This window comes from Chenopodium album, chromosome 21 (assembly GCF_948465745.1).
Source record: "Chenopodium album chromosome 21, dcCheAlbu1.1, whole genome shotgun sequence".
NCBI lineage: Eukaryota > Viridiplantae > Streptophyta > Magnoliopsida > Caryophyllales > Amaranthaceae > Chenopodium > Chenopodium album.
Genome location: NC_137854.1, coordinates 9,907,368 through 9,979,456, shown reverse-complemented (window position 1 = coordinate 9,979,456; position 72,089 = coordinate 9,907,368). Strand labels below are relative to the sequence as shown.

The 72,089-nt window shown below is 39.0% G+C and overlaps 2 protein-coding genes, 1 long non-coding RNA gene and 1 other non-coding gene across 5 annotated transcripts; all 4 read left to right on the top strand.

The window, feature by feature from the left end:
- Positions 1–8,892: 8,892 nt before the first annotated feature.
- On the top strand, positions 8,893–9,948 carry LOC145600335 (uncharacterized). Its single transcript, XM_081656251.1, has one exon. It carries the CDS (start codon positions 8,893–8,895, stop codon positions 9,946–9,948), a length of 1,056 nt encoding a protein of 351 aa, XP_081512377.1.
- A 15,055-nt stretch (positions 9,949–25,003) lies between these two features.
- Positions 25,004–27,416, top strand: LOC145603078 (uncharacterized). 2 transcript variants are annotated; one of them, XR_014104684.1, is made up of 4 exons: positions 25,004–25,150; positions 26,020–26,307; positions 26,812–26,929; positions 27,044–27,416. It is a non-coding gene; the product is annotated as an uncharacterized LOC145603078 (long non-coding RNA). The 2 variants fall into 2 exon arrangements; XR_014104683.1 differs by having other exon boundaries at positions 27,035–27,416.
- Positions 27,417–28,719: 1,303 nt separating this feature from the next.
- LOC145602182 (uncharacterized) lies at positions 28,720–37,882 on the top strand. The gene is made up of 4 exons (XM_081658351.1): positions 28,720–29,052; positions 34,901–35,896; positions 36,753–36,796; positions 36,900–37,882. The coding sequence occupies exons 1-4, from the start codon at positions 28,879–28,881 to the stop codon at positions 37,723–37,725; spliced, it is 2,040 nt and encodes a 679-aa protein (XP_081514477.1). The 5' UTR covers positions 28,720–28,878; the 3' UTR covers positions 37,726–37,882.
- Positions 37,883–50,536: 12,654 nt separating this feature from the next.
- On the top strand, positions 50,537–50,643 carry LOC145603291 (small nucleolar RNA R71). Its single transcript, XR_014104808.1, has one exon. It is a non-coding gene; the product is annotated as a small nucleolar RNA R71 (small nucleolar RNA).
- The last annotated feature ends 21,446 nt before the right edge of the window (positions 50,644–72,089 follow it).

Here is a 72,089-nt window from a genome sequence, read left to right as displayed (position 1 = left end):
GTTTGCTATTGCTAGAGGCAATTTTAAAGATTTCATCACATGGGAAGTAATTCCCATTAAGACAGAATTAATAAGAACCAATTTTGCAGATTGAGATAGCCTACAAGTTGACCAAGCCAAGATTTTTGTTTTAACCTTTTCCACCAAGAAATTAAAAAGATCCGATTTTTTCCCCACAATGTCAATCGGGTTACCTAAATGTGTTCCCATAACCTGGATACTAGGAATTCTAAAAATCTCTTTGTATTCCGTAACAAGGTTTTGCGGGACAGAGGGACTGAACTTGATGTAAGATTTTTGAAAATTAATTTTTTGTCCCGAAACCGTCCCAAATCTTGTTAATATGTCACGAATATGCGCACAAGACGAGTGATCAATTTTAAAGAAAAACATCGCATCATCCGCGAAGAAGAGATGTGAGATCTTAGAGGTTCGTCTTGCAATTTTAATGCCACTAAAAAGTTTAATCTCTTCGGCTAACGGTAACATTCTTACAAAACATCCATACAGAACAAGAATAAATATGGAGAAAGAGGATCACCTTGTCGGAGGCCAAACTGCGGCTTAAAGGCTTCAGTTGTTTTCCCGTTTACAATAGCCTTGTAGGTGACAATGGAGACACACTGTGAAATCCATTGAATCCAACGCGAAGAGAAACCATAAGCTTTTAGGATTTTAAATAAAAAATCCAATCAACCCGATAGTAAGCCTTTGACATATCCACTTTGACAGCCGCTAGTTGAGTAGAATGTTTTTTCATATTAATGAAATGAATAAGCTCCTGTGATAAGTATACGTTATCCTCCATATATCGTCCCGGAGTAAAAGCATGTTGATATATAATCAGTGATTAAAAGAGGCAAAGCCAGTTTCATCCGTTTCACCAAACATTTGGCGATACATTTGTAAATCGTATTACAAAGACTAATCGGCCGAAATTGTGTGACCATTTTCGGAGAATCAACCTTCGGAAGAAGAACCAAGAGAGAAGCATTTAGCTCATTTAAAAGAAACCCTGTGTCAAAGAAGTGTTGGTGTAATACCCCGTATTTTCATACGTATTTTCCTAATTAATTAATTAAGGATTATTTTATAAAAAGGGAATTTTATTAAATTTATTATTTGGAGCCAAAATAATATTTGAATTTTGGCGCCAAAAGCATTTTGAAAACTAATCATTATTTTGGATAAGATTTATTATCTATTTATCTTATTTTAAAAACCGGATTATTTACATATTTCGGATATTTTAATTTAAGAAAAATAATATTTTATAAATTAACTATTATGGCCGAAAATTCCCAATTATTTAGCTAGGAAATTTGGATTTTCTATGTATAGAAAATATGATTTTCTTAGTTAATCATTGGTGAATAATTGGTATTTTAATTAATTAATTATTTATTTAATTATTCTGTATTATTTACACAATTATTTTTATTCCTTAAACCGAGCAAAATCTTCCTAAATACTAGTAAGGGAATCTCCTATTTTCCTTAATTCTAATTCTCCATCTTTTTAGTATCCAATCATCATATTCTCTTGCCTTTTGTTCCTCTTGATTATTCCCCAAGTAATTCTAATTTCCTTATTATTTTTCATGACATACATACCTTCCATATTCAAGTATACACAATCACCTTAATATCCAAACTTTCCTTAATTCTTTATTCACTTCTCCAAGTAATCTCTTAAACCCTAATTACCATAATTCTTCCTACATTTTCCTACCATAATTCATGCTCATACTAGCCTATCAATACCCCTTCATACCTCTCACATTCTTCACACCAATTCTCTTCTTTTCTTCTCCTCACAGCAGAATCAGCACAAAGATGCGCACCCGCTGCTCTCGAGTGGTGGCATCATCTTCAAAAGCTGCAGCCAGTGTGCAGCGCCGGATGCATCGGGAACTCAGCTGTCCCGACTGAGCCTCAGCCTGGGCTCGAACAACGATCGGCCCCAACAACTCCTGAACCTCCGGCGAATAGACAGTGACACCGGCATCGAAAGGAAGAGGAGTAGACTGGAACTCTAACCCCGTAATGAGGCTGAAGTCAGCTGGAGTGACCGTCATCTTACCCCAGGGAAAGTGGAAGGTGTTGGTGGTGTCCCAAAAGAACTCCACCAAAGCACGAACGATGAGGCTACCCCCATCGTATGAAAACATGGCCCGGGTGGCCTGTAGAAGAGGAGTCAACCCACATGACTCCCAAAGACGACGAAGACCCTCATCACGACTGATGAAGTTGTCGTACAGAGAAATGATGGTGGAGTTACCCGAGCCGTGGCTACGGGTCCTCCCGCTCGCAAGACCTCGTCGGACTCGCTCCGAAAGATGGTGAACCGGCGCATGGAACAGGGTGCGCTCGTCCCAATCCGGCATGAGACCCTGCCTGGAAGCAGAAGGCACGTCCTCGCCCTCACTGGTGGGATCGTCCTCTCGACGCATGTCTCTCGACCGAGAACCATAACCACGTCGTCTAGCCATGCTAAAGTATATAAAAGTAATCAATTTTAAAGCTCTATAATATCTAAGGTTCGCCTGGGCCGCATGATACTATGTTCGCAAAACAGAGTACGTAGTACTAAAACAGAGCAAAAATTCAACTAAGCATGAAAATATTTTTCAAGCAAATAAACAATTTCTTGCAAACATATGATGAATATTGTGACAAATTGTCAAGCAAAAGCAGTAAAAATGCAAAGAACGACCCACATTGTTCTTCACGACCTCAAGAGGTCCAACAATGGTGAATCGTTCGTTTCTTCACCAAATTGAGTCAAACAAGTCTCAAAATACTCCCAAGGTAATATACAGGCATAATTAAACAAATTCAAGGCATAAAATTCAACGAACAAAGCAAATTAAGCAAGAACATTTTCGAAATTTTCGAAAATTCGCGAGCAAGAACGCATAATTCATCAAAAACCGAGTAGAGTTTGAGCAAAACTTACATAGATCGGGAAAATAGATGAGAAAAGCTTCGATTTGCAACAAGTTTGAGCGAATTTGGTTGAGAAATGAGCAAGAACGAGAATTTTGAAGTTTTTTGCGAAATATGAGAAGCAGAGCAGCGAAATGAGAAAGAAGAAGAAGACGGGTTTAAAACCCCGATTTTATCGCCAAACGACAGAATTGTCGCGAGGCGACAGGAGCAAATGCTCGCGACAGGTGTCTCTGGCCAGCGCTGGAGCGGCGACAGAATGCTAGGCCCCACATTATGACTTTGTGGGCCTATTTTAGCAGTTTGGGTTCCTTGGTACGCTAGTTAGCCCTTTTAAGCAAAATTGACATGATTTAGTCAGCTTGATTGCAGTTGCATTAAGTGATCGACTTAATGAAAGATCGTCTCACTTGGCTTAAAGCGCCTAAGTATTGGCTCATAACAAGGCACCGAAATAATGGTTCAATAGAAGCACTGAAATAATGGTTTACAAAGACAAAAGCACCAAAGCATTGGCACAAACAAAAATAATAACAATAAATATTAAGGGTCAATAGGTAGAATGATTCTTTGACGATATCCCAACGTAGAGAGGAGTTTCCTAGTGGCGAAGTACGGCCGTAGCGAGGTAATGTCACAAAATTTGAAGATGGCGAAGTAAGGTCACCTTCGACGGTCCCTCAAGGTAAAGAAGAGATTGTCTATAGAGGCGATGCACTGCCGTGGCGACATACGACCACAACCCTGAAGATGACGACATATAGTTATTTTTGACGATGTTCCCGAAATACTGTGGAGGATTGTCACCAAGAGTATTGAAGACGACGACATATGGTTATTTTCAATGATGGCGTTCACGAGGCACTGTGGAGGTTGTCACAAACAACAGATGAAGCGGCAAAATGGTTACGTTCAGAGACGTGTGCTCGACGGTGCAAGATACGCGTTTCTTAACTCTTTTATCTGTTTAACTAATGATTAGTTTGCAGGTATCGGCGTTATAAGAATGATTTGGAATCGCAGAACGTTTTGAATCATTCTCCGTCCCTATCGATACTTTGACTTTCGTTTTCGAAACATAAGTTTCTCCAAACTCAGTCAAAGTGGGAGCTTCTGTAGACACCCATTTGTGTCTCCTCAAAACCAAACCCAGTGATGAATGCCTTTCGTGTCGAACCATAATCGAATGAGGTGAAAGTGGTTGAAAGTCAAGTGTTGCGGTTTAGTTTTATTAAAATTCTCTTCTCTCTGTTTTTGAAAATAATTCTATTTATTTGAAAATAGCCAAACTAGTTTAGTTTGGTCCATAGTTAAGGTCCAATAATAGTGTAGTTGGATGGGGCTCGAAGAGACCTTTTCAACGATATATTATAAGCCCAATTCCGATGAATATTGAGGAAGTTATGGCCAAAATACTAAACTGGGCTCGGTTAATTATTTACATACGGCCCAATGATCTAGAGGAGGGCCTAATATTAATTATTATTCCTAAAATTATTAGGATTAATTATAATTTTCTAGAAGTTTCTAGAAGGTTCTTTTTAATTTTAATATTATTAGATTTAATAATTATTTATTTTTAAAATAGACTTTTATTTGGAATAAAACATTATTTTATTATTATTATTATCTTAAAAATATGTATTTTATCTTCTGTACGGATTCCGTAGATCAAGTTGATTAAAGATCGGATTCCGCGTGAAGAAAACGCGCTAATACAGGTTGTCGCCTCGCGACAGAGTCGATTCCCGGCGACAGCGTGTAGTTTTATTCCTTATCAAATTCTGTATTTTTCCGGACTATTTTCCTTATAAATAGGGTCCTGAACTTCTGTTTTAAAATCATCAATTACCATCAACTCTCTTCATCAATTCTCTCTATTCTCTCTTTAAGCAATATAGCTTAATTCTTTCTCCTTCTCTTTCTAAACCAACCTTTTATTAAACACAATATTCCGCATTCACAAGACTTAGAGTCTCTTAGCCAAGTTCGAAGTTGCCTTCGCCCTAGACGTGCAAGAAAGAGGTACGAGGCTTCAAAGTAAGTAGATTAGGTTACTCCCTATTTTATTAACAATGTAGAAAGCATGCTTATTATTGTTTAATATTCCTAGTATCATGTTAGGATGTTATTTTATGCTTTCTAGTATCATGTTTAGGGTGCCTTTACTTATTTCTAATGTCATGTTATCATGTTAGTGCCATGTTAGGTTTAAAGCTTTGATCTTTATTGCTTAGTGACATGCTAGGATTTGTTATTAATCTTGTTAGTATCATGCCTAGGATCTTGCTATTATTTTCAAGCTTTATTATGCCTTATCATGCTATTATCATCATTATTGTTATTGTTTATTATTATGTTGCTTGATGTATTATTTATTGTTATTGCTTGATCACACCTTTTATGATTGTTAAAGGGAGAAATCACGCTTAATAAGATAATTAATAATTTGGTTTAGGCTAATGTGATTTTAACTCAAGTGATCGCCAATAATAGTCTTATTTGTGCATTAATATTCAACCAACATAGATAAACAGGGTAGGATTAATATAATGTTTGTATGTTATTCGAAAAGCGCGCATGAATACGAGCAGAACAAAGTAGAGGCCTATTTTATAGGGCGGGTCCTTTCTTTTGTAGATTGGATTCGTACCCTCATCCCCGAGCCCTGTTTGGTTCAAGACCTTATGGAGTTGATGGTCCTTTTGGATTGTCTTTTGGGTTTACAAGTTCCTAAAACTTGTTAGCGACTCTTTTGCTCTCTTTTCTTTCCCTTTGGAACGCCACCATACTTTAGTGTATGATCACAATGGGGTTCAAGTTTGGGATCATAATGCTTGAAATATTCCCTGCACCTATGCCCATGATCTCCGTGGTATTCACACCACTTTGATTTATCTTTCTGATGCTCAGGCTTGTCGCTCTTCCTGGGCCATCTAACAGGTGGCCTGATATCTTTGAGGGCGTTTACTATCCCCACTATATCAGTGTCGAAACCATACGAGCTGACATCTGGATGGTACACTATCGCTGGCCTGCTGGAGCCTTCACCTGCCCCTGGTTCCGATATGTTGTTGATATTGCTGCGCCTTGGCTGCCAGCTACCTTGCCTGGTTCCGGGGTTTTGATTGTTGAAAGGTTGGTTCCCCGAATACCCTGATGGTCTCCTTTCGACCCAACTTCTAGCATGCTCGTCCTCTTCTACACGGACTTCAGCCATAGCTCTGGTTCTGACTTCTTTGAATGAGGAACACGGATATCTTGTCAACTCATAATATAACCTGGATCTGTAATTGAGACCCTTGCAGAAAGCTTCAATAGCAGTTGAGTGGTCACAATTTTTTATGCTGACCATTTCTCGATTGAACCTGTCCCAGTATTACCGGGTCGTCTCGTTTTGCTTCTGAACGATCTGATACAGGTCACTACTCTGCTTATCTAGCTCTCGGTTGGTGGCGAATTGCTGATAGAATTTGTTCACCAACCTAGAGAAGCTGGTGATGGTTCCTGGCTTCAGATTAATAAGCCATTGGAGTGCAGGTCCTGATAAGGTGGCGCCAAAGGACTTACACATAGTGGGTTCGATCAGTTCCCACGGTATTGATAACTGCCACATTTTCTGCTTGTACTGGGCCACATGATCTTAAGGGTCAGTGGTTCCATCGTACATCTTTGGAAAGGAGGGAATGCTTAGCTTTGTGGGAATGCGCACTTTAGCTATTTCCTCCACGAAGGGGGATTCATCGAATCCATCATGAGATTCATAGGCTACAGGCCGGTTTGGGAGCACCTGGTAACCGAGTCAGGAGCTTCATCATCTTCCGATTTTGAGCTTTGATAACGGAAACTTCTCTGGCTATAGGGTTAGGATCCCCACCACTCTGCTCCTCATTACTACGAGACTTTTCTCTCTCATCTTCTTCTTCAGATTCATCAGAGGATACCAGGGTGAATTGGGGTATATCATCGATTTTTACCCTCTTCTTTTTGTTGCTCCTGACAGATTCGAGCTCTTTGGATAGCTTCTCCAAGGATGCTTCAGATTCAGCTTTAAGCCTCGCCAGAGTTGCTTGAGATTCTTCTTCTAGCTTCTGGCTCCGCTCGATGGAGGCTTTCAGCTCTTTACGCAGTTGCTCGATTAGTGCGTTTGCATTTGGATCTGGATCTTCTTCCATGATGAAGGGTGGACCAATTTATCTAACTGTATCCCCACAGACGGCGCCAAACTGTTTTGGTCAAAAAACTGATCACCAGGTTCGACCTGGGTTGCGATAATTACAGCTATATTAAAACGGTGAAATTAGCAGGATTGGAATCCACAAGAACGAAAAGGGGAAAAGGGGAAGAAGACACAAAAGATGGTGACGCAGAAAACCCCAAGAATAAGGGTAAAAACTGCGGGTGGCTATGAGTCCACCAATCCACTAAGTAATCAAGTTTTACAGGTTACAATGTAGGTTGCAATTTAACGATTAGAACAATAAATCTTTGGTAATACTTAATAATTATGGCTATAATATTCGTGATCCTTTTCCCTTTGGTCGTTTCTCCTTTTATCTGCTTGGAAAACCTTCCAAGATCTCTTCAACGGAACTCCCTTGCTGCTCCTAGAATCACGGGATTGAGGGCCGGAGTGATTCCTTCTTTTTCTCCATATTTCCTGGTCAAAGGCTCCCTGGTTTGAACTAGTCTTCTCCAACGGCTAGGTTGTAGAAAATGGTTCCTATTTCCACGGGTAAAGGCTTGACTCAAAGAGTCTGGAGAAAATTTCTCGAGGCTACACCCAGCTTGCTTGATTCCTGGGCATCAGCTTCGTAGCTATATCTGACCTGTACTTCGTTTGACCTGTAACCTGTAACCTGACTACCTGTAGAACATAAGAATTTGCAGGTGAAAATTTTAGCATAACAATGGATTTTCTGTTAAATCAGATATACTATATATCATGAATATGAGCTTAGATTTGTTGTGTTTCAGTTGGATTTGATGTAAACTAAGTGTTTGAATCAAGTGTAGTATTGTCACGATCTTGACTTGTGTTTGACTTATTATTTTACTGGAATTGACTTGTGTTTGACTTACTACCTCCGGTTCATTTTACTTGCAACAAAGTACCAGTTTACGCAAACCAAGACAAAACTCTTAAGGGGCTTAATGCATGTGATGGTTTAGCAATTAAGGGAGATAATAAGTAGGGAAAGTATGTGGTCCCATTTTTAATAAAGTAAGAAGGGTGGGAAAGTATGCTTAGGTGGACTTTTCCCACCCAAATTTTTCTGCTTTTTCACATGGGAAAGGGATTCCCTCTTCTTTTTTTTCCGGCCAAATTTAAAAGGGACTCCTTGTGTCAAATTTTTAGAAGCATTTCCCTCCCAAATTTTCAAGGAAAATTCAAAAGTTTTGCCAAATACCCCAAAACCAGTCCAGCTTCCTATTCAAGTAACATCCCCTTATAAAAAGAGGATTCATCCAAGCAGAACAGTAATTGTTTTTCATTCAAAACACAGACAAGGGACGGGGTTTGGGGGGGTATTAGGTGCATAATTAAGTGTTTACAAAACAGAACCCTACGAATTACATAATCCTAAAATTAGTTTGTAATCAGCCTACATTCACAGTGCTAAGTTAATCAAAAGCAGCATCTATGTCCATTTGTACTAGGCTCCGTTGAAGACCATCCAAAAAGTTCCAGCCACCACTTCATCACCTTCAGTCGGCCTGAAAAAAAATAAAGGGGGGACTCATGGAAGAGTTCTTTGAAGAACTCTTCTTTAATGCAAATCAGCTTTATGATGAGGAACAGGATATGGCAACATGGCATCAATTTAGTGCAGAATACAGTGATGATAACAACAGCAACTCAGAGGAAGAAGATGGTTATGATGCAGATGATGATGCTGAACAACAAGATGCATAACATGTTTATGGCAGACAACAAAGAGAAATGACAGTGGAAGAAAAGAGGAATCTTGTTGATGAGATCATGCTCAATATGGAGGGGGACTCTTTGCCAAGAGGATTTTTATCAAACTTGGCTAGAAAGCATTATGTGCATAGATCAACAACAACAAGATGGTTTGAGGTAATTAAACAACACATGTTAGAAGGAAATGGTGTAGATGTTATGACAAAGAAATTAGGTGCTTGTGGTAGAAAACAAAAGGAATACACTGATGAATTCTTAACATCAGTCCCTTTGTACAAGAGACAGACTGAAAGAGGGTATGCTGCAGCCCTTCATAATTCTAAGTCTGCAATTCATAGGTTAAGGAAAAGGGGTAGACTAAGAACACACACAAGCACAAACAAACCAGCACTGACTAACAATCATAAAATAGCAAGACTGAAATGGGTTCTCAGTCACATTACCCCTATTCCTGCAGAAGGGGACCCTTCTTTTGTTGATATGCAACAATGGATACACATTGATGAGAAGTGGTTTTTCATAAACCCAGAAACAAGAACATTCTATCTTTTACCAGCAGAAGAAAATCCATACAGAGCACAGCAGTCAAGGAGATTTAAGGTGAAGGCAATGTTTATAGGCATGGTTGGGAAACCATTGTATGATGAGAACAAACAATTACTACATGATGGTAAGTATGGTCTATTTCCCTTTGTCAAGTATGAGCAAGCAAAGAAAAAAAGCAAAAACAGTGACAAGGGTACAATTGAAGCTAAGGCAGTGCAGAGCATAAACAAAGAAGCTATAAGGGACATGCTACTTAACCATGTGTTGCCAACAATACATGCACAATGGCCTCCCCAACTGCCCAAGGACATCACAATTCAGTGGGACAATGCTAGGCCTCACCAAATACCACAAGATGAAGAATTTCAGGAAGCATGTCAAGCATATGGGTTCAACATCAAGTTTATTTTTCAACCAGCACAATCACCAGACATGAATGTTTTAGACTTAGGACTCTTCAATGTCATTCAATCATTACAGTATAAGTCATTTCCTCAAAATTTAGATGATCTTATAAGAGAAGTATAAATAGCATTCAATGGATTTGAGGCAGAGCTTAATAAATACTGTTGGATTACTCTCCAATCTTGCATGATTGAGGTCTTAATATAAGAAGAAAAGGGGGTAACAACTACACACCACCACACATGAAAAAAAGGAGCTTAGATAGGCAAGGTGTTCTACCAGATTTGCTAGAGGTGGACAAGGAACTCATTGCAGAGGTAGTTCACTACCTAGATTAAATCATTATTCCAACAAGTGTTGCAAATGAAAACCAAATGGAGGTTGATGCAGACTGAAGATTGAAGGGAAGCATATCACACAAGATGAAGCATAGACTGCCACACATAACCAGTATAATTTTAACATGTTTTTTTGTTGCTTACAATAGTATTGGTTAGGTGTATTTTGATAACAAATATTGTGTATTCATAGATAGGCAGTCTTATATGCAATTGAAGGTATGTAAGTATCAAAATCCATTTTTTGGGACATTAATGCTATCAATATCTTTAAAAGGTAACAACCATCCATCAGTTAGGGTTTAATTATCTTTCAAGGCATCTTTGAGTTGTGGTACCTCAATAGTACTCCTCAAAAAGAGGATACTAGAGCAGCCAACTTACTCAAATAGCTATCTGATGAGTCCCTTTATCATTTGGATGGTATTGGGTAACATGCATTTTGTGAGGGGGGACTCATTACATCAAACACAGGGGACTCTAATTCTCCAGCAATAAATCTAACACACCAACAACACAAAATCCAACAGTACACAGGATAACCAGATCCAACACACCAACACAAGGGAAAACAAGATCCAACACAGCAACACAGGATATAGGCTAATCCAACACAATAACAACAACACTCAGTAAATCAGAATTTCAGTAACATAAAAGCCAACAACACAGGGACTCATAAATACAGTAACATAACAGCCAACAGAACCAAAAACAGAATCACAAAAACCAGTATGTAGCATTATTGAGTTGAATATCAAAAAATTGGAACAATAAAAGAAGAAAGGGGTGATAGAAATTACGCTGCCCAAATCAGTATGGGGAAAGGGACAACTGGGGGTAGTAGATCTGGAGGTAAGCCTCCACAACATCATCAGGCTCAAGCCCCTCAGGAAGTCCAGATCTGACCCTCTAAGAACCACCATTTGGGCCAACAGAACTCCCACCCATCATAGGATGAGAAGCTGGTGGCTGGAGAACTTCACTAGCAGTCAATTCGGGAAACGCCGAAGACCCAGTTGAGGAGATGGCTTCTTGTGGTGGTGAAGGAGCTGGTACAGGGACGGCAGGAGCAGATCCACCCTCTTTGGTTGCAACAACCTCAAGATCTGGGCTTTCAGTTGCTGGTACAGGTCTTTTGGAGCCAGAACTGCGCAAGGGCTGCTCATCCTCATTACTGGAGATGTATTCAACAAGCTTCGCCCCTCTAATCTTCCTTCTTGCAATGATTGAAGCCCGACGGACTGGCTTCATAACACGAGAACCACTCCTAGGCACATACCTCGTAACCCCCTCTTTAGGGGGTGAACGTGTAGATCCGGAAGAAAGGGACTCAAGGCCGATGAGATCTGCAGTTTTTGGTTGATTTTGAGACATTTTGATGGAGAATTGAAGAGTGAGGAAGGCGCAGAACCCAGAAAATGAAGAGAGAGAAGAGTAGAAGATGAAGTATACGAGAAGACAAAGAGAAGGCAAAGAGGAGAGAGAGTGAGAGAGTGAACATTTTAAAGAAGTAGGTGTTTCGGGGTTTTTTGTGATTCCCTCGGAAACTGGTCACGCTCTGCTGACAATGAGACTCGGACACCTGCAAAATAACGAATATTCCGGTGATCGGAATATTCGCCTCCGACGATCAAGTTAGCGATCGGAAACCGAAAAGGCTAGAGAGAGAAAGTAGAGAGAAGTTGGAGCTTTTAGTGCTCTATATTGATGTTACGTCAAAATTCACCCCTCCCATCATAAATTATTGGGGTATTTATAGGGGTGGGAACATGTGCCCCTCTAGGGTTTATGCCCTAGAATCTCGTGACATGATTGGCTGCGCAATCAGAGGTCGCCACGTGTCATGGGGGGGGGGGGGCGCCGTTTTACGGCTTTCAAGGGTTTCTCGGGATTTGGGCCTGAGGTCATCAGGGCCTTTTTCTCTTTCTGATGTTGTATTAGGGTATTTAGAGATGGCTGACATGTGTCACCCTGACAGGTGGACACGTGTCTCACTCTCATAGGGCCACGTGTCGCCTTTTTACTGGGCCACGTGTCACTATGAGATTGGGCCACGTACCTAGGGTATTTTTACCCTAAACATTTGCCCCTCAGAGGGGGTGGCTCGTACACTTACTGGCCGCCTCCTCTGATCTTGCATTCTGGACGTCCTGGTACTGTGGGTTGGGTTTGCCTCCTATCTGCCCTGGACGTCCATATACTTTTGATTCAAGGCTCTTTTTGCTACATGGACGTCCATATATTTTGCTCTGGACGTCCTCGTAGTCTGGAATGAGCTTGGCTTCTTGCTCATTTAGACGTCCATGCTTTGTACTGGACGTTCTCGTACTCTGAGAGAGGCTTAACCTCTGAGTTCATTTGGACGTCCACTTACTTTGGGCTGGACGTCCTCATACTCTGGGAGGAGTTGATCTCCTAACTACTCAGAGCGGCCACAGCAATGAGGCTGGACGTTCTGATACTCTGGGAGGAGCTTATCTCCTAACTACCTAGAGCGGCCACAGCAATGAGGCTGGACGCTCTGATACTCTGGGAGGAGCTTATCTCCTAACTACCCAGAGCGTCCACATATTTTCTTTGAGATAAACTGGGCTTCCATGATTTCAGACGTACTCTCTGGCTCTTTAATCATGCTTCGTACGTCTGAGTTTTTCCTTTTGGACTAAACGTCTGAGAACTGGGCGGACGTTTTTTCCTCTTAGATATTCTCGAGTTTTGGAGACTAAGTGTTGAAGGTGTAAAACTCTTGAATTTTTCACTTAACTCATTTCAACTCACTTTAACGTGTCGTCAATTGTCCGTCCGATCTTTTTCACAAGTTAACAGAACCCTAACGTCGTTCTGTCCCTTTCTTCGAGTAATTTCTCAAGAAATTACCGTTTGAATGTTTAGGCGGGAAAAATGATTTTACCATTTTGCCCCCATGAGTTCATTCTATAAATATGGGAAGTGAATTCTCATTTTCACACTTTACCCAATTGTGAATTTTAGAGAGAAGTCAGAGCATTCTAGTGAGAGAAAGTTATTTTTCCCTTAATCTTCAAGAGCGCCGCCGTGAGTTTGAGTTTTCCGGGCATTTTTTGAGTTTTCCGGTCAACCTTCAAGAACTTCACCACCACCTTCAAAGTTTTCAGAACGTACAAAGGTAGGCCGTCTACATTTTCTCTTTTATTTTTACTTGTTTTCTTTTTCTTTTACTTCAATTCTGGATCCATACCCGGCTTCGTCCGACTCTCTTCATGAGGCCGGCCGTTCGCCTGGGACTGAGGAGTCTAGAGTGGACGGAGAAGAGTTGTCTCCTCCTTAGAGTGAGTCTATGTCTGATGTGTACATACTCACTCCCACTTATTCTTCTCTATCCCAACAGGCAATGGCAAGAACAATGCGTACGCGTGAGCGTCATGCGGCCAGGAACCCAGACGGCAGTCTGGTTCACCCTAGGGTCCCCTATGACCCTAGTAACCCAAGTACGATGGTGGAGACTAACTCCACCACCCAAACAACGACCGCCTCCACTGGCTCTCATCACTTGGCCGTGGAGGTCACTTCTTCCTTCGAGGAACGCCTACAAGCTGAAGGCGCCTCGTCCGCTCCTGCTCCGGAAATTAGGTTCCCTCAATTTGCCAGTTCAGTCATGGATGGGGCCGAACTGGTAGCCTGCAAAGACAATCCTTCCAATCCTGGGGCAAACGCTTCTGGTTCGTCCGTCCCCTCTTCTTCTCAACCTCTGCTTCAACTGGGCGGGGCGGACAGACCCTTAACGGGAATCTCAATCAGAGAACCGTCCGTCCTGCCTATTCGCAACGCCCCTCCTTCGGGAAATCAGGCGGACGCTGCCAAGGACAAAGGCAAGCGTCCATTAGTTGAGGAGGGCGTTCCTTCTTCCATGGGCGTACAAAGCTCAAGAGGCCGAAGCTCGGCCGAGGCAGCAGACCTGGACAGGGTGCTGTCTTTAGAGTTTGGGAGTGCTCCTTCTCACCAAATGGAGGAAGAGGAAGTTGAGAAAGAGGCGTGGGTGAGACGGCCGAAGGTGAGGCGGCGGCCGAGGAAAACGTCGCCAATATTGACAACTTCAGGGACCCGTACGCCTGTACAGTTGGGGAGACAGCCCTGAAGTTTTTGAAGAAAGATTTTGAGAAGTACAAGGAGTCCCTCCATTTGGGGGAGGGATTTGAAATACAAGTACCTAGGAAAGCCATTGCTGTGGCTACCTGGGATGAGGAGAGGCCGCGCAAACGGGCGTTTTGCGTTTACAGGGCCTTCTTGGACGTGGGACTTCGCTTCCCTCTTCATCCATTCGTCCAGACAGTTCTGGACGAATATGACATTGGCCTCTTCCAACTGACGCCAAACAGTTGGATGAACATTTTTGGGTACTTAGTGACGTGCATCTGCAAGGGTTTCACGCCAGACTTTGCGGTCTTCTGTGAGATGCATTCACTTACTCGGCTGGAGAAGGATGTGGATGGTTGGCTCATCTTGAGTGCGACCAGGGATTACATGGTCGTGGTCGACCGTGTCAGCAAATGGAGGGACTGGAAGCACCGCTTTTACCGCGTCAAAACTCAAGATGCGGAGTTCAACCTCCGCATGAACAAGTGTCGTCCAGAACCTATTCAGCTCGGACGCGGAGACCATAGGCCTGACAAGCCGCCCATCCATCCAAGCCACGAGCACCAGCTGGAGTACTTCAAAGTCAACCGAGTTAAAGCGGGGTAACAAAACTGAACGGGTCCCTAGCCATTGGGTTCCTCTTGCCAATTGGCTTAGGGACCCTATCTTCATGTCTGCGTACGGCCTGTACCAGAACATGCCCCAAGGTGGACACTTAGATATATAAACTTTTTGTACGCACGTAGAGTTTTTTAGAAAAATATTCTAACACTTTTGCTTTTTTCTCTTTGCAGCGGAGGCGTACGCAATGCTTGACTCGGCCCAGAAAGGGGAGGTGGAGATGTCCGAGGTGGACTTGGCCAGATGCAAGGCTCGTTTTAAGATGTACGAGCAACTCAAGGAGGTAAACACTTAGTTTATTTTTTGAATTTCCCCTTCCTCATTGTGTCCGTTCTGCTATATTGGGAGGAGCCTGCTTCCTGAGTTTGCACGGACGCTTTACGTCCGTTCAGGCATGCTGGAAGGGAGCTCCTTCCTCAATTCACACGGACGCAAGCATATACTTTGCCTTGTAAAATTTTTCTAACTTTGGTTGTATTTTTGCAGTCCTCCTCTACTCCGAAGGCTAGGAGGAAGCAGCCGGCCACGTCCACTCTTGATGCGAACGCATCCAAAAGGAGGAAGACGGTTGCTTCCAAGACGTCTTCAAAAACCGCGGCCAAGGCGAAGTCGCAAACTGCTACAACGCAGTCTCAAGGAGAACAACCTCGGCTGACACAAAGCGGGGCCTCCAAGCCCGTGGAACCTGTTGATGATCAGGTCCACGATGAGTCCGTCCCTTCGGACGGTGGGGATAATTCAACCCCAGAAAAAATGACCGGCCCCTTCACGATTGCGGGGGTCGAGATAGTCAAAAAATCTGACTGGCTACATGCCAGTCAGTCGGCCAGCGATGCTGATGCTGGTCGTCCAGAAAACGACGGGGAGGCCTCTTTGCCGCCTCCTCCCATCAATCTCTCTCCTTCAAGCTTCTCCACTGGTTAGCCTTTCTTCTTTCTTTATTTTTGTACATCTTTATTTACTTGTACTTGTAAATTTTAGCTAACTCTTCTTGCACGGTCGTCCGCAGATATATAAGAGGAGATGCAACTGAGGATGCCCGGCCAGTCACTGACTGGTGCGGATAGGAAGGCCATGCGCGAGGCCATGGTTCGCGCGGTCCCCCAAGCGCAGCGTGACAAGCTGCGGGGGATCAATGAGGGGTTCCTCGGCCCCATGCTTAACTGTAGTGCCGAGGTACGCTTCTATTTTATCACATTTTCCTTTCCAACACTTAGCGTATTTTCTTGTTATTTGACTAATTTTCCTTCTACTGTCCGCAGCTTTTCCTCCGCTTGAACGCCTTCCTTGACTGGAAGGATAAAGAGAACGAGCGGTTGAAGCAAGCTTGGCTCGAAATCAGGAAGGCCGAGGATGCTGTAACTAGGACGGCCGCCGTCCAAAGGGTACATTTTGAGACCCAAATAACCACGTTGTCCGACAAAGCGGCGCGGCAAACAGAGGACCTGGTCAAACTGGGCAAGGCACTCGAACAAGAGTCCTTGGCTAGGGAGGCCTTGAGGGTTGAAAGGGACGAGGCCGTCCTGGAGAAGGAGAAGTGGAGGTTGGGCTTCGAGGCGTCTGAAGCCTTGAAGAGTGAGCTGAAGTTGGCCCAAGCCAACCTTAAGTCTGCTCTAGATGAAGCGGACGCGCTGAAGGTCGAGGTTGAGACCTTAAAGAAGTCCATTGCGGACTATGAGGAGCAACTTAAAACTCCTCGGCCACCCAGAACGGAAGAAGTCGTCCGCATAGAGCAAAATGCTGAAGACAGACTTAAGGCATACTTCTTCGATGCCTTTGACTTGATGGTGGACGAAGGTGAAGCCGCCTATTATGAGGAACGCTTCAAGAAGCGGCTTCAGTACGTCTGCCTCAGAGAAGAGGCAAAGAAGGCCGGCATGCCTCCTCCTGAGCTAGTAGTTACTTCCCCCAAGTCCAGAGAGGACGGGGATGATGAGGAGGAGGAGGAGGAGGCGGACGACGGGGCTGCCAAGGCCGAGGACGCCAAAAATGCGGAGGAGCCTGCCAAAGATAATACGTCTAAATAGAGCTCAGGTCCTCCAGCAGCCGTCTGCTCAGCTTTCAAGCTTTCCTTCTTTTTTCAGCTTACTTTGTACTTAGCTTATTCTATACCTTTTTTTTTTGTTTTTAATTTGAAGCCGCCTGTTAGAGCGGTATTGTAAACATTTCCGGCCGCCTTTAGAGCGGTCTAATCAATGAGAATTTTGTCCGCTTTTTGAGCGGTTTTTCAACTCTGTTTCATACTTAGCAATTTTTTTGCAATTTTGTGTTTTTTGAATGATTTTCGTACGTCTCAACATTATGCCTTTTCGTACGTTCCTAGGGGTATGCCCCTTTATTCGGTGTTCGCCTAGTCCATTCTCTAAGTGGTTTGATTAACTTGGTAGTTTTTATGCCTTAAAGGGTATGACGACTAGCAAGTTAATCAAATCATAGTAATGATTGCCCGTGGACTAGGTGAAGCACCGAATCAATTTAATTGGCCGTTCGACTATCATTGTACGAGTAGTCCGTTGAATCTATCGCTCAGACGCACCCTAGAAATCCTAAGTATTATCTCAACTTAGAGATTCCTTGCTCGGCCGGGCCAAACGCCTAGGTATACCCTTGCCCTATTTGTAAAGGACACTTGCTTTCTACACAAGTTCGGAATACCTTGCCTCAGTCATCCGCCTAGAATTGGGCGGACGCATTGTTCTCTGAATTAAATCAGTTTTTTTTTTTTTTTTTTTTTTTTTTTTTTTTTTTTTTTTTTTGTGGCCGAATTCCTATATTGGGAGCAACCTTGCTTCCTTTTCACTTCGGCCATTTAGTAAGAATGATAAGCCGTATTGCTATATTGGAAGCAACTTAGTAAATCATTTCATTCGGCCTTTAATCATAAATACTAATATGCAAATAAATATATAAGTAAAACAACAAATAGTTCAACAATGCCTGAATTTTCATTAATTTTGTCAAAATTACATTGTTGTGGCCGTATGGCTTTAATTACAAGGCTCGGTCAGTAGACCTAGCTGTATACACAGCTTTTTGGCTAAGTACTTAAAGAAATAAAAACTTAAACATGATATTTCTTCAAATTGTCAGTGTTCCATGTCCGTGGGATCTGACGGCCATCAATTGCCTCAAGGCGATATGTGTCGTCTCGGACTTCTTCCCTGATTCGGTACGGCCCCTCCCAGTTTGGAGTCAACTTGCCGTCCTCATTGGCACGACCAACAACTTTCATTTTTCTCAACACTAGATTCCCCATTTTGAGCGACCGCTTAGACACTCGGCGGTTATATGCCCTTGTCATCCTTAAGCGATAAATTTTATGCCTAAGCGCCGCATTGCCCCTAGCTTCTGGAAGAAAGTCTAGGGCGGTCTTCATGGCCTCCCAAAAGGCCGATTCATCATAAAGCATTACCCGCAAAGTGGGCTCGTACATTTCAATTGGGAGTACAGCCTCAGCTCCATAGACCAAAAATAATGGAGTCTCCCCTGTAGAACTCTTTGTTGTTGTCCGTATGGACCATAGCACATTGACCAACTCGTCTTCCCATAGGCCGCCTGCCTTTTCAAGCTTGCGCTTGATCCCATTTGAAATCAACTTGTTATAGGCCTCAACTTGACCATTGGCTTGTGGTCGGCCGACTGAGGCAAAACAATGAATAATACCTTGGTCTCCCAACCATTCCTTGAGTTGGCGCGTCTCAAACTGGGGTCCATTGTCGAACACCATTGACTGAGGTACCCCATACTAAGTGATTATGCTCTTCCAAATGAAGGCTGACACATCCGTCCATTTAATGCCCCGGACGGCCTCAGCTTCAACCCATTTAGTGAAGTAGTCTACTGCCACTAGTACATATCGTCTCTGGCCGGATGCAGGAGTATACGGCCCCAAAATGTCCATGCCCCATTTAGCAAAAGGAAGTGGACTACTGATGGCTGATAGACTATTTGCTGGACGATGAATAAGGGTTGAAAATCTCTGGCACTTTTCACATTTTTTCACCATTTTCATGGCGTCCGAATTCAAGCTCGGCCAGTAATATCCCAAATGTGTCGCTTTTTCAGCTAAGGCTCGTCTTCCAATATGCGAGCCACAATGTCCCTGATGAAGGTCGTCCAACACTTCATGCCCTCTTTCAGGAGTTATACACTTAAGGTAAGGCTTCACAAAGGCTCTTTTGAAGAGCTCCCCATCCTTCATCTCGAACCAGGCCGCTCTCCTCTTCATTAGCCAACTCTCTTTTGGATCGTCCGGAAGTATTCCATCCCTTAAGTAGGAAATAATTCCGTCCATCCAGGTTGAACTTCTATCTATTATCTGAACGAGCTCGGCATCAATGCTCCTTTTCTCCTTTACTTCCCAAAACACTGATCTTGGAGTATCACATGATGCCGAGGAAGCCAATTTGGAGAGGGCGTCCGCTTGATGATTTTCTGAACGAGGAACTTGTTTGAGAGAGAAATGTTCTAGGCCCTCGGCCTCATTTTTAACTAGCTGCATGTACTTCATCATGGCCGGCTCCCTGGCTTCAAAGCCACCATTGACTTGGTGAACTATTAGCCGGGAGTCCGAGCATACTTCAACTTTGGTTGCCCCGACCGCTTTACACATCCTTAGGCCGGCCAACAATGCTTCGTACTCAGCTTCATTGTTTGACGCTTGGAACTGAAATCTCAATGCATACTCATACTTGTCTCCCTCAGGAGATTCACATATAATACCAGCACCACATCCGGTCGCTGTTGCACTACCATCCACAAACACTTTCCAGACTTGGTCCCCGGCCGGCTGAAGATCAGGCCGTGTCATTTCAGCCAAAAAATCCACAAAGGCTTGCCCCTTGATTGCCTTCCTTGGTTCAAACACAAGGTCAAAACCTCTGAGCTCCAAGGCCCACTTGAGCATGCGACCACTTGCCTCTAATGTTGAGAACGGCTTCTTCAAGGGTTGGTCTGTATAGACCACAATTGAATGTGCCAAAAAGTATGGCCGCAGCTTCTTTGATGCCATGTACAAGGCCAAGCCAAATTTTTCAATTGGGGGGTACTTAAGCTCAGCATTGTGAAGTACATGGCTGATAAAATACACCGGGACCTGATGGCCGTCCCTTTCAGCAAGAAGGACGGCACTTAGAGAGTGTTCAGAGATGGCAAGATCGATATATAGCTTCTCATTCCTGAGCGGACTAACGAGGCGAGGCAATGTATGCAAGTGACTTTTCAACTGTACGAATGCTTCCTCGGCCTCCTCTGTCCACTCAAACATGGATTTCTTCTTAATGGTTTGAAAAACGTAACGGCACTTATCCCCTGACCTTGACAAAAATCTCCCAAGGGCTGCCAAACAGCCGGTCAGTCTTTGCACTTCCTTGATTGTTCTTGGAGACTTCATGTCAAGGACGACTTGAATTTTTTCAGGGTTGGCCTCAATTCCACGTTGATCAATCAAAAATCCGAGAAACTTATCGGACTCAACACCAAATACACACTTCTTTGGATTTAACATCATCTTATGCCGCCTGAGTTCGGTGAACGTTTCTCGTAGATCCTTGAGATGGTCGGCCGACTCTTTTGACTTGACAATCATGTCATCAATGTATGCCTCCATGTTCCGGTCGAGCTGATCTCTAAAGACTGTATTAACAAGCCTCTGAAATGTAGCAGGGGCATTCTTGAGGCCGAATGGCATAACTTTGTAACAGTACAACCCCTGCTCGGTCACAAACGCTGTTTTCTCTTGATCTTCTTCCCACAAAGGAATTTGATGGAATCCGGAGTACGCGTCCATGAAACTCATAAGGGCGTGTCCGGCCGTAGAGTCAACCAAACGGTCAATCTTAGGCAAGGGGAAGCTATCCTTAGGACACGCCTTGTTCAAGTCCGTGTAATCCACGCACATCCTCCAAGTCCCATTCGGCTTTTTCACAAGAACTACATTGGCCACCCAATCTGAGTAAAAGCATTGCCGAATGAAACCGGCGTCCAGCAGCTTTTTTACCTCTGTTGTGGCCGCCTGATTCCTCTCTTCTCCGTGATTCCTCTTCTTCTGGCGGACAGGCTTTATCAGAGGATTCACGGCCAACTTGTGCACGGCCAGGTCAGGACTTATTCCTGGCATTTCACCAACTTCAAATGCAAACACATCTTTGAATTCTCTTAACAGTTGAACCAACTCATCCCCAAGCAATCCCAAGGCTATAGTGCCAACACTAACTGTCCGTTCTGGGTGGTTGGAGTCAAGCACTATATCCTGGTGGCTGCCGACCGGCTGGGGCCTCAACTCATCTGGCCGGCCGACAGTCATTAATGGCTAGGCTTCTTCTGCCCTGGCCGCCTTACGCTTCTGGCCGACCTGGTATGCTGGGAGTGAGGTTCCTTCTTCTTCCTTAGGCTCGGACAATTTTGGGCCGCGCGCTGTTGGCTTCACGGCCAACTGATTACATTCCTTAGCCATTTTCTGACTTCCTTGAATTGTTCCAATTTTTCCGTCCGACCTTTCAAACTTCAGCAACATCAAGTGGGGCACTATGACCGCCTTGGCTGCATTGAGAGTGGGGCGGCCAAGGATGACATTGTACCCAGTTAACTCTTTTACCACAAGGAAACGGACAACCATGTCTCTTCCTTCTCCCTTCTGCCCGAAACGGATGGGAAGGTCAATCCGTCCGACTGGATGAATGATATTCCCCCCAAATCCTACCAAGGGGTGAGTTATATCCTGGAGAGCATCTTCTGGGAAGCTTAAATTCCTCAAGGCAGAGAGGTTGATGATATCGGCCGAACTCCCCGTATCAATCAATATTCGTCCCACCTTCAAATTCGCTATCTTCATTACAAAGACCATGGGATCATTGTGCAAAGCCCTGACCTCTCCACGGTCAGCCTCACTTATGATCACTTCAGGAAATGGCTCGGCCTTAACGGCGTCCGTTTGCATCACATTTGACAAATTTCGAGCGTCCTGCTTGATTCCTTTCATGGTAGGGCCGCCTGAAGCAAAGCCTCCTGATATCACGGCCACAAAACCTGAATCATTGATATTCCCATCATCTTCCTTGTCATTTTTCTTATCACTTTGTTGCTTTTTCTCGGACGTGTTGTCTGTCCGTTTGAAGATGAATTTGGACTTGGTCACATAGGGTTTCAGCAGACCCTTGTCGGCCAACTTATCCAACAGCCTCTTCAGATTGATACACTCGTTCGTGTCATGACCTACATCCTTGTGGTAATGACAATACTTGTTCTTGTTTCTGTACTGGGTCGAGCCTCTCAAAGGATGGGGCTTCTCAAACTCAAACTTGTCTTTTATCTCCATCAAAATGGAGTAGCCATCCTTGTTGAACTCATACTGAGGCTCGTACGTCTTGCTTTTCTTTGACTTGGGTTGCTTGTCATCAGCTACCCAGATTTCTTTTCTTTTGTTTCCTTCTCTCTTTCGTTCGGCCGAGTCTTGCTGAGAAGATTGCTTCTTCTCAGCCCCCTTGGCCGGCTGTTCTGATTTGGTGAGCGAACAAAAGTCCGCGGCCTCAATATAGGCTTCGGCTTCCCGCAATACACCTGCGTATGACCGAATCTTTTTTCTTACCAAATCAAACTTAAAACCATTATGCCTTAATCCCCGGAGAAATTCTGAGTAAGCCATTTCGTCCGGAAGATTATGAATTTGGGCTTTTTCTTGGTTAAATCTTTGGACGTACGAGCGTAGTCCTTCATTCTTTTCTTGGACAATTGTGGCCAAGTTGAGACTTGTCTTTCTTGGTGGGATGTTGTATGAGAAGTTTCCCACAAACAACAAACTGAGGGTGGTAAAGCAATTGATGCATCCGGCTGGAAGGCTGTTAAACCAATCCTGGGCCACCCCTTTAAGAGTGGCCGGGAAGCATCTACACCATGTAGCATCATCTACACTTTGCAAGTACATCAAGTTCTTGTACGAGGTAATGTGCTCCTCTAGGTTGCCCGTACCATCATAGGCACCCACTAGTACACTCTTCACTTTTGCTAGTTGAGGGGACGCTAGTATGTCTTGCGAAAACGGAGGCGGCTTATCTCCCAAATTCAACAAACGCATTTGCCAATCAATAGGCTGAGGCTGAGCGGACGTTCCGGCCAGGTAGGGGGCTTGGCCGAACATCTGACCATACGGCCCATATTGCCCAAAGACTTGGGGAGTTGGCTGTATCAACCCATTGAGTACTTGAGAGGGCTAATATTGTGATGGCTGAATTGGAACGGGAGTGATAGTATGAGTAGCTTGACTTCTGCTGGAAACGGCTGTGTTGGTGTATTGGGAGAAAGATTGGTTGGAGACTTCATCCGGCATGGTTGGGGTAGAGGCCGTGTCAGAGTATGCGGCCTTCTCCCTTTGCTTGTGCCGAATGTAATCCCTTGCGTCCTTGAAACGTTGTGAGGGCTCAGTCTCAACTCTTTTCGGCTGTCTGTCCCTCCCCCCAGCCGACTGTGTTTTCGCCAGCAGGCTAGAGAGGTTGGTCCGTGGGACTCGGGGAGACCTTCCATGCGGACGGCGGAATGGGGTGTTACCAGCATCAGTTGCGTTAGTCTTGTTGTTGGCTTTCTTGGAAGTGCCTCCTCCCCCCTTTTGTTGAGTAGCCGCCAACTCCTTACGGAGCTTAGTCAGCTCGGCCATTAGGGTAGCTGGGGTGACAGGAGGTTGTTCGGCCTCTTCAAATGAGGCAGTCAAAGGATTGCTTGAATGTATGGTAGTACGTATGTCTTCTACATATCCATCCTCGCCTGGACGAGGACCAGAATTAGGTGTCTGACCATCTATTGCCATAACGGACGAGTATCCCCACAGACGGCGCCAAATGTTTCGGGGTTTTTTGAGATTCCCTCGGATACTGGTCACGCTCTGCTGACAATGAGACTCGGACACCTGCAAAATAACGAATATTCCGGTGATCGGAATATTCGCCTCCGACGATCAAGTTAGCGATCGGAAACCGAAAAGGCTAGAGAGAGAAAGTAGAGAGAAGTTGGAGCTTTTAGTGCTCTATATTGATGTTACGTCAAAATCCACCCCTCCCATCATAAATGATTGGGGTATTTATAGGGGTGGGAACATGTGCCCCTCTAGGGTTTATGCCCTAGAATCTCGTGACATGATTGGCTGCGCAATCAGAGGTCGCCACGTGTCATGGGGGGGGGGGGGGCGCCGTTTTACGGCTTTCAAGGGTTTCTCGGGATTTGGGCCTGAGGTCATCAGGGCCTTTTTCTCTTTCTGATGTTGTATTAGGGTATTTAGAGATGGCTGACATGTGTCACCCTGACAGGTGGACACGTGTCTCACTCTCATAGGGCCACGTGTCGCCTTTTTACTGGGCCACGTGTCACTATGAGATTGGGCCACGTACCTGGGGTATTTTTACCCTAAACAGTAGGGTTCGGGGAGGGTGGGTTTTTTGGGAAAATTTCCCAGAATTGAATGCTCTCAACCATCTTCAATCTGTATTGAATGCAGATTCAATGAAGGTGGTTGGGAGATGAAGGAATTTAAAGTGAAATGGGTAAATTTAATGGGAATAGTTAGGTTAATTAATCAAAACATAAAACTAAGGGTCCGTTTGGCATCGCTGTGGTTTTCTGTTTTTTGGTTTTTTGTTTTTTAAAAGTATATTACATATGTTACATAATGAATCAAAAAATATTTAAACTTATTAAAATCATGATAATTTTGAAAACTGAAAACAAAAAAGTGAAAACACCTTTTTCTTGTTTCCTGTTTTTGGTTTTTAGTTTTCAAAAAAACAAGAAACTAAAAACCAAAAATGATGCCAAACAAGCCCTAAGCAAATCCAATAAAATTGTTAAGTAGTAGGATTAGAAAAAAAGTAAGGGCATATATGTAATTGTGCAGCTCAAAAGTTACTAAATAAGGAAAAAAAAATTGTTGCAAGTAATATGAACCACCCCAAAAAGGAAATGGTTGCAAGTAAAATGAACCGGAAGTAGTATTAGCAATTAATTAATAGCTTTTAATGATGGAGTCATTAATTGAGATTATTGTGGATTTATTTGTTGATACCGACACTTCGCTTTTAATTTTATGAAATTGAATTTATGACATAGGACTGTAGAGAAGATCGGAGGGAGGGAAGAACATATTTGAACGGTGGGAGAAGGCGGTCGTGGCAGCGGTTGATCGAAGATTTGGAGGACGACGAGAATATCAAGGACCACTTGAACATCATAAAACTCAGCAAAATTAATCTTAACCAGACCTGAATCAGGTAAATTTTCTGTATTTTTCAAATTTCCTGGTTTCTTGGGTTCTTATTGGGGGTTTAAGGTTTGATTTGGGGAATTGTGGCTACAATCATATGAGGCAATGCAGATTTACTGCTTTTGAATTTGATTTTATGTGGAAGATCTGGGTTTTCTTTGAAAATTGTGATCTTTATTTTTCAATGAGGTTATACAACTCAATACATTTTTTACTTTTTTTTTCCAAGTTTGATTTTCATTGATTTGAAAAATCGTCTCCACTCAATTTACCCTTAGTTGGCAGGGGATGTATGTGAGGAAAAGAATTTAACATTAATAAAACAAGGCCAACATAATAGTAAATCAATGAGCGAGCATTTGTTTACTAATACAAATTACAAAATTTAAATGACTTTTATAAGAAAGAGAGAGTGAAATCTTGAAGCTACCAAGAGGCTCCCATGGCCAGTGCGTAAGAATTCCAGGGGTATACCACCATAATATATGTTTTCAAACTTATATCAGTTTGGGGATTTTTCTGCAATTAGTTTAGGCGAGTTTTTCGTTGTTCGTTATCGATCGATTAAGCTTCATGTTTATTTTATGGGTTTTTATTTGTGAGTTTGAGCTCCAAGTTTTTAGAATGAAAATTTTGATTTCTAGAGCTTATTGTTTATCCATCTTTTCTATTTTCGCTTATTTGGAGTAAACAAAGCTCTAAGGTTCTTGAATACAATGGATTTTTGAAGAAAGAGATTAGGAGCATGTGACATCTTCTTATACAATAATATTTGTGATCATTCTAATCTGTAGAATTTTCTGTGCTATTTCCTATGGTTTTATGTTCTACCTTTTCCTAGCTGTAAACAATTTATTTTGTTTGTTTTCCCAACAGATTACATATTAAGGAGGGTTTCTATGGTAGCTATCACAATCGCTTTGAATTTCCTCATGGCGGTGTAAGGACATCTATATATGTTCTCTGTCCTCAAGGTCAACATCCTCTCTCTATTTGAATTGATTCTGATAGCAGTATTTGATCTTGGCATTTTCTGTAATTTGGTGCTTGATTGTCGCAAGACTATTGTTTACAAAGGTCAGTTGAAGCCTTCTCAAGTCTCAACTGAAGGGGTACTATTAGTGGGACAGTGGCATTGAAAGGTTTACAAGCTACATGGCCCTGGTAATTATATTTAATTGTTGTACATTCCATGGCATTTCTTTCACCAAAGTAGAGGAAGACCAGTTAGTTAGTTATCAATGTCTTCATCACATATTAATCCAAACCATTTATTAATCACCTTCAGTTCAAGAAACTCTTTGTGCATGTAATGCTCTTTCTTGTAATCTTTGCTCTTTGTGGAAAACTTTGAGGTGGATTTTTCTGATGTACTGTAAAGTCATTAGCTAAGGCAAATAAAGAGCAAAGAATGATGCTTTCGGGTTTTGAAAGAATTGTGCCACCATTTACATCCGTTAGAGATTAGTAGATGCATTAGAATTAAGTAGATTAGCTCTTTAGTATTTAATAACGGCGTCCACACTATGGACTTCATATAGAAGACGAGATCAGGGAATCGCCCTTGTGTCTTGTGATGTTTAAGTGAATGTGATTGTTTCATGTTGTGGTCATTTGAAGTTGTGCTTTCAGCTGATACTTATTGACTTGTTCCTCTTACAATTACAGATGGTGCAAAACTGCAAACTCCTCTTCATGTTGGTGGGGCTACAACAATGTTGAGATTGTTAAAATTTTTCTAAATTGGTAGGGATTAGAGAATGTTGAAATGGAAGCCAAGAATATGGTATGACTTTGTGCACTTTGGTTAAATGTGCAAGAGTGCTAATATTGCACCGAGTTGTAAACTTTTTTGTTATTTCGATCCCTTATAGTACTCTGATATTTGCAGTACTTGCAGTACTGCGAAATTCCATTACACATGGAAGCAAAGAATGGTTGCAATGAAGCTGCAAAGCTGCTTCTTTCTCATCGTGCTTTTGTGGACCAAACTAAGGATGGATTATCCATAGCTAAGAAGCTTTAGTTACGAATTGAATAGTTGAAGGGCATAGGGATCATGATCAATCTTTCGGCATTCATCAATTTTCTTCCTCAATTGTTTTGTACGGAGTAATAGAGTTGTTGATCATTCCTCTATCTTTGCTTCTGCAGGAAACCATTCTTGAGTCTTTCTTTATTTTTTTGTATAATTGATTAATACATACAGTAATTAATTAATACATAAGTATGTAGTATAATTGATTGTAAGATTAATACATAATGTACTGATAATTTTGTGATAGATCAAGTTTTTGTATAAATGAAGCAATTATTGATTATTTTGCACTGTCCTTTGTTGGAGTTATTCACTTGTTCCCATAGTACAACTCCAAGTCTTGGTTCATTGATTTTGCTTCAAAAGATCAAAATTCAAATTTGCTTGATTGATACCATGATTATGGCAATTAGTTGACTTTGATCATCATATATTTCCTCCTCTCTAGCCGTTTAATACATAAATGGAAAACTAATTAGTAAACATGCATAATTAAAGGGTTTTTGATTGATTTCTTATGCATGGTTCCCGTGAAATACTAATTCCCTTCTTTTGACTTGAGCTTGGTGAAACTTCTATATAAACTGAAGCATCTTCCACTTCACAAGGGAGATACACAATTAAAAGCTATACTTCTCTTCTTTACTCCAAAATGTTACACAAAATAACTTCTAGTTTTGGGCATTGATAATTGTGTTCTCAATCTAGCTTTTCGTAGTACACCGGAGAGTTAGAGTCGTGTAACCCTGGAGGTCGATTGCTATGAGTCCGTGTGTACAAGTATGGGGCAAATTCGACTTTAGGGCAGTGATGCTATGTCACGCCACGACATTAAATCAGATAAGTTTGTTCTATTATTAATTGCTATTAGTCATAATTCTTACAATCACTCCGTTCAAAGCAATTTATTTTGGAAGTTTAATGAATGAGCCTTAGCCACGACACAATGTACAAGAATACATCTCCTAACACCTTAGTTTAGCATGTCGTGTCACAAATCTCACAATATAAAGTTTCAAATAACAAGTGAAATAAGCTATAGGAGTTATATATACTTATCAATTTCCATAACCGAATTAGATTGGATTGGATTGAATTGAATTTAAAATCGATTTGGATTCGGTTTTAATAATCCAAAAGGCGTGGGATTGGCAAAGTTTATGAATTTTGTTCAGAAATAATTAATATAAGAGTATTTGATATATTGTATTTATAAATCATAATAATTGATTACACATTTTATAAAACCACAACATATCAAAACTATGTAACTATTACTGATGTCAAAACAATTAGCTAACGAGCAATAGTGATAACTTGGGGAAACGCGCGCATCGCGCGCGGGTCCACAACTAGTAAAATGGGAAATTTATAAGAGGTAAAAATAAATTAAGGTAATTAAGTTAGAGTAAATTAAGGTAAAATTAAAAAGGGGCATGTTAGTAATATCATGTTAAAATACGAACGTTACCTGATAAATACGGGACGCGATTTAGCAATTCACAATATTTTAAGGGTTGAGGATGTTTGGTACTCCACAAAACAAAATCGCCGCCCCTTATTTCTTTTTCTCTCTCTTCTCTCCTCTCCATCTCTTCTGCTGGAGTTTAGTCTTGAAAAGTAGTCATTATTATTTGCGAGCGGACTAATAACACAATGGCCGCAAGAGTAGTCTAAAAATTGCAAAATCCGCTTTTATGATTTATCCTCCTCGATTGGTTTGTCGAAATCGTTTTCATGATAACCAACCGAATCTACATCTCATAAGGCGCACATCCTTTACTTCCAGCAGTAGCAGTGGCAGTGCCAGTGCCCATTACCCCTTTTCGACCGTGCCGTCGAACAAGAGAAAGGATGCGGCCACGACTAAGGCAAGTTCAAAATTTTATTTTCTTTTCGTTTTATCACAATTAGTGCATTCATGTTATCAATGTTGTAGGGTAATTTTGTTAACTAGTCTTAATAATTACGAGTCTTAACTTGTTAATCTCATACTCCACAACTTTATACTACTCCCTTAATTCGCTTAAATTCCTTTATTACCACATCAAAAATTTCAATTTCCAAATCTAATTGCTCTAACCCATATTCAAATACATGAAGAGAAGGGAGAAAGGTAACTATAAGTACAAAATATGGTGGGGTAAGAAATTGAAGGTTGTTGGCACTCAACACCCACAACGTAGCCACTAGTCAGGTCTGGTCATCCGTCCAGGCGGTCTTCTCCTTCAGTCAACTGAAACCTCCATTTCCCCTGCTTCTTCGTGCTTCAAAAGGTGGGGGTAAATATTTTTTTTTTGAGGAAGGGTAAATACCTTTATGTGGGTTGGGGGTAGCTGAGGGAATACCTCCACGTTACTTTTAGTCTTTACTGTTGGACTATTGGTTATAATCCTTCTCTTTTACTCCCTCCGTCCCTAATTGATAGTCACTTTTCTTTTGCTAAAAAATCACGGGAATTAAAGAGAAATAAAGAAAGTACGTTGAAAGGGAAATTGAAAAAAAAATAGATAGAGAAAGTAATTAAAGTACTTGGAAAAGTAAAATTTACATTGAGAAAGTTAAATTTACAAATATTTATGCAAATGTTAGAGAATTTTGGTAAAAAATAATGTTAATAGTACTTGAGAAAAACAAATGTGACTAACATTTTGAGTCACCAAAAATAACAAAAGTGACTATCAATCGGGGACGGAGGGAGTACATTTGTTTAAATCTGATGTCAGCCTTTGACTTTTCTCATTAAACTTTTTTAAAAGTAGTTTTTTTATTTAATTTAATCTCTATTTTTTTGTTTTTTCCTAACTGGTTATAAATAAAAAGAGTTAAGTATAGAAATGGTGATGAAGTTTTTGTTTTTTCACCCTTTGTGATTGTGTTAGATTAACCGAGCACTTAACTCACCGGAAAACCTTTTAACTTGTTTTGAACTCAGCAAAAAAAACTTAGTCACCCAACATAAACATAATCACCTTCCCAAAAACATAATCACTTATCAATATTAAATTCTGAAATGAGTTTAAAAGCTGAATATATAATAATAGCCATTGGGATAAATTACAAAAGTATAAATACAAAATAATTCCAACAGCTATCTATTCCAAAAGGCTACCCAAAAATTTCTCTATTGCTATCATCATTGCAACAAGAGCTTAAGCGATCAAAACATCTTGAAGGAAAAAAAAAAAAAAAAAACCAAAAAAAAAGAACAAATTATTTAAACTGACATAGTATATGTTCATTAAAAAAATGTGGAATTGCAGGAAGAAATAAAAGAGAACGGGAGGAAAATAAAAATTTAGAGTGTTGTAATTCTGTTTTTAATATTTGTTTTAACTTTAGTAGTTTTGATTAAGTAAGGTACCTTGTATTGTGAGGCTGAGTATGTTGTCCCGATGTTCCTCCAATGCTTGTTTGGCTCCAATTTGGATTGATGTACTGTTGAAAGTTTGAAAGACAATTAAATAGCTTTAATTGATTTTTTGTATAATTTGTATGAAAATGAACAAGTACTTGCCACAGCCTGCCTCTGATTCCGTGGGAGTATGTGTACAAACCAACCCCTGTGTTGATGGGGCAGTGGTTCTTTGCCACTTCGGGCTTGGTGGTGTGTCATTGGGTGCTGTAGGACAAGTCTTCTTATTGTGCCCTTGCTGTTTGCAGTAAGAGCACTTTGTGATTGACCTTTTCTAGTTACCCTTGTAGTATCTACCACCTCACCAATAGAGGGCCTTCTATTTTTCTGTGGTCTGTGCTTAACCTTCTTGAGTGGGGGTGGAGTGATTGGAATGACACTTGATTCAGGCCATTCATTTGGACCATTCAAGGGCTCAAGTGGGTACCGGTATGCCCTTAAGTAAGTGGTTGTACTAAACCACTCAGAGTTCCCGGGCCTTCCATATTGCTGCCACAGCATGCCTACAAGGGATACCCTTGTTCTGCCACACATTGCAAGTACATGTCTTGTTGAACAAGCTGATTACAAACCTTATTTGTGTACCTCCTTCCCTCACCATAAGTGAAGTTCCCATCCCAATAAGCCACCCAACCCCTTGCTGCCAATTTAGACCATTCCAACCTCTGCCGAATTCTTGGACACAGTTGAATGTCCTTATGAAGTATGAAGTCTCTCTTTTTTTGCACTCTATCCATTAAACCCTCCCTAATATCTTCTAACATTGTTATGATTGGTTTGTGCCTTGATGTTAAAATGTAAGCATTGAACACCTCATTCATGTTGTTATCAATGCTATCACACTTACATTTATATGTTTGAAAAGCCCTTATCCACTTCACATAAAACCTGTTCCTCACATCCTCAGCAGCCTCTGTGGTAATCTTAGAAAATTCATTCATGTTTGCATTGAAGTCATTCTCGGACACCTCCGGTAAAGAAGTCCCCCCCCAAACTTAGTCCAAAAGTTGCAATACACATGCCTAGCACAACATCTTGTCTCGGCCATAGGCCACACATTTGCAACTGCCTTCAACAACCCCCCTTTTGTTGGTCAGACATAATAGTAGTATACCTTGTTCCATCAAAGGTACCTAAATCAACTGCCAACAACTCTAAGAACCACTCCCAACTGCCCTGTATCCTTCACCTCCACACATGCCCATGCTATAGGGTACATTTGGTAATTTGCATCTCTACCCATAGCAACTAATAACTGCCCCCCAAAAGGACCCTTTAAAAAACAACCATCAATCAAGAAACCCCTTTTTAATGGAGTCAAAACACATGTAAAGTCTCTTAACTTGTCCTTGATCTAGGCTGAACTTTATAGTGTTCAATGGGTTGGCTCTTTTGATCTCTTCTGCATACCTATACAACATAGAGTATTCATGTTCATACTCTCCAATTATAAGTTGATGTGCTTGGGTTCCAAGCAAGCCATAGAGACACCTTGATCCCATACTCAGTCAAAATTGTATCCACAATCTCCCGACACTTCAAATATGGATTGACCTTGAATTTCTTGTGGTAGGTTTCGGCAATCCATTTAGCTCTCATTTTTTTCACAATGGGTTTCCTACCACATGTATGACTAGCTACTAATGTCTTCACAACTAAAGTACCATTGTCTTTGTCAACTGAAGCCCAAATGTACCAAGGACATCCATTAGTATGTGCTTTATATCTAGCCTCTATTGCCTTTTTAGTGTTCCTAGTGAAATACACATCCCTCCCAACAATAACACTGTAATTACTAAGAGCCTTTCTCAACTCTATTGCATCTTGAAATAATTGGCCAAGAAAAAAATGGTTCTCAGCATCATGCCCGAGAGTGAGCATGTGTGCTTTATGTGTGAGGGGTTTTGTGTGCTTCATCTTAGGGGATTCAGGCATTAGGTTCCCATAATTAGCTTCCTCTTCACAGTCAATAGGACTTTGTGGGCAGCTATCATAGTCACTATCATGAGCTTCCTCTCCTACCCCTAGCTGACTTGAGAACATCCTAGTTATGTCCTCCTCTTCAGAGTGTAACTCAGACTCTTTCTTTTTGTGGTCTTTAACTTGTGCTCCTGTACAACCTTCTAATCCTCTTCATCACTCCCTTGATCATCAAAGTCAATGGCATCGTCAATGTCATCTGACAGGTTCACATGAAAGCCTCCCTCTGTTTCACTAACCTCATTACTAACCTCATTGGACATATCCCCCCCAAAAGTCTCATTTGTACCCTCACTGTCATTTCCAAACAACCTGGTTATAGTGGCAGTCACTCTTTACCCCCTCTGGACAACATGACCTTTGTTCCCACCCAACCAGTTCACCCCTTTACCTGGCCAACTACACCCTCATACCTATCACTATCATCCTCTTCATGTTCGGTGTAAACTTCCATAAGCCTATATTTAACAAGTAAACTAAGGGATTTTGCAAAGGTAGCATCATCATAGCTTAAGAATCTAATGCCTGTTTTTTTTGTTTTAGCAAGATCACAATAATGCATCTTAATAATGTCTTTATACCCTAAACTACCAATGATCTTCCTCATACCATCCACATTAAAATTAGTAGGGAGTTCATCAAACATTTTCATTTCACCACCAACATACTCTAAATCAGGAGTATGTTTCCGCACCCCACCAAATCGAACAACAAGTGCCATTAGGATCATCTCCATCTACAACATATAATTGTCATTTAATTAAAAACTACAATAGCTATTGTTTAACATCAACACACATTGAAAAATAAAACAACTTCCATATAATTCATAAACAAATTAACACATAAATACACTTTACTCGACACTAAATACTAAATCCTTTCAATTAAGTACAACTACTCTGTTTCACACTACTCCTTTCAATTATACTAAAGTCAAGATACCCACCCAATTTAACCATGCATTAGCAAATAAAGAGTCTTATAACAATAATCTAAAGGTAAAAATACGAAATTTTATCATCAAACACCAAATTCGACCCAAAGTTAGGAAGAATTCCACAATTTTTGACAAAATTTAAACCCTACTTTTTTCGATTTTAATTAGTACACCACAATTAAGGAAATTAAGAACAAATAAACCAAAGAGATGAAGTACAAATTTACCTTTCGAAGTGCCGAACTCCTTTAATCAAGCTTTCTAAAAGAGCAAATCACCATTAACTCATTAAGAGTGAAGTTTGAAGAACTAACTAGTAAAGAAAATAAAAATAAAAGGGGAAAAAGGAAATACGTGGGGAAGGGGATGAAGTGCTCCAAAGGGGGAAATTTTGGGAAAAGTTCATAAGAGAGCCGTCATTTTCACAATTGACATGCCTCGTGTGAATAAAGAAAATTAAATACTTGCTGTTTTCTTATTGGTTAACCACAAGTGACTAAGTTTTTAACCCAATGTATATGACAACTGATTAAGTTTTTGCTTCCTTTTTATTTTTATTTTTTTGCCAGAATTACCCCTCCAATCACCAAACGGTGAAAAAAAATAACATAATCACCAAATGGTGAAAAAATATAAAACATAATCACCAACCTTATGCTTAACTCTAATTAAAAACAATAGAATACCTTATAAAATTTGAATGTCAACAAAAAAAATTTACAAAAAAAATAACTATAAAAAATTAATTTTCTGAATTTTTGGAGAAAGTATATTGTATTGTGGACTTGTAGTATACATGATGTGGAGGAGTAAGAAAATGGTAGAAAGAGAGGGATGGTTTAAATTTTTATACTATGAGTGATGATGTCTTAGGTTGACAAAATGATGGGGAAAATATTCAGCAGATTAATTGGGAAAACTTTCCATCCAAAAGCTTTAAGATATTCATCATACCTCTTCTAAGGTTCAATTTTATTTGTTCCTAATTTACTTCTTAGGGGTTTATGTGAAAATTTTGATGTTTTTCAAGTAATTGTCATAAAATTTTTGTGTTTGAAAGATTAAAGTTTTCGGTGTGCATGTTGAATGTTTAGATATTAATTATGTAAAATTAACTTTATATTGTTAAAGTTATTTGTATGTTGTATCTAATGCATTCGTTGTCTACATATTTTGGGTAATCCTAGTACTATATATATTAGGTGTTCTCTCTCACATTATTTTCTCATTATATGGATCAACACCATGGATACACCTTTTTATTGTTTCAACTTGCTGTTTATAAATTGAGTAATAATACAAGTATATAAAACTTTAACATATACATATCCTGAACTAGAAACCATTTAGGCATCATTAACCTTTGGTCCGATGTATATTGCAGGTTGATCAGCCCAAATCAAAGTCATATACAATAGACGACTTGGCAGAGATGACGGATGCCTATAGAAGTGAGTATTATCCTATTCTTGCATCACCCCTAGTTCAAATTTTTTCTGTCTCCATCGACACAAATTTTGATGATGAGAGACCATGTAAACTCTATGGTTCGATTCGAGGCACTGATACTGCCAGCTTTAGTCTCTATGATCGAGACCATGACAGCCCGGAAACAATCTTGAAACATGGCTATTTGTCCCTAATTGGGCCACAATGCAACAATGATTTCCCATGCTCACTAGGCAACACTAGCACAAAAATGGATCTGTATCTAAGGGATAAGACTCGGAACATTGAATTCATCAAAGCACAAGTTGATTTGGATTGTAACACTGAAGAGGCATACGATAAGCTTCAAAAAGCTGTAGTCCGAGGTGAACATGGCTCTGCTTCCGTCTACTATGCTACATTTCAGTTTGCTGCTTTTGCTTTTGTTGAGGTTGCAATATTTGCCAAGTATGATGAGAGTCGCCCATTTTGTGATGTTTATGGAAGCATTGTTGCCGGGTATGCCAACAGCAAAAGTTACCGCAGCTGCGAAGATGGTGATATGGAGAGCACACTGTTTAATAAGTCAGCTGATGAATTTGTGCGAACCCCTATTTCTACACCACTTAGCCTCTCTCGATATGTCGTGGCAGTGCCGGTGCATTCCTCTCTTAAGATTCAAGCACACTTGTGGGATTTGCATTTGCAAGATGGTCCGTTTGCTAGCGGCTTTGTAGAATTTTTAGCAGCTCCTCACAGTGCCTCTAACAAGTTGATTTTTGGAGAAGGTGGTTCTGTTGTTGTGGCCGTCACATGGGACAATGCTTTTAATCGTGTTTATGATGCAAAAGATATGACCAACTACGCGGTTGAGGAGGAGGAGGAGGAGGAGGAGGAGGAGGAGATTGATCATGAGACCAAGGGTACAGATAATGCACAGAAAAACTCCTTGGTAAGTGGTAATTATGGTTTACAACTTCTCTAGTAAACTAGCTATTTCTACATAAACTAAAATTCTTATTCCAAAACTTAATTTGATGATTATATCAAAGGAAAGAATACAACAAGGACCTCAACTTTCAAGAGTTTTGAAATAGAATGGCTAAATTGTAAATATTAACATGAGTATAATGTACCATCAAATAGGTAAATAGTACTATTCAATATTGTAGTGGTATAAATATTTTTCTTATGATACAAACAAGTATGTAAATCACTAAGTTGTACATCAAATATTATATCAATGTGAGATATAATAGTATTATTAAGACAAATCTATAATTTGATGGTATAATATAAATGCATAATAGTACACAAAAAGTACCATTGTAACTATAAAAAGTACCATTATGGATGTCAAATGACTATTTTACCCTCCTATTTGCAAAGAAAAAATATAGGCGATATGCGCATAGATGGACTCGAACTATAGTGTAGGGATGTAAGAAACAACGTAAAGGGTTTTTTTTTTTTTTTTCTTTTTTTTTTTTTTTTTTTTTGCCTAAATTTCTAAGTTTCCATTTAAACTTTGATCTTATGTTATATTTAGTCCAAGGAAACTTTAGTTTTCATTATACTTTCCTATCCTAGGCTATCTATATACAAAAAAATTGAAAATAATCATTATTATTTGCAAATGTTGGCTTACGTTAAATGGTTTAGTACGTAAAAGACTCATAATTTGGGCCGATTGTCTTATATCTTTATGTCTACTCTAAAGCTGCCAACTTTTTAATTAGATGCCAATTCAGTTATTTTTTCCCGCCAAATGTGGTATCTTAATTAATTGGCATCTCTTTCATTTTCAGGTGCTTTCTGATCAGCTACTTCCATTATCCGAAAATGCCTTGAGGTACATCGGTTTTATGTGTTTTTGCTTCTTGGAGTGCATGCATTGATGCATGTACTATATACCAGTATATGACTTCTTTTTTTGTTGGACTTTATGTTGCTAGGAGCACACATTCATCTCAGAGTAAGCTGCGTCCAGTTTGTGGAGACGAATTAGTTGAGGTGCTCTCAATATTTATTGATAGCAAAGCTAATGAAAGTCCTTCCGTTTGTGGCTGCGTTATAATCGACTCTTCTGGTGACGAATTTTGTATATTTGACCGAGACATGAGTGATCCCGAATTTTGTTCAGCCGGTAAGCGCATGCTATCTTTAGGAAGTGGGTGGATTATGTATTTTTACATGATGGTGTCTAGCATAAGATTATATCTTAAGGATCCGGTGAAGGATCTTGAAATCAGCAAAGGGACGACCTCCAGGTGGCCCTCGTTTGATTGCTATGACAAGCGCATATGTTCAGTGATTGAAGGTGCGCATGGGTATGCAGCGGTGCACTACATTATCTTTAGCTATGGATGTATGGCTTTCATAGACATGACCATCTTCATTGATGATCCTATTCGGTCTTCTGCCAATATCTATGGCCATGTTTTTGCTCGGTATGGCAGCCACGATTATTCGAGTGTCTATGACAAGAAATATTATCAAACCAGACTTTTTGACAAACCACAAGCTCACCCAGTCAAGCTAACCAACAAGTCATCTAAACTTCGAATTCCTTTGTCAAGATCAGCTTTATCGATGCCTGTAGACGACTCCCTAATAGTAGAAGCAAATTTGTGGGTAGCAAATCCAAATCAAGAAGATGTTGCTGTTTGTGGGACAGTAGAGTTTGAAGCTGATAATAAGTACGAGTCTTGCATTATCCATAAAGAAATTTACGGACAACGCTACCGTATTCAAATATCGATTAAATTTGCTAGCGTATAGTGGAGCACCAACACTAGAGACAATACAATTGTTTTATTAATAAAAAAAGGATAGTATATTAAAATAAAGGTTATTGTGTTGAAATAAAAATGAGTGTGACATTGTAAAAGCTATAAGTGGTTAATTTTTTTAATGAATTATTTTATTATAAGGTCAATATGAATAATAATAATCACTATGTTAAAATTGGTCATTAAATTCGGGTAAACAGTTCGGGTTTGGGTTGGATTTATTAGTTTCGGGTTATAACGGGTCGGTTTATAACGAGTTGAAATAATTAGCGGGTCGGTTTTGGGTCGGTTTTAAAAATTATCGGGTCAGTTCGGTTTGGTTTTTGTAATTGCAGTTTCTATTCGGATCGGGTCCTTATCGGGTCGGGTTCTAGTCGGTTCGGGTCATAATCAATTTGGGTTGGATCGGGTCGGTTTGAAAACGGATTTATCCCATTTGATGTGGGTTTCGGTTAAAAACAGTTCGGGTCTTAATCAGGACGAGTCGTAATTGGTTCGGGTCATAATTAGTTTGGGTTAAACTGGGTCGGTTCTAAAATGGGTTTCGGTTCAAAACAAATCGGGTAAAATCGGGTCCAATCATTATCGTTTCAGGTTATAATCGGTTTAGATTGAACTTGGTTGGTTTGAAAACGAGTTTACCCACTTTGAAGCGGGTTTCTAATCAAATCATATTGGGTTAAAATTGAGTCGGATGATTATCGAGTTGAATTAGTCAGATAACGGGTAGGAACGGGTCATGTTATAATCAAGTCAAGTCATAAATAAGTTGGGTTTATCGAGTAGTGGGTTAATTGAAACATATTAGATCATAAACGGGTTACGGGTTTTAAACAGGTTTGGTCTCAACGGGTTACGGGTCGTGAACGGTTCGGTCACAACGGGTTACGGATTATAACCGGTTCGATCACAACGGGTTACGGGTTGAAACGATTTAGGTTTATCGGATTTTTATCGGGTTTTAACGGTTTTCGGTTTAAAATGGGTTGGGTTACTATCAGGTTTAGGCATAATCGGTTTGGGTTGCTTTCAGTTTCGGGTTGTAACGGTTTGGCTTGATACCGGGTCGGGCTAGTAACGGTTCGCACAAATTCGATTCAGTTCAGTTTCGGGTTGAAAAAAATTGGGTCGGGTCAGTTTTCGATTTCCAAAAAACGGGTTTTAAGCAGTTCAGTTTATTTTCGGATCAGTTCGAAACAGTCGGGTTTAACGGTTCGGGTCAGAAACTGACAGCTCTACGTACTGTAAATTCATAATAACACTATAGGTTACACAATTTTTTTAAAAAAAGGTTATTATCTTAAAATAAGATTACTATATTAAAATTAGGGGTCACTATGGCTGAATATAATACCAGTTACGTGTGTATAAACCTTGGGCCCACAATAATATTATTGTGGATCAGGTCCACGCAAGATTTTTTGCTTATTGACTTAGCTTGTGTTTTGCTGTGATGATAGATGATTAAATCATATTCATATTCTATGTTATAATTTTTTTGCGATTTGTTTTCTATAACGGGATATTACTCCATCCAGCCCTTTAGTTTGGTTTCATTTGAAATCAAGGAAGAGATTAAAAAATACTCGTAAACATCAACAAAGAATACATAACAGTTCACACTTTACAATTTGATTTTTTTTCAACATTCTCACTGACCTAATCCAATCACTTGACTTTTGTATTTAATTTAAGGAAAATTTCACAAGAATAATCCAACCTTTGTCTCATTCTCCCAAAATAATCCAACCTATTGATTAACCTTGAATAATCCTAAGTTTACCATATATTTTCTCTTAGTAACCCTAGCAGGTTACCTTAACCTTTTCAACCGGTTACATCCACGTGGCAATTTCTGATTGGTCAAATTTTTTAAAAAAATTTAAATAATAATTTAAATTCTGAAAATAAAAATAAAAATAAAAATTCTATCTCCTTCCCCTCTGTTTGTTTCCCTTTCCTCTTCCTTCCTCCATTAACACCCACCAACACCATCACAACACCAGAAACACCACCGCTTATAACCACCACAAACTGACAAACACCACCGCCGATAACCACCACAAACAACCACCGACGTCACCACTCATCACAACATCCATGACCCACCCACAACCGGAAAGAACACCCACAACACAACCGAAAGCAACAACCACAACATGAACGGCTTACGGCCGCCCCAATTCAGCCCAAAATTCAATTGAGAGGGAGAAAAGAGAAGGAAATCGGTGGGAGTTGGGGTTTCATGCTCTGGGTAGGTAGAATTGGGGTTTCGGGTATGGGTTGGGGTGGTGAATTCGGGTATGGGTGGTTTCGACTAGGGGGAATTGGTGGTTTTGAGTCTGGTAAGAGTGGGTTTGGGTGGGGTTAGTGGTGGCGGAGGTAGCGGTGGCTAAGTTACAGTGAAGTGAGGTGGTGCACGGTCGCGGCAAGGTTGAGAGAGGTAAAGGAGCCATTGTTAGTGGCTGGAAGCTTGAATTGGTGTTGAAGAGGGGAGAAGGAAGAAGGCAGGGGAAATTAAGGAAAATATAAATAAATAAATAAAAGCAACCCGAAGTTCAGGTTACCGGTCAAAAAGGCTCGGTAAGAGAGTATAAGTAGTAAACTTAGGATTATTGAGGGTTAATCAAAAGGTTGGATTATTTTGGGAGAACGAGCTAAAGGTTGGATAATTCCCGTGAAATTTTCCTTAATTTAATCCAATCACTTGGGGTTTGTATGGCATTGTTTTTTGTTTTCAGTTTTCTGTTTTTGTAAAAACAAAAAACCAAAAACACGAAATAAGAAAAAAGGTGTTTCCACTTTTCAGTTGTTAGTTTTCAAAATTATTATGATATTTATAAGTTTGACTAATTTTTTTTATTCATTATATGATATATATCATACGATTTTGAAAAACAAAAAACCACAACAATGTCAAACGAACCCTTGACTTTTCTATTCCTATTAAGAAATATTAATATCTTTTGTGTAACTTGAATACTTTTTGATAGTTTATGGGTAATCTTTTAGGAAAAATTGACTGGAATAATTCCATTTTTAATTTGCCCAATTTGCTTAAAATTATCTCAACTATTATTTTTTTTTTAAAAATAATCCCAACTTTATACCCCAATCTTTTTTAACAGTCCTAAGTGACTTAAAACCAGCTAAAATGGTGAAGTCTTCACTTGTTGACTGTTGGACTTTAATTTCCCTCCTAATTAATGCCACATCATCTATGTAACACCCTAGAAATTCCTTTCCTTTAAAATACACTTTTCCCTCTCGAAAATACGTTTTAGGAATATCTAAGACATTACCGCCACCGTGTAAATGGCTAAGGCAACAATCAAAGATACACAGCGAAAGACTTGAAAGTCAAATCTAAGAAATGACACAATTTAAAAACCGAACTAACAAAAGTACGTAAAGTTGAGAATCAACAAAACCAAGTTAAATAAAATCCACTACAACTTGGAACCACTTAGGTCCCTTATTCAAAAACCGATCAATCAAATAATAGTATTAGTCCAACAAATAATAAAACAATGAAGGAGTTATGTCTTCGTCGTGTGCAATTACTAGATATATAATTGGATCAAATTATGGAGATAATTAAGTCCGGACATTTGGGTTGTCGTTTTGCCATAGCTAGAGGTATTTACGATCTTTGGACTAGTAAAATAGCCCAAAGCCCAATTGGACGGATCCTATAAGGTCACACAAAGGGGCTAGATCGAGCATTAGAGGACGAGGCCCATCATGGGCCTCATCACTCTAGGTGGCCGGCCATATAGGGCTTTGGGAGGCTATTGGGCTTCGTGCCCTAGTCTAATTATAATGAGATTATAAATAGACTAGGTGCCTAGGTTTGCAGTACATGAAATTGATTGATCATTTAGATCAAACCCTAATTAGCAAACACGAAACCAACCCCTCTCATACTCCCTCTGTCACGTCACTCTCCTCCTCCCGTCGCCGGTGGTGCCTCGTGGTGGTGGTGGTTCGTGCGGTGGTCGGTTGTCCAAAAAGGTGGTGATCGCGGTTTTCCCCAATCACTCGACCAATCTAGTATTGGTGGACGGCTCGTTCGAATCTCGTGGACTAAGTAGAGGAGCAACACTTGGGGCTCTATTCTCTCCCTGATTTGCTTGTCGAATAGCTTCGTGGAATTCACGCTTCAAAGGTATGATTATGTGTCTTGTGTGTTATGCATGCGATTCTTGGGATTAGGTACTTTATTGAATATGATTCATATATGTTATTTCCGCTGCGTAGTACCTATAAACTCCTACAAACAAAACATCCAAAACATAATTATTACACATCCTAGTGGAAACTAGCATAATTCTCTCTTCACTCATGCCCCATCATGAACATGCCTCAATACCTGAAAAGAGTATCTCTACTTGCCCCCACTACTCTCCATTAAAATGGATCATCGTATGGCCAAGATAAAGACATAGCCTGACACAAACAACACACACAATCAGCAAAGCTGAGTACATAAGTGTATTTAAACACACCAACATGCAACTCTTAGCATCACACATACTTACCTCATTGCACCTGTTTACAAGCACACACAACAAACAACAAGACTCTTTAACTGGACACTAAATGATTCATTTAGCATTGATTACGCATCGAACGGGTTTCCAACTAAACCTACCCCAATAAATTGAGGTTCACTGACACGGGAGCTAACCGTGCCAGCATCACTATGCCACACATTGGTGGCGGAATTCCAGCGCATAATAATAAAAGGGAATATACAGCGTCCTGTACTCCATTAGAAGTTATGGTTAAATATAAAACCCCATAACTCCCCCCATTGTTCATACTCAAGGTATATACGTTCCAAAAGTTTTGGTGCGTAATCTCTTTCACTTTACGTTATTTACAGATTATTAAACTTGGTGATGACTCCCAAAGCATAATAATTCAATCAACAATAATTATTGAATCAAACAAACATACCAATTTAATTCTTGAATAATTAGTGACCACATATAATTTAATGTTGAACCCTTTTTAAAACTACCTCAGTGTCAAAGACACCTTAAACGCATAAAGCGCCAACAATCCTATCCCTCGGTGTTAAAAACACCTTAAGTGCACAAAGGCACCAACATACCATTTATTCCTTGTGTATATAGACACTTATATAGCTCCTTCCTCATGCTTAATGCATCAATAAAAATTATATGGACTATAATAAAATTCCTTTTCATTATTCTAAACATAATTAAACAATTTGTTTAGTTAAACATGCTCTTTAACATGCCATAAATAAATATGTAGTTGACAGGCTAAAGTCGTATCACCTAATAAAAAATAATTACCTAAGTCCACTAACTTATGCAGATAGGGAAGTAGGGTCGAATCCACAGGGAAACTGGTCTTTCTATTCCTAATTAATTATTATAGTCTAAATTATTAAAGTAACCAATATTTTTGTGAATAAAAGTCTATACTACGAAGAATATAAGTAGGGAGGATAAAGGATAGAGAAGAATCAATGAATTAAATACCTAGGGCATAGGTTCACCAATAAATAATACTCCAGGGTAAAACATAATAATCAATCATCAATGCATCAATTAACCAGATTATAAAGGGCTCTCGCTACGTATTACAATCACAGAATTAATCTACCGGTATTAAATCTCATCTCTCGAATCTCGACTTAACCATTTATAAATTAACCTGCCTATTGAAACTAGACCTAAACATCAATTCTCATCTCTCGAATCTCGAATTAATATTGTCAAACTCATGCATAAAAGATCAGGCCTAATCTAGTCACAGAGCATTAAATCAATCAATAGGAAATTAATATAGCATTGATAATTAACAACAATAGATTATCCCTTCATATTATTTATGGATCCCCACAAACCCTAGAAAAAGGACTACTCACACATAATTAAATCTAAACTAATCAAAGCAATAAAATAAAACATGATAGAAGGAATAAAATGAATAACTGAGATTTAGAAAAAAGAAATCGTTTCCAAAGTAATCAGAATAAAGAGTTGAGTAAAGAACAAAGTATAAAGTGTAGAGAGAGAAAGTTGAGTAGAGAGAAGGAAGAGAAAAACTAAAACTAGAGTAATAATAATAATCAAGAGATAGATTAATCTTGCCTCATAATAACTTATTAATACTAAGCAAGTACTAATCGCTAGAACAAAACTAATCGGAACGCAAACGCCCCTAAATCCTCGCGCGCCCGGTCGGGCAAGGGCTCGCCCGACCGGGCCCGCCTTTTTTACTTCAGTTGGCTTCTCGCGCCCGGCCGGGCGCGTGCACCGGGCGCGTGCTGCTTTGGCCCGCCCGGACGGGCGCGCCTCTGGGCGGAGATAGTGATCTTCGGCGAGGCTTTTGGGCCTCGAAACTTCCAACTCTTGGGCCTCCGAACTTGGCCCAAGTCCTCAAATCTTCATAACCGAGCCCTTAATCACCGATTTGATCCCTCCAATCGGCCTTGGGCTATCGAACGCGGTCGCGGTCTTCCAATACTTGTAGATGCTCCTCGAAAAGCCCGGGAAATTGCTCCAAGTACGCAAATTCCTACAAAACTCAAGCAAAACTACCAAAGCACTGGAAAACACAAATTAGTAACAAAAGTGGCTCGGAAGAGCCAAAAACACTACTAATTAGGACCAAGGGACGGGGATAAATATATATATAAAATGAACACATCAAACTCCCCCAAGCCAAACCTTTCCTCAATGAACAAATAAAACATGCCTCACCCCAATATAAAAATCAAGCACAAACGATTCAAGGCAAATCAAGTGAACATGCTTCAAAATCAACCAATCCTATCCATCTAATCACCCTTCATCCCCAACAATTGTCAAGTAGAGCAAACCACAAGAGCATATAGAATTCAAGACTAGTGCTCACACACTCAACTCTCATTTATGTGGCGAGTAAAAGATGTACTCGATCGCTCCCCATCCCAACCCCTTTAATGTGAACAATGCCCTCCCAAACTCACAACACTCGTGTGTTTAAAAAGAAATACACTCAACCTAATAGTCGACTCGGAATATGTTAAATCATAACTTGCATTGATAAACAACACTTTCATATTTACACAACTCTATGCACAAGGTCAAAAGGTCTTTTAAAGCTTGCAATGTAAGGCTAGGGAAAAGGGTAGGAAAAATTTGGAAATATGTGAGAGAAAAGCTATGCATAAAGGGAGCCATATCCTAATAAACCCATGACCAAAAATGATGGTCATAATCATCTCCAACAAAACTAACTCCAACACAAATCCACCAAAAATACTCCAATCATAAAAAACAATCCCAAAACTTACAATTTCACTCATAAAAATATAATAGTAATGAACTAGAATGAATAACAAACTTTGAACTCAAAACTCAAATTTTACAATGAAACTCAAAAGTTCTTCTTTCTTTTCGATAAACCTTCACTTAGACAATTTGAACATCAAACTTATTTTTTTCTTTTTGCTCTCTTTTTTTTCTTTTTTCTAGAAGTTCACTTTTTTTTTTTTTTTTTTCTCACTTTTTTTGAACTTCTCTTTTTTTTCTTTTTCATCACACTTTTATTTTCCAAATATATACACAATAAAACTCATCAAATAAAAATATGATCAAGAACAAATAACTTCTCAAACCCACCCAGTTGTGCAAATAATGTGCACACTACAAACTCCCTCACCTCACTCACTAATAGCTCCCCCAAGCCAAGCTTGGGACTAGTAACCAATGGGGCAAACATGGCTTGTAATGTGGCTAAAAACAATAAAAAGTCAAGGCAACAACATGGGTAGCAAGAAGGGAACAAATGTATCTAAATAAATCTGAAGGCTACCTAAAAGAACAAATGCCTTTGTCCTCCACATGTGCATAATATTGAGTTATGAAACACTACTCATAGTTGCAAACCAATACTCAAATTCATTGACATACCAGGAACTAATCACACATTCCTAACCAAATCAACTAGTCAAGCACTATATTCACAAGTAGTTGGACAAAATTGACGCATGTTTAGGAATCCAAATAATTAAACTTCAAATCATGATAAACAAATCCACAATGCTCAAAATCAAATACCAAGAATCAAAACAATTTTTTCTCAAGTGTGGGGCACAGGGAAGCATGATTTACAGTTCATTGGTTCGTATTTTTTTATTTTTTTAATTTTTAAATTTTTTTGTATTTTTCAAATAAGGAAAGCAATAAACTAATCTAAAAAGCAATAAATCTAAACTAAAAAAACACACCAAAAATAAACAAAAATAAAGAAAAAGAAAGAGAAAAGTATATACCAAATCCAAAAATCCTCCCCCAAGCCAAGATCGGACAATGTCCTCATTGGCTCGAAAGTAGCCCAGCTGGCTACTCATCCTCATCCTGGTCCATATGAGAGGACCCACCCGCTCCACCACTGGAACCGGCACCATCTGCACCGAAAGAGCCACTACTAAAATAGTTAGCATGAAAAGTCCCCCCCGGCGGTCCCCCAAAAGGAATGTCCTGTCCGTACCCATGGAACGAGGAGTAGTCTGTGTAAATGCCATGGACAATGGGATCCCTATCGTATCCCTGGGGTGGGGGCTGAAACCAGTCTGGGTAAACCGCATCGTCGGGAATGTTGCCCCGACGAGCGTAATCATCATAAATAGGGTAGAGCCCCCTACCCTGGTTCCTCTCTAGGTAGCCTAACCTATGGTCGACAGAGCCAATTATCTGTCTGAACTCGGTCTGGGTCTGCTCTATGCGACCTATGGCCTGGCCAATACTCTGTAAATCCCAAACTGGGTCAGAGTCACCGTGAGGGACGGAATAGGACTGTCGGGGTGGTGATGGTGGCTGTGGAATGGGATGTACAGGAGGTGGCTGGGCCTGCTGTGGATCCTCACCCCTAGCATGGGCAACTAACAGGGCATAAGTATAAGACTCTTGCCCTGGGGGAAAGGCGGTCAGGTCAGGGTTGGGCAAAGGAAAAATAGGCAAGGGTTGTTCAGTCCCTGTCCTAATGCACCAATGGGTGACCTGGTTCTCGTCTACCCTCAACCACCCAAGCTCCTCAAGGTACCTAGAGGTCATGTAGGTGTCCGGCCCCATGTTAGTCATCCTGTGAGGTCCACTCTCTACAAAACCGGCCTTCTTGATGGCTATCCTAGTGATAAGGCCACCAAGACGGATAGGGGTAGTGTGGTGGTTGCTGGCCGTAGCGTGCCTACCTAGGTGGTGAATGATGTACCGGGCGATGTTCAATTTTTCATACCCAAACATGTAATGGCCAATTACAGCTAGTTCATTGGTCTGACAGTTATGGGGTTCATTTCTACCTAGGAAACATACACCGGCAAATCTTTGCCACAATTTGGGGACGGGGTGATGAATGGGCCTAGCACTAGCATGTTGAGCAGAAACATTTGAAATGCCAGTCAAAGCTAAATAAACATCTTCCATTTTAAATTCAACATTCCATTGTCTGTTCAAATCAGGTTCCAGTTCAAACAATTTACAGAATTCCACAAAAGAAAGAGTGATATTTCTATTATTAAGCCTAAAAATTAATTTTGGACCACTTTTATGGTTTTGAATAACAAGAGAAGATAAGAATTCGCGGGTTAATTCACGGTATGTGGAATAATGCATATCTACAAATTTTCTCATACCAATATCGTTTAAAAATCTCCTAACAAAACCATAAATACCTAAAGCTTCTAAAGTGGGACGGTGTAACCACCGTGAGGGAATTACCTCTCTTCCGTAGAGCACCTCCAATTTCTCCCGTTGCTCCGCCGTCGCGATCTTGATCGTCGGCCACTGAGGGAGTTGGAGAGCCGGGTCATATTGTTGAGATGACCCGCTTGAGCTTCCCCCGAGAAAGTTCCTCGCCCGTTTAGCCGCTATTTGTAGTGGTCAAAAATTAAATTTTGTGAAAAATGTAAAATTTTGATATAGGGATGTAGAGAATGAAGAGAGGAGTAGTAATATGTGAAAAGATTTAGATTTGGGTAAGGGATTAAGAAGAAAACTTAGAGAGAAGTCAGAGGAAATTTAGAGTTTTAGAGAGAGAAAGTGAAGGAAAGAGGAAGGCGGATGAAGAAAGAAGAAGGAAAGAAAAAAAAGAAAGGAGGTAAAGACGGGGGACTTGCTCGCGCCCGGCCGAGCGCCTCACCGCCCGGTCGGGCGATCTAAATTATTGATTCTTCATTTGGCTCGCGCCCGGTCGGGCGCCACTTCGCCCGATCGGGCGATCTCCAGCCAATATCCCACCTTTGTCTCGCGCCCGGTCGGGCGCCTTACCGCCCGGTCGGGCGATTTTCCTCAACTTTTGATCTCTTTCTCGCGTCCGGTCAGGCGAAATCCCGCCCTGCCGGGCCAATTTTAAGTCCGTATACGTCAACTTTTGCGCCCGGTCGGGCGGAGATCCGCCCGGTCGGGCCCGAGAACAAGTTTTGACGCCTTTTTTTCTTCCTTCAAATTTGGCTAAGTCTTTCCCTGTAAACTGTACCAAAAACTCATAAAACTGATTAAATTCCCTCCTCTCTCCTCTCATAAGAAAAAGAAGAAAAAAAAAACAAAAATAAAAACAAGTAAAATACGGGTTGCCTCCCGCAAAGCGCTGGTTTATCTAGGTCCCGCACGACCCTCTTACTACATGTCGGGAAGTTAAACCCCTTGGCCTATCGCCTGGTCGGGTGGTTCTCCACCTGGTTGAGCGATTTTTAGACCACGACTCGGCTTCCTAACACGCCCTGTAAGGCGCCAATTCACCCTATTGGGTGGATCCTCATTGGCTTGAACTGGTGGGTCTTTACTTTTGTTCGATTGAGAACCCTTTTTGACCGTTGGTTGCCTCGATTTATCACTTTGTTGAGCTATTACAACACGATCTGGTGGAACTCTCACTATAGACTCAATTTCTGCAACTTGTGTACTCATTTCCACCTCCTCATCTTCAAAACCAAGACCTTCACAGTATAAGGCTTTCTCTATTGCGTCCACTTCCTCTTTCCATCGGTTAGTTGTACCTGTAGGAAATGCAACACACGATACCGCCTCCAAGGGATCTTTAACAAAAACTTGGGGCTTATTGGAACAATTACCAACCACATCGATTTTATAACACTTCTCCTCTAGCATGGGGCTTTTAGGGGTATTATTCAAATTAAAAACAATTTTATCATCCCCTACTGAAAGTGTCAATTTACCACATTTTACATCTATAATTGCTCCAGCAGTATTAAGGAAGGGTCTACCCAAGATAATTGGGGTATGCAAATCCTCAGCCATATCAAGAACAACAAAATCCACAGGTATATAAAATTTACCTACTCTAACAGGGACGTCTTCTAGAATGCCTATGGGGTATTTAGAAGAACGATCAGCCATTTGCAGAGTAATATTAGTAGACTTTAATTTACCCATTTTTAGCTTTAAACACACAGATAATGGCATGACACTAACACTAGCGCCCAAATCACACAATGCATTATCAATCATCAAATTGCCAATATGACAAGAAAAAGAAAAACTACCTGGGTCTTTTAGTTTGGGTGGAGATTTATTTTGTAGTACGGCACTGCATTCTGCAGTAAAAGCGACAGTCTCTACCTCACTAATAGACCTTTTCCTAGTCAATATTTCTTTCATGAATTTTGCATATGAAGGTATTTGCGTGATTAATTCAGTAAAGGGAACTGTTACCTGCAAATCCTTCACCATGTCAAGGAACTTACCAAACTGCTTATCCACCTTGGTTTTCAAATTTCGATTTGGGAATGGTAGTTTGATAATTGGTTGTTGCACATCATTACTCCTGTCTTGAGTTACAACCTTCCCTGGAGTTTTACCCTGCAATATAACATCAGAAATATTAGTACTACCCTTTAGCCCTGCAGGGGTAGGATTAATATCCCTTGGTATAAAGGAATCAGGATTAGCAATTTATGTTGAAACAGGTTCATCTTCTTTGGGCATAGGAGACCCATCATAGTGTGAACCACTCCCGAGGGTAATTGCAAACGCCTGATTTGTGGGTTGTACTGGTTGCGATGGTAGGGCTCCTTGTGGCCGAACCTGAAGAGCAGCGGCTAACTGTGCAATTTGAGTATCTATGACTTTATTGTGGGCTAAAATCGAGTCAATTTGTGAGTCTCTACTCTCCATATGCTTTTGCATACTAGTTAACATCGCTCTAATTTCTGATAAAGCTGGGTCAGAAGGTGGTGGAGGAGTTTGAGGTTGGTTTTTCTGGCCAGCATTGGGATGGTAGTATTTCTGCTGAGGTGGTGGTGCCAGTTGTTGTGGAGGTGGAGGTGTGGGATTTTGCACATTACTGCTCCTATAGGAAAGGTAAGGATGGTTCCGATACCCGGGATTATAGGTGTTGGAGTATGGGTTATTTTGCTTGATGGATTGAAAAGCGTTAACCTGCTCCATAGAACTCCTAAACTCATGTTCCCAATGACCTACAATTCCACAATTTTCACAGAAAGCATCATTAGCATTATTATCAATTGCAGAAACATTAGTTTTTTTAGAATTAACAGTAGTAAGGTTATCCAATTTCTGACAAATAGAGGTTAATTGAGATTGCAAAAAGGATACAGAATTGACGTGGTGTTTTCCCTTGTTTGCAAAACCTCTAGGATTCCCATATTGGGAATTATGGATCGCCATATCTTCAATAACCTGACCTGCATCATCAACATTGAGGTTCATAAACCTCCCATTAGCTGCAGAATCCAAAATTGCTCTAGAAGAATTTCGATCCCATTGTAGAAAGCTTGTATCAACTTCCACTGTGCTAAATTATGATGAGGGCACTCTCTCTGCAGGTCTTTGAATCTCTACCAAGCTTCATATAGTGACTCATCTGGCTCTTGGGCGAAATTTTGAATTGCGCTTCTCAATAGAGCTGTTTTCTCTGCAGGGTAATACTTGTTATAAAAATTCAAAATAAGAGTCTCCCAATTAGTAATGCCAAGTGCAGTTCTATTTAAACCATTAAACCAAAGTTTAGCTTTTCCACATAAAGAGAAAGGAAAGAGAATCTCCCTTATTTGGTCTTGCGTGACCCCAGCTTGCCTTATAGTGTTACAATATTGACAGTAGTCAGCAATGTGTAGATTTGGGTCTTCACCCTTAGCTCCACTAAATTGCTTCCTTTCTATCAATGTGTAGTTTAGCATTGCATCCTTACCAGATAAGGAATTGTTGCAATTAATATGAATTGAATAAAAAAGAAAAGTATCACGATTGATGCAAAATGGAGGAGTACAAAGTATATGTATGGATTATACTATGCACTTGCTCAAGCTCACTTTCGGGAGGTTTAAGAAAAAAAAGAGCTCACTTTTCGGGTTAATTTTTTGGGACTTTTCAGGTTTAGAACTAAAAGAGTGTTTTAGCCTTGTCAAAACTCACATTATTTTCGAGCCAGGCCAGATTAGACTAGTGAGTCGGACCATTTATGATTAGGGGGTGAAAGTTTGGTTTGCAGTGTTGTTTATAACCTAAACCAAAACTAAACCATATTAGTTATGTTTGGGATTTTTCAAACTGCACCAGACCATCTTATATTTTGGTCAAAATCAAATCGCACTATTTTTATTTATTTCCTTAAAAAAAAAGAAAAAAAAATACCACACTGTAATTTTTTGTGCACAGTGTTTTGGGTTTTTATTTATTACTGTTTTGGGCCGAACAAACATAGCCTATTTTTGGTCCTATATATTCTGCGAAGAAGCAGGCGAAGAAATCGAGGGTGAAATGCTTCGTGAAAGTTGTGAATTACAATCACATAATGCCTACTCATTACACTCTTGACGTTGATCTTAAGGATGTTGTTTCTGCTAATGTTCTTCAGTCTAAGGATGACAAGGTTACTGCTGCTAAAGAGACTAAGGCTAGGTTTGAGGAGAGGTTTAAGACTGGGAAGAATCGTTAGTTTTCCTCCAAACTCAGCTTTTAGAGAAATGCACAAAATTTATCATGTTTTTGCCTATGTTAGTTGTTGAATTTTGTTCAAAAGGTGTGGGATTGGAAAAGTTTATGAATTTTGTTCAGAATTACAACATTAGTATAAGAGTACTTGATATATTGTATTCATAAATCATAATAATTGATTACACATTTTATAAAACCACAACATATCAAAACTACGTAACTATTACTGATGTCAAAATATTTAGGTAACGAGCAACAGTGATAACTTTGGGAACCGCGCGCATTGCGTGCGGGTCCACAACTACTCCTTCTGTCCTCAAATGATAGTCCCTTATGGCCAAATTTTAGTCCCAAAATGTTCACCTCATTTACTTTTTTCAACAACTATTAATATTAATTTTTTTTTACCAAAATTCCCTTCAATCTGCAACAATATTTGTGCAAATTTAAATTTTTTTTATGTAAATTTTGTTTTCTCATGTACTTTATTACTTTCTCTCTCTACTTTTTTGCATATCCAATGTCAATTTACTTTTTTAATATAATTTTACTATTCTTATTTGTGTTTATTAATTCCCGCGAAAAATGCCCATAAGGGACTATTAAAAGAGGACGGAGGGAGTAGTAAAATGGGAAATTTATAAGAGGTAAACATAAATTAGGGTAATTACGGTAGAGTAAATTAAGGTAAAAATTAAAAAGGGACATATTAGTAATATCATGTTAAAATACGTACGTTACCCGATAAATATGGGACGCGATTTAGCAATTCACAATATTTTAAGGGTTGAGGATGTTTGGTACTACACAAAACTAAATCGCCGGCGGCCTCGCCAAGGCTCGCTGCTGCCGCCTCGTCAGGTGTTACATTGGTGATTTGGTGTGACTTGTATTTTTTTTATTTGGACCAAAATTGTACTCCCTCTGTCCCTAAATTACATTCCTGTTTGGAAATTTACACGGGAATTAAGGAGAGAAGAATAAGACAAATAACAATAATTAGATAATGCAATGGGAAGTACAAAGATAGAATATTTATTACTCATGACATGTCATCAATCCTTTGCAAAAAAAAAGGACCAATCACATGCTCTTAATTGAAAATTTTTAACCAATCATATTCATTGTAGTTTGGCACAAGGATTATGAGTGAGATTAGGTAAGGATGAGTGAGAAAGCATTAAATATAAAACAAAAAAAGAGAGTTGATTTACTAAAAAAACTTACCAAAAATAGAAAGGAGGAATGTAATTTAGGGACGGAGGGAGTAATATTACAGCCTTTTTAAATGAAAATATATAAGTTTATATATATGTTAGAGTTTATATATCAATTTAAGTGGAAAAAATGCAAATTTTTTTTTTCTTTTTTTTTAAATTTTCTGGGCCATTTTGGGCACCGGTTTTGAATAGAACCGGTGCCAAAAACCCCTTTAAAAAATAGCAGGAATGGGTTATTGTAACCAGTGGCAATTTGCCACCAGTTTTGAACCGGTGGCTTTTCAAGGTAGTATTGCCACCCCTCAAATTCCCACCGGTTCAAAACCGGTGGCATAGGGGGGTTTTGAACCGGTGGGCATTTGCATTTTTCTACTAGTGGTAGTTAATGTGGAAGACAAGCTCTTCTGGGAGGTCTGCTTTGCCCCTCCAAGTAACTCACCCAACTCCAGCATAAACCAGGCCATACTTATGGCCACTCACATTCATACTCTTCACCAATGGCAGCCTTCTGCATTAGTTTACTTTTTGATGCAGTACATCAGATAATCCTACATTGCAAATTTGCAACTTTTTCTGCCTTTTACAGTTCTTAAGGTCGGAGACGGAGTTTTCGAGCTGGTTTTTACATTAGGTGACATTCATTTGGGTGGTGATGACTTCAATAAGGTAGGAAACAATGGAGTGCCTAATGATGTGTTAGCTTGAATCAGTGCTTTACTCTTGTGCAGTGAAATGATACAATTGTTTATAATACTACTGCAGAGAATGGTAGATTGGCTAGCAAAAACTTTCAACAAGAATGAGGGTATTGTTTTTCGAAATGACAGAAGCTCTTCATCGTCTAACTAAAGCGGTTGATTATTGTTTCAATGTTTTTTTTTTCTTTTTTTTTTGTAAAACATCGTCAACCATATATTCTCCTGATTATTGTTTCAATGTTGTTTAAGGAATAAGGTCTAACAATTTCTTCGTAATCAAGGCTTGCTTCTTTAAAGCGTCTAACAAAGTAGTGTATCACGTACATATTTTGCAGATACAAATTAAATTAGCTCTTGAACTTATCTAACTATAATCAAAATACTTGAAGGAGGAACTTATTACTAATAGCTTGAATTGAAAAAAAAAAACCTCGTTCCTTGATTGTATCTTTTTTTTATTTCAAAAAAAAATCCATTACGAAAATTATATTACTAAATCATAAATCATAAGGAGTATTATCAATAGTAACATGAATAACATCAGAAGTACAAGTAGGGATTATATTATTCGAATTCTCTGATAATTTAGCCTTCCATATTTGTGTCTTATGGTCGAGCACCTTTGTTTTTACGGCTTTGACGAAGTTTTCAGAGTCTCTCGGAATCCCCAAGCTTTGATCAACAAAAATTACAGCATTCTTGAAAACCTCAACATCAACAAAACAAATAAATGTATTTGGGGGTATCCATTTCCGGATGAAACTAAACGGAATCCCATAATCTCGCAACAGATTAAAATTGGGCACAAAAAATTTGCAAACCTTTCCAAGATGAAAATCGCAAAGGAGCAACGAACTTACAATTTCAATCATATCATCGGTATCACCCATAATCTCCTTCAAACACTGGAGTGAGGGAACGATAACGGAATTCAACCCCTGATCAAATATGGTCGGGTTGCTGCGAAACACAAGACTACAGATATCATTTAGTGTGAAACCATAGTTCAGAAATACCTGGATCTTTGGTTTAAGAGTTTTAACTTTGAACAATAAGATTTTAGGCGAATTAGATACCAATATTCGAATATGAGACTCCCTGAATCCAACGTCGTGTTTAAGATAGGAGACAACAGAATTCGCATTTGCGAGGAAATTCAAGTCAGCAACTGTTTTCGCACCTCGATTTCTCCAGACTTGTAATTCGGGTGGCTCATGAGCAGCAATAATGGGTTTCTTACTCCTCCTTTTGTTACTCCAACACTCACCAAGATTCTTCTTCGAAACTAGATTATTAGCCTCTTCCCTGGAAACCCCCAGACTAATTAAATAGTTACTTAACAACAAGGTTGAAGTCGAATAGGGTTGAAGATGCCGGATTTGGATTTGTAGGAGACTTTTGATGAAATTGCTTGTGTTGTTGCCTATTTTCAGCATCTTCTCGTTTGTTTTCTATTGATGGTTAGGAGGCGGCTAATGTATTATTCATGATCACTATTATTCATGATCACAATATATATATATATATGTATATAGGATTAGGGTTACTGGTTACATGATAATTCTAGAAGATTTCACTTTTTTTTGTAAAAAAAAAATCCAAAAGTCAATTCTGCAGTGTAGTGACGATTATGCCCTTTCAAATAATTGTAAAATTTAATTAATCTTGTTTACTTGAAAAAATAATACTACTCACCCAGTTATGATTAAAGGCTAAAAGTTTATATATTGATGACTCAACTGATTCTTCCCTATCCCTTCTTACATTCTCTTCCTATCATTTCTGATAGCAATATCTATCTACTTCTTGTTTAGGGTAAAATTACCCCAGGTACGTGGCCCAATCTCATAATGACACGTGGCCCAATAAAGAGGCGACACGTGGCCCTATGAGAGCGAGACATGTGTCTCTCTGTTATGGTGACACCTGTCAGCCATATCTAAATACCCTAAAGCTACAATCAGAAAGAGAAAAGGGCTCTGATGACCTCAAGCCCAAATCCCGAGAAAGCCTTGAAAGCCGTAAAACGGCGCCCCCCACGACACGTGGCGACCTCTGATTGCACAGCCAATCATGTCACGAGATTTTAGGGCATAAACCCTAGGGGGCACATGCTTCCACCCCTATATATACCCCAATCATTTATGATGGGTGGGGTGGATTTTGAGGTGACATTAATACAAGAGCTCTAAAACGCTCCAACTTCTCTCTACTTTCTCTCTCTAGCCTTTTCCGTTTCCGTTCACTAACTTGAGCGTCAGAGGCGAATATTCCGATCACCGGAATATTCGTTGTTTTGCAGGTGTCCGAGTCTTTGTCAGCAGAGCGCGACCAGTATCCGAGGGAATCACAAAAAACCCCGAAACATTTGGCGCCGTCTGTGGGGATACTCGTCCGTTATGGCAATAGATGGTCAGACACCTAATTCTAGACCTCGTCCACGCGAGGATGGATATGTAGAGGACATACGTACTACCATACACTCAAGCAATCCTTTGACTGCCTCATTTGAAGAGGCCGAACAACCTCCACCTATTACTCCAGCTGCTTTAATGGCCGAGCTGACTAAGCTCCGCAAGGAGTTGGCGGCCACCCAGCAAAATGGGGGAGGAGGCACCTCTAAGAAAGCCAACAACAAGACCAATGCAACTGATGCTGGTAACACCCCATTCCGTCGTCCGCACGGAAGGTCTCCCCGAATCCCACGGACCAACTTCTCTAGCCTGCTGGCGAAAACACAGTCGGCTGGGGGGAGGGGCAGACAGCCAAAGAGAGTTGAGACTGAGCCGTCACAACGTTTCAAGGATGCAAGGGACTACATTCGGCACAAGCTAAGGGAGAGGGCCGCATATTCTGACACGGCCTCTACCCCAACCATGCCGGATGAGGCCTCCAACCAATCTTTCTCCCAATACACCAACACAGCTGCTTCCAGCAAGAGCCATACTATTACTCCCCGTCTAATTCAGCCATTGCAATATCAGCCCCCTCAAGTACTCAATGGGTTGGTACAACCAACTCCCCAAGTCTTTGGGCAGTATGGGCCGTATGGTCAGATGTTCGGCCAGACTCCCTACCTGGCTGGAACGTCCGCTCAGCCTATTGATTGGCAAATGTGTTTGTTGAATTTGGGAGATAAGCCGCCTCCGTTTTTGCAAGACATACTAGCGTCCCCTCAACCAGCAAAAGTGAAGAGTGTACTAGTGGGTGCCTATGATGGTACGGGCAACCCATAAGAGCATGTTACCTCGTACAGGAATTTGATGTACTTGCAAAGTGTAGATGATGCTACATGGTGTAGATGCTTCCCGGCCACTCTCAAGGGGTGGCCCAGGATTGGTTTAACAGCCTTCCAGCCGGATGCATCAATTGCTTTACCACCCTCAGTTTGTTGTTTGTGGGAAACTTCTCATACAACATCCCACCAAGAAAGACAAGTCTCAACTTGGCTACAATTGTCCAAGGAAAGAATGAAGGACTACGCTTGTACGTCCAAAGGTTTAACCAAGAAAAAGCCCAAATTCATAATCTTCCGGACGAAATGGCTTACTCAGAATTTCTCCGGGGATTAAGGCATAATGGTTTTAAGTTTGATTTGGTAAGAAAAAAGATTCGGTCATACGCAGGTGTATTGCGGGAAGCCGAAGCCTATATTGAGGCCGTGGACTTTTGTTCGCTCACCAAATCAGAACAGCCGGCCAAGGGGGCTGAGAAGAAGCAATCTTCTCAGCAAGACTCGGTCGTGAAGGAGTTATGTCTTCGATAAGTGCAATTACTAGATATATCAAGGATCACTATTATGGAGATAATAAGTTCATTCTATTGGGTCGTCAATATCTGGTGCTAGATATGATAATTGATCTTTGGGTTAGTTAAATAGCCCAAAACCCTTTAGAATGGATCCTATATTGGTCACACACAAGGGTATTGGGTTAAGCAAGTAAGAGGCCCATTAGTGGGTCTCATGAGATTATGACATACCATGTAGAGTGTTGGGCTAGAGTAGTGTGTTTAGGATAAGGGTTTTGGGCTTTTGACATGGGCTCTTATTTAGAGATGTGATCTATAAATAAGATCCATGCCTAGGGTTTGGATGAAGCAGTCATAATTCACACACTGCGAATTTTGACATCAAGGCAACCAATCCCAAAACCCTAAAACACTCTCCTCACTCACGACCCTCTTCTCTCCCCTTCACGTCCGTACGTGCGGCGCCCCTCATGGTGGCTCGTGGTGTTCGTCGTGGTGGTTTGTGGTTAGCTCGTGTCTCTCTTCTCCGTTGAAGGTTGATTGAAGCGTTCGATCACGACTAACTAGCATTAGTGGAGGTTTAACTTGTGCCCGTGGACCAAGTAGAGGAATCACGCTTGGGGTTCTTTATCTCCCTTTGTTCTTGCTCGATCGCACGTGGAATCACGCTTCAAAGGTACGATTATTTGTGCTTTATGTGTTATGCATTAGATCCTTGGATTAGGTACTGTATGAATATGATTCATGTTATTTCCGCTGCGTAGTACCTATAAACTCCTACAGGTCGGTCGAAAGAAAGAAGGAAACAAAAGAAAAGAAATCTGGGTAGCTAATGACAAGCAACCCAAGTCAAAGAAAAGCAAGACGTACGAGCCTCAGTATGAGTTCAACAAGGATGGTTACTCCATTTTGATGGAGATAAAAGACAAGTTTGAGTTTGAGAAGCCTCAGCCTTTGAGAGGCTCGGCCCAGTACAGAAACAAGAACAAGTATTGTCATTACCACAAGGATGTGGGTCATGACACGAATGAGTGTATTAACTTGAAGACTGTTGGATAAGTTGGCCGACAAGGGTCTGCTGAAACCCTATGTGACCAAGTCCAAATTCACCTTCAAGTGGACAGACAACACGTCCGAGAAAAAGCAGCAAAGTGAAAACAAGAATGACAAGGAAGATTATGGGAATAGCACTAATTCAGGTTTTGTGGCCGTCATATCAGGAGGCTTTGCTTCAGGCGGCCCTACCATGAAAGGAATCAAGCAAGACGTTCGAAATTTGTCAAATGTGATGCAGACGGACGTTGTTAAGGCCGAGCCATTTCCTGAAGTGATCATAAGTGAGGCTGACCGTGGAGAGGTCAGAGCTTTGTACAATGATCCCATGGTCTTTGTAATGAAAACAGCAAATTTGAAGGTGGGACGGATATTGATTGATACGGGCAGTTCGGCTGATATCATAAGTCTCTCTGCCTTGAGGAATTTAAGCTTCCCAGAAGATGCTCTCCAAGATATAACTCACCCCTTAGTAGGATTTGGGGGGAATATCATTCATCCAGTCGGACGGATTGACCTTCCCATCCGTTTTGGGCAGAAGGGTGAAGGAAGAGACATGGTCGTCCGTTTCCTTGTTGTAAAAGAGTTGACTGGGTACAATGTAATCCTTGGCCGCCCTACTCTCAATGCAGCCATGGCGGTCATTATAATAACCCGTATTTTTATACGTATTTTATTTAAAGTATGTATTTAATGAAATATTTAATTAGTTATAATCATTTTAATTAAAGTATTTTTATTAATATTATTATAAAAGGTAAGTTTATTTAATTATTTTTATTTTGAAAGATGGGGTTTTAATTAAAGAAAGTTATTTTTAATTAACAAGTTTTAATTGGGAAGGGATTAGGAAAATTTAAAAGAGGAAAGTTTAGGGTAAAAGGGTTGGAAGAGAAGGGGTATAAATATCCCACGTATGAGGCAAATCAACTTTGCCCAGAGTGGAGAAAACCCAAGGTAAACTTCTCCCCCTTTTCTCCTTATTTTCCTTTCTTTTTTTTCTTTTCCTTTTCCCCTTCCCCTTTCTCACGGCCGGCCACCACCACCTCCTTGCACGTGGCCGGGCCGCAACCACCACACACCACCGCGCGCCACCAACACACGGCCAGCAGCCGCGGCGGCACAGGCGGCAGCAACCCAGCCGTGCCGTGGTGGCTGCTGCTGCCGTCGGCTCTTCAAAAAAAAAAAAAAATTATCTTTCTTGTTTTATTTAATCTATGCCTAGATCTAATTATAAATTTATGAGTTTTGGGATCAAATCTTGATGTTTGAATGTTGTAATCATGTTAATTAATTTTCAGATTTTGATTTTGATTAAAAAGCCCCTATTTTTGAAACCCTAGGTTCTTGATTTATGAAATTATGAAAGTATATGATGTATTAATGTTTAGACCTTCAATTTAAATGCTTTAAGACTAATTTTCAGCAAGTTTTAATTATAAAAATAGTGCAGGAATTTTAAGTAGAAACCTAAATTTTATGTTTTTAAAAGGGATTTAAATTACCCATTAAAGGGGACTTAATTATGGTGTTCTAAAAATAATTTCAGCTTATTCTAATTAATTTATGAAAGGTTTTAAAATAGTATATATTGCTGGAAATTTGTTTAGAGTGGATTTTGATACACTATTATAATTTTAATGTGTAGGAGACTTTGAAGTAAGCGATTTTTACTAGTCGTGGCGAATTTAAGATCATATTCAAGGTACGTTCGCGTACTTAGCATATTTGATGATGTAGAATCATGTTAGGTTTGGTATCAATCAATTACAAGTAGTATCATGCTAAGGTTCATGTGTTGAATTGTGAATTATTGGTGTTGATAATTGAATTGTGAAGCATGAATTATTTGTGATGATCTATGGATTGGAAAATTATAATTTTGGCATGATTATATGGACTACATATTTATTTATGGCATGATAGAGAGCATGTTTAATCAAACTAATTGTTTAGTGTGGTTTGGAATATTGAAAAGGAATTTTATTATGATTCATATAATTTTTATTGATGCTTTAAGCATGAGAAAGGAGCTATATAAGTGTCTATGTACACAAGGAATAAATAGTATGTTGGTGCTTTTGTGCACTTAAGGTGTTTTAAACACCGTACCGAGGGATAGGATTGTTGGCGCTTTATGCGTTTAAGGTGTCTTTGACACTGAGGTAGATTTAAAAAGGGTTCAACATTAAATTATATGTGGTCACTAATCATTCAAGAATTAAATTGGTATGTTTGTTTGTTTGAATTATTATTGATGATTGAATTGTTATGAGTTGTGAGTCATCACCAAGTCTAATAATATGTAAACAACGTAAAGTGAAAGAGATTACGCACCAAAATTCTTGGAACGTATATACCTTGAGTATGAACATATGGGGGGAGTTATGGGGTTTTACACTACTAGAAAAAGGTCGATTTCCGACGGAATTGTTCCGACGGACAAAAAATTCCGTCGTAAACTGTGGAATTTCCGACGGATTTTTTTCCGTCGTTTGTTTTCGACGGATTTTATCATTCCGTCGGAAATCCGTCGGAAATTTACGACGGAAAATAAATCTGTCGGTATAAATACACTTTCCGACGGAAACATCCGTCGGAATATTAAATTTCCGACGGATTTTAATTCCGTTGGAAATTTCCGACAAAAAAATCCGTCGGAAAATTAATCTTCCGACGGAATTAAAATCCGTCGGAAATTTCCGACGAAATCTTCGTCGGAACATATAATTATAAACAATTAAAAAACCCGGTCTTTTTAAACCCCTTAGGGTTTTCTCCTCCCCCTTTCATTTCACCAGCCTCTCTTTCTCTCTTCAGCTTCTCTTTCTCTCTCTTCCGTTTTTCACAAGCCTCTTTCATTTCTCTCTCTCCGCGTCTTCTCTTCCTCCTCCGCGTCCTTCTCTTCCTCTCTCCTCCTCCGTGTCTTCTCTTCCTCCATCTTCTACTTCTTCTTTCTTCACTCTCCTCATTTTTTTCTATTTCTTGTTGTTTTTATGGTCTTTTCTAGTAGTGTTATATTTAACCATAGCTTCTAATGGAGTACAGGACGCTGTATATTCCCTTTTTATTATTATTATGCGCTGGAATTCCGCCACCAATGTGTGGCACAGGTGATGCTGGCACGGTTAGCTCCCGTGTCAGTGGTCATCAATTTATTGAGGCAGGTTTGGTTGGAAACCCGTTCAATGTGTAATCAACACTAAATAAATTAATCTGTGTCCAGTTAAAGAGTCATGTTCGTTGTTGTGTATGCTTGTAAACAAGTGCAATGAGGTAAGTATGTGTGATGCTAGGAATTTCATGTTAGTGTGTTTAGATACGCTTTTGTACTCAGCTTTGCTGATTGTGTGTATTGTTTGTCTCTGGCTATGTGTAATACCCCGTATCTTTAATGTATTTTATAAATTACTTATTTATTTATTTATAAAATATATTTTGGGTCAAACTATTTTAATTATTGGATTATTAATAAAGCAAGTATTTATATTTAGGCCAATAAGTATTTAATCAAAATGTAGTCCATCTTCATTATAAACCCAACCATCCTATCTTTATATTTGGGCCAACTCTTTTATCATCTAAGTTTATTATTTGTATGAAGCCCAAACCTACACTATTTACCCTACACTATATATATCTACTAGATCCCCAAAATTTCCCACACAAAAAGGTCAGTCTTATTTTCTTCCCTTTTTCTCTCCTCTTTTCATTCTAGCTATTTTGATGATTTTATTTATGGGTTTTGGTTTTATTTATTCAAAGTATGTTTGATTAGTATCATAATTATGTTTTGATGATTAAAGATTGTAAATTTAAATAATAAAGTGTTTTATTTTCAGATTTCATAAAATTATGAGTTAGGGTTTTAAAATTATTAAAGACTTGATTTTTAGGGTTTTTATGAACAATTGATTTAGGGCTTTTATAGTAATGATGTCTTGAAATTTTGGTGATTATAACTACTAATTAGTTTAACTTAATTCCAGATTATTTTGAACTCATAAATTCGTGCTTTAATTTATAGATTTCCCGTTCGTTAATATTAATCCCGTTTTAATCCCGATCAGGTTCTAAACTCATCCGATTTTGACAAAAAAGTAGTGTTTTCCATGTGGAAACAACGTTTTAAGAAAGACTCACTACCATGGGTAATGAGCACCACCCTCTCGTGGCCAAATTCAGCCTCTAAGTATGATTTTCGGGCAGTTTTTGATTTTTAACGAAGTTTTTTTTAAAATTTTATCCTTGAGTTTAAAGGGTAAGATATAATCTTATTTTTCTATGGATAATTTAAGTATGAAAATATATTTTGATGAAGTTTTGAAGTGGTTTTGATTAGTTTAAAAATGCTGGAATTTTATTAAAAGTAGTATAATTGTGATTTTAATAAAAGGGTGTGATAACCTATTAAAAAGGAGTTTAATTAGGGGTTCTTAAATAATTTTCAGATTATTCTAAATAGTTTAAAGTGAGTTTAAGTTGCTGGAAATTGTGTATACAAGAGTAATTAATTTAGTATTATTGTCCCTTATTGTAGGAGACTTGATTCGGGAATTGTTGTAGTATTTTCGGCCACTTTATGGGCTTAATTGAGGTACGTTCGCGTACTTAGCATATTTGATGATGTAGAATCATGCTAGGCTTAATTTCAATCAACTACAAGTAGTATCATGCTAAGGTTCATATATTGAATTGTGAATTATTGGTGTTGGTGATTGAATTGTGAAGCATGAATTATTTGTGATGATCTATGGATCGGAAAATTATATTTTGGCATGATTATATGGACTACATATTTATTTAAGGCATGATGGAGAGCATGTTTAATCAAACTAATTGTTTAATTATGTTTGGATTATTGAAAAGGAATTTTATTATGGTTCATATAATTTTTATTGATGCTTTAAGCATGAGGAATGAGCTATGCAAGTGTCTATGTACACAAGGAATAAATTGTATGTCGGTGCCTTTGTGCACTTAAGGTGTTTTTAACACCGAGGGATAGGATTGTTGGCGCTTTATGCGCTTAAGGTGTCTTTGACACTGAGGTAGATTTAAAAAGGGTTCAACATTAAATTATATGTGGTCACTAATCATTCAAGAATTAAATTGGTATGTTTGTTTGTTTGAATTATTATTGATGATTGAATTGCTATGCTTTGTGAGTCATCACCAAGTCTAATAATATGTAAACAACGTAAAGTGAAAGAGATTACGCACCAAAACTCTTGGAACGTATATACCTTGAGTATGAACATATGGGGGGAGTTATGGGGTTTTATATTTAACCATAACTTCTAATGGAGTACAGGACGCTGTATATTCCCTTTTTATTATTATGCGCTGGAATTCCGCCACCAATGTGTGGCACAGGTGATACTGGCACGGTTAGCTCCCGTGTCAGTGGTCCTCAATTTATTGAGGCAGGTTTGGTTGGAAACCCGTTCGATGTGTAATCAACACTAAATAAATTAATCTGTGTCCAGTAACGAGTCATGTTGATTGTTGTGTGTGCTTGTAAACAGGTGCAATGAGGTAAGTATGTGTGATGCTAGGAGTTGCATGTTAGTGTGTTTAAATACGCTTATGTACTCAGCTTTGCTGATTGTGTGTGTTGTTTGTGTCTGGCTATGTCTTTATCTTGGCCCTACGATGATCCATTTTAATGGAGAGTAGTGGGGGCAAGTAGAGATAATCTTTTCAGGTGTTGAAGCATATTCATGACGGGGCATGAGTGAAGAGCGAATCATGCTAGTTTCTATTAGTTGAGATGTGCTTTATTGCTTTCAAATATTATATTATGTTGTGCTTAAGAGACTAACGCAAAGGTTTTCATAATTTAATTGGTTTTGATAAGGGCCTTCAATGGTTCCAAGTTGTAGGTTGATTTTATTTGACTTCGTTTGACTTTGGTTTTAATCTTTACTTTCGTTTGGTTGACTTTTAAGTTGACTCGTTTTTGAATGGTTTTGAATTGAGTCTTCCGCTGTGTGTCTTTGATAATTGCCTTAGCCGTTTTCACGGTGGCGGTAATGTCTTAGATATTCCTAAATCGTATTTTAAAAAGAGTAAAGTGTGTATTTAAAGGAAAGGAATTTCTAGGGTGTTATAAAGTGGTATCTGGGAGCTTTGGTTGAGATTTTTATTACCACTAAAGCCAAAAACGTGTTTTGAAGTGTTTTGTTTAAAACTTGGCCAAGTGCTTATTTAATAAAGTAGTTTTAAAAGCAAGTTATTTTACTTTGTTTTGATTATAAGAGGACTAAAATATTTGTTTATTCTTTTTATGAGGTCCGAAATTTTTATTTTGGACATCCGAAATTTTATGGTATGTCCGAATATTTTTTTTGTGATGGCCGAATATTTTGGCCCTTTTTCGAAGCTTATTTTCAACTTTTATTTTAAAAAGAGGAGTCAAAAAATATTTTTAGTTTGTGCTTTTTGCAGGAAAACAAGGATTGAGGTAAGAATTATGTGTTTAAAGCTTTTATTAGCATGTTGGTGAGCTTGGGTAGGAGAAGAAAGGGCATATAGGCTAGAATTTAATTTCTTCCCTATGTGCATATTTTTATATGAGGTGTTCAAGCATGTTGTATGACTAAATGTTTATTGATGAAAGCATGCAATATGTGAATTATTATATGTAGCTATCAAGATTGTTTGATTGAACACCGAACTTAATTTTCTACAAGAACTGTATTATATTGTTATGGGAAGGGTTTTCCTTTTGATGGTCAAACCCGTTTTCTTGTAGGATCCCTAAACTCATACCTTGTGAGTTATCATGATGAGAATTTTAAGGAATGTAGGATTTTGAGAGCTCAATTGCTTATTTTAGGATTGTTTGCTTCAATTTTCTTATTAGAAAGGTATTTTGGAAGATATTTTGGGGTACACATCATCACATAGGTGTGAGTATTGTGTTTTGGGATAGCATGTTGTTAAGATACCTTGTCTAGTTATTAGAATGAGTTTTTGAGTTTTGTGACTTTGTGTATTAAGACACAAAGGTATGAGAATTAAGAAATTAATACTATCGATTAAAGAGCTCGTAATTGGGAGAAATTGTGATTCTATACCCATTTGAGGAATATGTTTTGTCTTTGAACACGAGGTTGAGTATGAACCGAAATTGAACAAAAGCCCAAGAAAGGTGAGCATAGGATTTGATTAGAGATGAGTGATGATGGAAGTTATTATATGAGTTGAGGGATACTCAATCCGAAGCAATCGGAGTTCGACATTGTAAGCTTAGTGACTTATCATTTTTATGGTTAAAGTTATATAGTTTGGGATGGAGAATTGAATATATATATATATATATATATATATATATATATATATATATATATATATATATAAATTTATGATGGGAGTATTGAGAAATCATGATTTTGTTGGAATATTGAGGACTTTTGTTTTGTCGAACCTTGAGAATATTGACACATATCATCTAAAAGTTATGAGTATCTACTTATTAACCTTGGGATATGAAGATAATTATCTTACGTTAAGGAGTAATAGCAAAGCTATCACTTTGAAGAAAGTTCTTGAACTTATTCACCTACTCTTTTAGAGTTGTTCAACGACCTTATGATTTCTATTGTTTTTCAAGAGCTACTAATTTCTTTCTCTCCTTTTGGGTAGCAGTCATGGGGATATTTATATTTTTGATTGCTTGTTTAATTATATGAACTATGATTGTTTATCAATCATAATTTTATGCATTTGAATTATTGGAAATGAGGACAAACATATGTTACCTCAAACCTTAATTCGAATTAAATAATAATTGTCCCTTGATTGAATTTATTGGTTGATGTTTTGATTAGAACAAGAGAAACCTAGGTATTTCAACTCAACCTATATAGCATCCAGTTTTATCATCAGAAAGTATGGTGACAAGAAACAATTCCAGTAATGGAAATGATTTGAACAAGGTAGTAAGGCATACTTGAAAGATTGCCAAGGATGATATAACCACCAATAATCCTATAGTGGATGAAAGTGTACTAAATAATGTTAAAGAGTGAAAACCATCTAAACACCACAGGGAGATCAATTCCCAAAGTTTTGAGGATTGAGTTAAAGAACTATATGCAAGATGTTTAAAGGCAAAATGTGTCTTGAGAATTTGAGAGGGAATGAAAGTTTGTATAATAAATACTGGAAGGAGTTGATTTTACCATGTCAATGGGAACTAATAAGTTGTGAATACACCTAATCCTATCTGAGGGACATTTGAGTTAGCAAACTCAAAATAAGTTTTACCGAGCTTTCATGCACATGGAAGGAACATGTAGTGAAGTTTGGGTGGAAATGAAAAGATTGTTTGTTTTGGAGTAGCACTCCAAATAGTTAAGATCTCAAAGTTTTCAAGAAAGTAGTACTGCTTAGAAGCCCAAGGAACAAGTTAAAGGATGATGATCTTTATATGAGCTCCAATGATAATTGTCAACATATAATGTTTTTAGGAGTTTGACTGAATTGTATAAAAAGGAGCAAATATGATTTTAAGGATAGACTTGAGGATATGAACTAATATTAAGTAAGAATATTTGAAAGAGGACATTTCGAAATTGGCATTTGACCTTGTGATAAAGTATAGAGGAAATTGTTAATGTAACAGGGATAGAAGCGGTGAATTATAGACAATACATTAGTTGTCATTTGAGGTCTTTAAGTTGGATAATGGGGGGGAAAAAGGTCTACGATGGATTTTCAAGTATAATAGACAAGTGAATGTATTAATGGAGAGTAAAAGAAAGTTTATGGGGATGAAAACGTGAAATAAATTTTGTATGGAAATATGATTATTTGAATGAAGTTTAAAATTTGAGATAGACTCTCACACACAAGGATTTAATTATGTAGCAAAGGAATGATTGGAGTTGATAAAGGAATATGGGTAAGGCATTCAATGTTATGAAAGGGAAGGTAATGTGGTGGATTGATACAAAGTAGGAAAGAAGGAAATTAACCCCCTCAAAAGTGTTGGAAAAGAAAGTAAAGAAAATGCTGGGATAACTAGAGTTTGAGACCAATGATATTCGAGGAAATGCAGGAAAATCAAGAAGAGAATTAAATTTGGGTCGAATTCGTAGGAGGATGTGCTACTTTATTGGTCATGGAAATAAACTTAAATATGCATTTAAGAGAAAGAAGTTGAAGTGAAATATAATGGAAGGAAGGTGAAATACACCCAGGAAAGGACAAGTTGTAAAAGGATTCGGTAAAAGCGTATTAATGATTAAGAGCGATCGTTTCATTTGTATTGTGATGGATAGATTGTCTAAGTCCACAATGTCTGGAACTGATGAAGGAGACGTGGAGAAAGGAACAACTTGCAAAGGCTTAAATCAAATTTGTTGTGAGATTACATGGAGTTCCTAAAGATATCATTTTAGATTGAGATTCCTAGTTTCTTTCAAGATCCTAGGAGGTATACAGGAGAACTGTGATGATACACTGAGGACGATTACTACAACCACCAAATAATAATGGACAAACAAAAGAAATATTTTACGTTGCAAGTCATTTGAGAGCATGAAGCTTTGGAGAGAAAACAAATGAAAGATAACCATGCAAGCCCGCATTGGCATGGCAACACTTCGAGGCTGGTATAGAAAGAATCATGAAAGTTCACTATGTCGGGGAACATTAGTGAGAAGATCATCTTAGGACTTCAAACGAGTAAAGTCATGGAGAAGCAAGAAAAGTATCTACGAACGGATTAAGTGGTGCAAGTTAAACAGGAGAAAGAATAAAGAGAATAAGAGTATGGAAAGAATAAAGAGAATGAGCCAAGAAATATAGAAATATATAAATTTGCATGGAATTGGTAAAGTGGCAAATAACTTGTATATTATTGGACCTTGGTAAGGTATAAGACATTTTTCATGAGTCATTGTGAAAGAACATTGACTAAAGGTATGAATTACAAAGGAAACTATTGAGGGTAACCAATTTAATCAAGAGAAAGCTTGACAAAATCAAGGTTTTAAATAGCAATCGTGCTTCATACTTTTACTAGAGGATTGGTAAAAGAGAGTATAGAGGGTATTGATTATTTTTGGCATAATGAGTACGGAATCGATGAGACTTTTGGTACTTGCAACAAGGAATAGTATTATGCTTTTTTCCAAAGATGGAAAGAGAAAGAACAACATAACTCTAAAGTTGAATTAAGTGGAGTTACGGGGGCGTAACTCGTTTTCTTTAAGGGGGGTAGAGTGCGATAGAATTGCGCACTTTTCCCTTAATTTTGGCATTTTAAGTGCTTTTTCGGTCAGTTTTACACTGATTTTGTTATTTAGTTTGTTTGTCTTACACGGATGGATGTGCAAGTTTATTACCAAAGTTGAATCTTACACTAATAGTAGTGTGAAGTGGTGTGTGTTTGTTAGATAGTCTAATAGTTTACACGTTATTTTGTGTAAGTTGTTAGTAAAGTTGTTATCTTATACACTAGTTTGTGTTAGTTGGTTAGTAAGTTGGTTACTTTACACACTAGTTGTGTGTGATTGAATAGATGAGGTAGAAAGTAAGTGTCACAAAAGTACAGCAACTAAAAAAAAATATTAAGGAAATTTTCAGAATTTACAAGCAATTACCCGTTTTCAAGCAAACTTTTCCTTGTTTTCGTACCCAAGTTTCGGGGACGAAACTTCTTTTAAGGGGGGTAGACTGTAATACCCTGTATCTTTAATGTATTTTATAAATTACTTATTTATTTATTTATAAAATATATTTTGGGTCAAACTATTTTAATTATTGGATTATTAATAAAGCAAGTATTTATATTTAGGCCAATAAGTATTTAATCAAAATGTAGTCCATCTTCATTATAAACCCAACCATCCTATCTTTATATTTGGGCCAACTCTTTTATCATCTAAGTTTATTATTTGTATGAAGCCCAAACCTACACTATTTACCCTACACTATATATATCTACTAGATCCCCAAAATTTCCCACACAAAAAGGTCAGTCTTATTTTCTTCCCTTTTTCTCTCCTCTTTTCATTCTAGCTATTTTGATGATTTTATTTATGGGTTTTGGTTTTATTTATTCAAAGTATGTTTGATTAGTATCATAATTATGTTTTGATGATTAAAGATTGTAAATTTAAATAATAAAGTGTTTTATTTTCAGATTTCATAAAATTATGAGTTAGGGTTTTAAAATTATTAAAGACTTGATTTTTAGGGTTTTTATGAACAATTGATTTAGGGCTTTTATAGTAATGATGTCTTGAAATTTTGGTGATTATAACTACTAATTAGTTTAACTTAATTCCAGATTATTTTGAACTCATAAATTCGTGCTTTAATTTATAGATTTCCCGTTCGTTAATATTAATCCCGTTTTAATCCCGATCAGGTTCTAAACTCATCCGATTTTGACAAAAAAGTAGTGTTTTCCATGTGGAAACAACGTTTTAAGAAAGACTCACTACCATGGGTAATGAGCACCACCCTCTCGTGGCCAAATTCAGCCTCTAAGTATGATTTTCGGGCAGTTTTTGATTTTTAACGAAGTTTTTTTTAAAATTTTATCCTTGAGTTTAAAGGGTAAGATATAATCTTATTTTTCTATGGATAATTTAAGTATGAAAATATATTTTGATGAAGTTTTGAAGTGGTTTTGATTAGTTTAAAAATGCTGGAATTTTATTAAAAGTAGTATAATTGTGATTTTAATAAAAGGGTGTGATAACCTATTAAAAAGGAGTTTAATTAGGGGTTCTTAAATAATTTTCAGATTATTCTAAATAGTTTAAAGTGAGTTTAAGTTGCTGGAAATTGTGTATACAAGAGTAATTAATTTAGTATTATTGTCCCTTATTGTAGGAGACTTGATTCGGGAATTGTTGTAGTATTTTCGGCCACTTTATGGGCTTAATTGAGGTACGTTCGCGTACTTAGCATATTTGATGATGTAGAATCATGCTAGGCTTAATTTCAATCAACTACAAGTAGTATCATGCTAAGGTTCATATATTGAATTGTGAATTATTGGTGTTGGTGATTGAATTGTGAAGCATGAATTATTTGTGATGATCTATGGATCGGAAAATTATATTTTGGCATGATTATATGGACTACATATTTATTTAAGGCATGATGGAGAGCATGTTTAATCAAACTAATTGTTTAATTATGTTTGGATTATTGAAAAGGAATTTTATTATGGTTCATATAATTTTTATTGATGCTTTAAGCATGAGGAATGAGCTATGCAAGTGTCTATGTACACAAGGAATAAATTGTATGTCGGTGCCTTTGTGCACTTAAGGTGTTTTTAACACCGAGGGATAGGATTGTTGGCGCTTTATGCGCTTAAGGTGTCTTTGACACTGAGGTAGATTTAAAAAGGGTTCAACATTAAATTATATGTGGTCACTAATCATTCAAGAATTAAATTGGTATGTTTGTTTGTTTGAATTATTATTGATGATTGAATTGCTATGCTTTGTGAGTCATCACCAAGTCTAATAATATGTAAACAACGTAAAGTGAAAGAGATTACGCACCAAAACTCTTGGAACGTATATACCTTGAGTATGAACATATGGGGGGAGTTATGGGGTTTTATATTTAACCATAACTTCTAATGGAGTACAGGACGCTGTATATTCCCTTTTTATTATTATGCGCTGGAATTCCGCCACCAATGTGTGGCACAGGTGATACTGGCACGGTTAGCTCCCGTGTCAGTGGTCCTCAATTTATTGAGGCAGGTTTGGTTGGAAACCCGTTCGATGTGTAATCAACACTAAATAAATTAATCTGTGTCCAGTAACGAGTCATGTTGATTGTTGTGTGTGCTTGTAAACAGGTGCAATGAGGTAAGTATGTGTGATGCTAGGAGTTGCATGTTAGTGTGTTTAAATACGCTTATGTACTCAGCTTTGCTGATTGTGTGTGTTGTTTGTGTCTGGCTATGTCTTTATCTTGGCCCTACGATGATCCATTTTAATGGAGAGTAGTGGGGGCAAGTAGAGATAATCTTTTCAGGTGTTGAAGCATATTCATGACGGGGCATGAGTGAAGAGCGAATCATGCTAGTTTCTATTAGTTGAGATGTGCTTTATTGCTTTCAAATATTATATTATGTTGTGCTTAAGAGACTAACGCAAAGGTTTTCATAATTTAATTGGTTTTGATAAGGGCCTTCAATGGTTCCAAGTTGTAGGTTGATTTTATTTGACTTCGTTTGACTTTGGTTTTAATCTTTACTTTCGTTTGGTTGACTTTTAAGTTGACTCGTTTTTGAATGGTTTTGAATTGAGTCTTCCGCTGTGTGTCTTTGATAATTGCCTTAGCCGTTTTCACGGTGGCGGTAATGTCTTAGATATTCCTAAATCGTATTTTAAAAAGAGTAAAGTGTGTATTTAAAGGAAAGGAATTTCTAGGGTGTTATAAAGTGGTATCTGGGAGCTTTGGTTGAGATTTTTATTACCACTAAAGCCAAAAACGTGTTTTGAAGTGTTTTGTTTAAAACTTGGCCAAGTGCTTATTTAATAAAGTAGTTTTAAAAGCAAGTTATTTTACTTTGTTTTGATTATAAGAGGACTAAAATATTTGTTTATTCTTTTTATGAGGTCCGAAATTTTTATTTTGGACATCCGAAATTTTATGGTATGTCCGAATATTTTTTTTGTGATGGCCGAATATTTTTGCCCT

What these genes read in the sequence shown, in the direction of transcription:
- LOC145600335 (XM_081656251.1), top strand. Translation starts at nt 8,893, where the DNA reads ATGACAGTGGAAGAAAAGAGGAATCTTGTTGATGAGATCATGCTCAAT.
- LOC145602182 (XM_081658351.1), top strand. Translation starts at nt 28,879, where the DNA reads ATGATTTATCCTCCTCGATTGGTTTGTCGAAATCGTTTTCATGATAAC. An exon ending in AGGATGCGGCCACGACTAAG is followed by an intron (nt 29,053 to 34,900) that starts GCAAGTTCAAAA and finishes TGTATATTGCAG; the next exon opens with GTTGATCAGCCCAAATCAAA. An exon ending in ATGCACAGAAAAACTCCTTG is followed by an intron (nt 35,897 to 36,752) that starts GTAAGTGGTAAT and finishes TTTCATTTTCAG; the next exon opens with GTGCTTTCTGATCAGCTACT.